We start from the raw sequence: 62,976 nt of genomic DNA on the forward strand, positions 1-62,976 counted from the left end.
CAATAATAACTAAAATTATCTTTAAAACAATTTGGCTAATCTCTTGGAGATGCTCAACGTCTTGACATACTCCTATACGAAAACATCACGTACCGCTGAAAATAATAATATCATCTATTTTTATATAAATATACATAGAAATACGAACACCCGTGTGCTGATATACTTTGAACCCGGGTGGGTACGTTCCTCCAAACCGAGTTACCCTCAGTTCGCATAACATAGACTTAGGTACTAATTAGTGATGCACAAAATCGTCAGAGATATATTATATGTTCAAGCATCATTTGATCAGGAGAATGTATTGACTACGGCAATCCCTACATACGGGGATACGCTTCTTATGTTCGTGTAGCATGTCAATGGCGCCACTCATCGTGTCTATCGTCACACGGCTAGGCAGGCGACGTCACTACTACCAGCAGCATGGTGCAGGCATCCGGCGCTCGCCACAACCAGGTAAACCAGCAGCAGCACGGCGGCGCCGCACCAGCTCGCGAGCGCGGCCACGGCGACCTCCCGGCTCGCGGCGGCGTCCCAGACCTCAGCGCACGCGAGGCCGTAGAGCACCAGCGCCATGGCCAGAGCCATGCGCTTCCCGCGTTCCCTCTCCGCGTCGCCTTCGCCGCCGCCCGACGACGACGATCCTCCGGAGCCATCGTCCATGGCCTGCGCGGCGTAGTGCACACCATCAGGTACATCGCCGTGAAGGCCGCGCACGCCAGCGCCAGGTCGTCCGGCCGGCTCAAGATCTGCCCGTACGCCACGGCGAGCGACGCCGCCCCCGCCACTATCGTGACGGCGGCAGGCATCCCCGGCCGGCCGAGACTCTGCTAGCTGCTCCTCGGTGGAAGAAGAACAAGGCGAGCTCGGAACGGTGTAGAAGAAAAATAGAAAATGGTGCGCGCGGCCGGCCGGCCGGCAAGACATCCCTAAGAGCCTATTTGTACTGAGATTTCAGCAGGACTATAGTAGCATTAAGAACAGAATTAGCATCCCTGATACGGTGGTTTAAAAGGTTCTTTCTTGGCATAGCGTGCGACAGAGACCGAAGAGGAACGCTGCTGATGATCAGAGGTTCCAGATGGCTGCATGGAGACGATTAGCGAGTAGCGACGAGCTGTGGTTTTGACCGACCACAATCTTATTCGAGCCATTAGGTCACTTGGGTGAAGCTACAGGGGTTTCTCACTCTGTGGTTAGGGAATAGGAAAGAAGGATACATCATGCATGTGTCGAATATACTAATATATTTGAACTTGAACAAGACATTAATTTAGAGTTGAAGGAACAAGAAAGCACGGCTGTGTATGGTCGCCGTCACTGTGTGGAAAGTGGCTTGTAGGTTGAATATTATGTCGGCCTGGCGGCCTCTAACTAAACATTCTACTTGCTGCAATATAAACTGCACACGACAACTGCTGCTGCTTAGTCACAAGACAAGCCTCAGTTTATAGCTTGATTGAAAAAGATTCAATCACATTGATCAAACTCACTGAGATAAAAAAAAGGATCCTGTGATTAGTAATAGAAGGCTTGTAGAATTGTTTAATTATTGCAAGCCTCAGTACAAGAGGGTTTATAGTTACTCTCTCAACTGACCTTAGATACAGCTAGCTAGTTCCTTGAGCATTCAAAATTATTTGTCCCAGAATATAAATATTTATGAGTCCAGGAGCTTCTCTTGGCCCATGAACTGTCAAAAATACCCATATCTAGTCTACCGTCATCCGCATGCTACAGGGACGTTGCATGCAAGTACATTTGGAAGATGCAGCATGTGACATGCTTGAATAATTTAATTTAGTTGCATGAAAAAAATTGGACTTTTAATCACGCATGAAGGGCAAATGAAGGGCAATTTGCACTCACCTTAATGTTTTTAAGAGAGTCTAACACTAGATATATTATTGGACCGATAGGACTGCCAGAGCCGGTCATATGGATCAAATGGGTACCTGTTGTTTACAGGAGATCAATATGAACAGAATTGACAAAAAGATGCTGGAACTAGGAGGAGGCAACTTTAGAACATTAGGGATCTGAATCTAGATTATAACTTTGTTTTACAATGGAAGAGGAACGAGCTTTCAGTCAGAACTTTTAGAAGACTTGGTGCGTTTGTTTTTTCCAGAAAGATTTGCTGATTAAAATTTATTTATCAGAATCAAACAATTATTCAGGTCCTATTAGAATGCACTAAAAATGGAAGAATGTTGAAGAATACCCGTCCAAATGAAAAAAAATACTCCAAACAGCATGTTTGGATGAAGCTGACTTAAAGGAACTCTGTAGAATACTTTCAAATCATACACAATTTGGGGGCGAAAAGTGGTGCTAGTCCACATTTCTTCTGAGTTTTCAGAAGCAACATCCATCTTTTTAACTCCTGTGATCCTGTCTGTCTCTAGCTACCTAACCTCAAATTGTCTCAACACAATTTGAGATTAAATTTTGATGGGTAGGTATATAGTTAGGTAGCTAGAGACAGACAGGATCACAGGAGTGAAAAAGATGGGTGCTACTTTTGAAAACTCAGAAATAATGTCAAGATGAGTTTAGACTAGCACCACTTTTTGCTCCAAAATTGTGTATGACAGATTCTATAGAGTTCCTTTAAGTCAGCTTCATCCAAACATGCTATTAGGAGGGTTTTTTTTCACTTGGATGGGAATTCTTCAACATTCTTCCATTTTTAATGTGTTCCAAAAGGCCTTAAATCATTGTTTGATTTTGGTAAATAAATTCTAATCATCAAATTTTCTGAAAAAACAAACCCACAAATCTTCTAAAATTTCTGACTGAAAGCTCGTTCCTCTTCCATTGTAAAACAAAGCTATAATTTACATTCAGATCCCTAATGTTTTAAAGTTGTCTCCACCTAGTACTGCCTAACATTCCAGCGTCTTTTCGTCAATTCTGTTCATATTGATCTCCTGAAAACAATAGGTACCCATTTGATCCATACGACCGGCTCTGGCAGTCTTTTGGTGATATTGATGCATGCACCAACATAACAACCTCAACAGCCGTCGACGTCTCTAACATCAGCAGCTTCCATACGCCATCGAAGATTTTGTGGAGTGCCGCCACTTCTGTGAATGGAACCCGGATCGACTTCACATGGAGCTCGGATTCCTCCATAAACAATGACAACACATCATACCTCCTGTTGCTTTATTTTGCGGAGGTGCAGAGGTTACCAAGGAATGCACTGAGGCGATTTGATATCCTTGTCGATAACGTTACATGGAACAGCAGCCAGGGGTACAGCCCGAAATACCTTTCTGCTGAGCTTGTGAAAAGGACCGTGCAGGGATCAAGCCAGCATACTGTATCACTTGTAGCCACACCAGATGCAACTCTTCCACCAATCCTGAATGCATTCGAAATATATACAGTGCTGCCAATGACTGAACTTGCGACAAATGATGGAGATGGTATCTGTTTTGGCACTTTAGCTTTGCTTGAAATGCTCTCAGCCTCCTGCATCCATCTGTAACCTATTGTGTTCATAGGATTAGGCACATTTTCGTTGCAAGAAAATAGGGTGCATAACTTCTTGCATTGACATGTTTATTTTGTCATTTTGTCAACATATCTAAGTCTCAACTAGAACTTACAAGCTCATTTTTCAATGGTCTGGACATCACGCACCGCCAAGGCCATCATGTAGCTAATTTTAAGAACTCACTTTTAATCCAAAGGGGTTCCTTCTGAAGGATTACACAGTGATTCCTAGATGCTCGAAAAATAAAGTAACCCTACTGCTAGAACAAAACAAATGCAGTTACCACATACTTTCTCTCCACTTTACCTACTCACTACTCAGACAGTGTTTCTCCAATGCTAGGACTGGTAACAACACAAATCTGTGCGATAATGGTGCTTCTACCTGCAAACCAGAGAATAAGATTGGCAACAGAGTACTTGTCATTGCAATAGTTGTCCCAATAGCAGTAGCAACTCTACTATTTCTGGTGGCATTTTTTATCCTTCGAAGAATGAAAAATAAACAAGGTAATATTTCATAAACGAAATCACAGATTTTGTATTCACTGAAAGTTGCTTATATAAGATGTGTCTTGGCTGTAGTTACAAGGACAGCAAACAACTCAAGGCTTCCTAGCCCTCGAGAAAGGTCGAATATATTTGAAAACAGACAGTTCACCTACAAGGAGTTGAAGCTCATGACAGCTAACTTCAAAGAAGAAATAGGGAGAGGAGGATTTGGTGCTGTCTTCCTAGGATATTTGGAGAATGGAAGTCCAATTGCTGTCAAGATGTGTTCAAAAACATCTCAAGGGGATAGAGAATTTTCAGCTGAGGTAGGCCATTCAGTAGAATTTGTCTTCTGTGTGAATGCTTGAAAACTGAAAGAAATGAATGCTTGAAAACTGAAAGAAATGTTCTTGTTACATATTTGATATTTCAGGTTCAACACTTGACAAGAGTTCTTCACAGAAACCTTGTTTCCTTGATTGGATACTGCAAGGACAAGAAACATCTAGCCCTTGTTTATGAATACATGCATGGTGGAAATGTACAGGACCGTCTAAGAGGTATGGTACCACAAGAAAGGGAAAAAATTACTTTTAGGTGCCCAATATTTCAACATACTCTTTAACTCGCTTTTAGGTTTCTATTTCAGCTTTGTAAAACACAAGTCCAGCCTTTCCAAACATATGCCAAAAAAAATCTTACTTATGGGGGTTGGTTATGGTTTCAAACCCATCCAATTGAAATGTGTCGACTTTATTTATCTACTATTGCTACCATCATGGCGTAATCTGAGTTTTATCATGAGAATCAGAATTGAGTAACTGGCACACTACTGTCCTAATTCACCAACGAACCACATGCTATGCTATCGTGCTTTTGCACAAACCTTGTTGTAACCAATTTGTTGTGACCATCAATCGCAGGTGAAGCCTCTGCTGCTACACCCCTCACTTGGCATCAATGTCTCAAGATTGCTCTCGACTCTGCCCATGGTTTGTAAGCCTGTACACATCTCAAATAGTAAAATAGTAGTAAGATAGATATACATGATGTATCATGGTATATAGAACTTAAGGGATTTGCTACGGTACACCAAAGTGACTGTAGACCGTTGATCTAATGCCATATTTCCTCTTAGGAGGTAATAGTTCTAATATTTAGTTTATATATTTTAAATTAGAAAATAGAGAATTAGAACTAACTTGCATGCATATTAGTTGAGATCTTATATTTCTGTTTTTTCCATGTGATGTGCGGTCATAAGCATTAGTTGATGAGATCTCAGATTTGTTTTAACGTGAACAAAAGCAAACGTGAGGTGTGTGGTCACTTTGAAAAAAAAAACATGTTAGTGACAATAACATGTATACGTGACAAACCTGATCAGAAAAAATATTTTTACAACCATGTAGCATGACAGCTGCACATATGTATCATGACATAATAATCTAGTGGTAGGACTTGGTCTAACGTGACATGATTGTAACGAATGACTTGAAAAAAAAAGAGAGAGATGTATGTAGCTTAGAGGTAGGCGTTTATTTTCTATAGTGTGACATAAATACATGTGCACATGTTATTTTTAACTGTTAGAAAATTTTTCTACACTCCAACGAGACTAATATTGCTTTTTCCATACACGTACGTGCATGCATGATTTAGGTGAAACAACCTGCACGCATGATTAGAAAACAAGATTTGCAGTTCCATGATTTTCGGATCTGCAATTCTGCGTGCATGCAAGATAATTAAGCACGGATATTTTTTATGTTTAAGATGGATTTAATCCTTGAAAATTTAACGGCTTAGATTTATTTGACCTCTTACCTCCTAAGAGGTAAATGGAGTACCGTAGCAATGCCCAAAATAGTAGTATGTGTGCACTAATAACCATCTGATTGCCCAATTAGATCTGGAAATGCCTCAACAAGTTAAGCTAGCTTCTTCCAACCCACCCAAGCTTACCAATTGCAACTTAATTACCAGTTCATGCACACAAATGCAGGATTGGAGTATCTACATAAGGCATGTCAACCGCCACTGATCCACAGGGACGTGAAGACAACGAATATTCTGCTATCAGCTGAACTTGAGGCAAAGATATCTGACTTTGGGCTCACCAAGGTGTTTGCCGACGATTACAGGACCCACGTCACAACACAACCAGCAGGTACCCTGGGGTACCTGGACCCTGAATATTATAACACATCCCGGCTTAGTGAGAAGAGTGACGTGTACAGCTTCGGAGTTGTGCTACTGGAGCTCATCACACGCCAGACACCAGCAGTCCCTATTACTGGCACTGAGAGCATTCACATTGCACTTTGGGTACGCCAGAAGCTCTCAATGGGCAACATTGAGAGCATTGTTGACCCGAGGATGGGAGGATAGTATGATGTCAACTCTGTCTGGAAAGTTGCAGAATTGGCACTGCAATGCAAAGAGCGGCCATCACGGGAACGGCCAACAATGACTGATGTTGTGGTGGAGCTCAAGGAGTGCATGGAGCTGGATGTGCTGCATGCAATGGGATATTACAGCTCAGCACCGAGCAGCACAATTAATCTCAGTGCTGCAAGTGTTGACTTACAGAGTGATGCACAAGGAAGTGATCCAAGACAGGAAACTGTGCTTGAGCTTGAACAGTTAGACAATAGATCATCAACTCAACTAGGTCCTGCACCACGATGAGATGATGGTCAATAATTCGTGGAGTAAGTCAAAGATGCATCAGAAAATTTTATTTCATCATGTCGTTGAGCTGTTAAATCAAGTAACTAGTTGCGCAGCCCTCCATCGATGAATGGTGTGTATGCCTATGATAGAAACTGAATATGTAATTTTCAAGTGGAGCTAGATATATAGAGAACTTGTTTGATAATAGCTGAAACATTGAGACAGAAAATTTAATGGGTATAGGAAATAGAATCAAGACTCAAAACCCAATCTCCTGATTGCTATGGTTCTTGGGTACGTCAACAGCATCTGATGTGAACAAGTTTGCCTATATTATATTTGTTAAGAGGTTTGTTGAGATAGAATCTTGTGGAGTGAGTTGCCAAATGTAAATACGAAGGGTGAAATTTAGCTAGTCTGCAGCACTCTAGAGAGCACTCTATTCAAGATTGATAAGTATTTTCAACAGTACCCAATATAGAGGGTTCATTACCTAATGACACCAACTATTTGCGAACTGTGACCTTGTTACATCGTCCACTCTTTCTATAGCCCATAGTATATAGTCTCAGAAGTTCTTTGTCGTCACAACCTATAAACTGAATTATAGATCAGAACTACTATTTCACAAAAGATCAACCAATGCTTGCATTATAAATTCGTATTTCTATATTATTGAGCAGCTTTCATATAGAACCACATAGTAGAATCCTATGACAAAATTGAACTTTCCCAATCAGAGATATCAGATTACCCTGCAAGACAGAACTCTAGGTATCTAATTGTGCCTACATAACAGGGATTAATCTGATGAGGTATACAATTGAATAAAAATTAAACAGATTGTTTCAACCATTTTGGTACCTGTTCACATACTGCGACCTCTTTTTATAGAGGTGAATAACAGAATAATTACTGCAATGCAATCAAGGTAATGCACCATATGCAGAAGAAACACCACCGAAACTATCGCTACCTGACATTACACCCACTGCAGTGCTGAAAGGTACAGTAGCTCATTAGTCATTACTGACTACATAACACAAACAGCTGATCTGATAGATGATGATATATTATAGCCCTAGATATTAATTCATTTTAAATGAAGGCAACCCTAACCATTAGCAAAAGCATCTTAAACGAGCAACCTCTATGAGCCCATAGTAATTAAAAAAGGAGGGAACCGGATAATCAAGATGAGATTCCTAGAAAAAATAAAGCCAATAATGCGGGTGCGACCTGACTGTTGAAGGAATATCCTAGAGAGCTACTAATTCAACGGACCAGGGAACCATCTTGCTCGCATCGCAGCATCATATGACGCGACAGTTGTTTTTCTCTTTTTCTCTATGATGGTTTTATTCATAGTACTCGCCGCTAACGAGGATGCCGTCTGCTTTTGCTGCCCGGAGAAGATTTTCTGCACATTCGACCCTAATTGCTGCAAAAATGGATGCTGCTGGAGACCAAACTGATCCTGAATATTCACTGATCCTATACATACAGCCGCGATCTGCCGATGCCTGCTTCTATTGACTTCAGCAGCCCAATAACTGTCAATGTAAAAACCAGCAACCATCCATATATACATGTATTAGAATTTATTTCTATAGTACAACAATAATGCTACACGCAAAAATTAAAGAAAACAATAATAAAGTCGTGATACTGTGATCCATTTCAGATACCACTCCTCCAGCATTAATTTGTCAAATTTGATGTTAATTTAGATGGCTAATGCTTGACAAAATTTTAGACGTGATCAATTATTTTTGGGTGGCATGGCAGAGTCTATTTTAGATTCCTACTAAAAAGAATTATTAGATAATAAAAGAATAAAGGATTGGTGATTCAGAGAGGGGCATTTTTTTTTGAGATTACATAGGCCTTGTTTAGTTGGTGAAAAGTTGTTGGTTTTGGTACTGTAGCACATTTCGTTGTTACTTGACAAATAATGTTCAATCATGGATTAATTAGATTTAAAAGATTCATCTCGTGCTAATCAGTTAGACTGTATAATTAGTTATTTTTTTCAACTGCATCTAATGCTCCATGCATGTGCCCGAACATTCGATGTGACGGGTACTGGAGAAATTTTTTTTGAGAACTAAACAGGGCCATAGTACAACGCAGATACTCACAATGCACGCACACTCACATCCCTATGAACACACGTACACAAACCCTACTCCTATGAGTATTTTCGAAGGCTGAGCAGACAAATCCTCGAGATTGACGAAGAGGGATACTTGAATATTTTGGACCACGACTTGGGCTGCATCCAAAGGAGCCATAGGCCCAGATCTGCTAATTACGTGGGATCTCAAGGTCCAACTGAAAAGCTGAGTTGCCCACAGCATTGGATTCGACGACCTTCGATCACCCAACAGGCATCAACTAGATTTTCTCCGGAACTGAATGCTATATTGGTCAAATTGGCACAAACTTTGTACACACTTCAACTATTAGCCTTGCCCCGCCCCTAGCGCTATGGGCCGCGCACACCAGCTGGGCTGCCTGCCTCGCTGCAACGTGCTGTGCCGCCTGCACGTTGCCCGGCCTGCTTGCTCTGGGAGTCCAGGTCCTCGCAGAAGTCTCGCGCCGGGCTCTTCATCTTCTTCTCCTGATGAGCCCACCTCCGACCCCTCGTATGTAGCCTCGATCGGTGGTGGCTCTAGGTACCGTACCACCTAACCCACTTTCGAGAGCTCACTTTTGACTTCGGACTTCTTCTTGCCCCGCCGCCGTCCACCGCCCACTGGGGTCCAGCCATGTCTGATTGGCGGCGCTTCGCACCACCCGCTGACCCACCGCCACCTAGGGCTGCCGCTGGCCCCGTCCTCCCCTCTATAGCCACTGGCCATGGAAGTTTCTACACTGAAAATCTGAAACCTAACTCTAACCGCTACCTTGACCACCGCCCCGGTCGGTGGCGACATCACTGTCGGCCGCTCCCCCCACCTCCCACCTCTTGTTAGCCCCGGCATCTTGAACAGTGCGGCAGCAACAGCACTGGGGGAGCTTCCCCGGACTGGAGGTGGGCCTTCGGTGACATATCGCCTCCCACCTGCACGTGCTCCTCTTAATATTTTCGGCGTGAGCGTGCACTGCAAGCCGGCGGCATCACGTGTGCCGCCTCATGTGCCACGCAAGCTAAGTGCCGCCGTGCGCTGCTGCGCGCAGACCTCCGAGCGCCGCTTGCCCCGCCTCGGATTGCGCACTTGGGTTCTCCTCTCTGCTCGAAATGACATGCGCACCAACAAAAGCAAAAAGGGAAAGATAAGACCAAAATCGAGATTTCAGATGCAAATTACTCCCTCAAAACACAACAAATGAGATGAAATTTTAACCATAGATGTGCGACGAAAAGAGAGATCTAGAAAAAAGATCTCGAGAAAATCAAGTATTCGCTGCGAATCTATGTTGTGAGTCATTTCTGTTGATCCATGCTAATTTGTGACTCATCCTTGTTGACCCTTGTTGATTTGTGTTCGATCTGCTACTACCGAATGCCCACCTTCCACTGCCTCATCTCTTCAAGTAATTTGGATATGAGGATTTCGAATTTGGATCTGCTACTACCGAATTTGCATACTAAATAAATCATGTGTTCTCAATCCCTCTTCATCTCTGATATGACACTCTCCTTCTAGTGCTAATACATGTCATCGAAACTAACCATGGGGAAGTCATAGAACATGATTTGGGAAAAACTCGAAATCCGAGCCAATTCGCAAGAGATTTGAGGGGGAATTTAACCAATATTGCTCACAAAGATCCTAACAACAAAACCCCTCAAGAAATCCATGAAAATTTGCTCCTAAATCACAATGAACAAAAATCATTGGAAAATTTGCCTGAAAATCATAGAAAAAGAAAAACATTCGAGGGCACAAGATTGAAAACGAGATTGATCTTTGAATCATTTTATGAGGTCCGGTTACAAAGACACTCCTAGCATCACACAAAGCTTGGGTGGCAAAAAGCTCAAACAAAGAGCCACTCCTCTCTCCCTCTCTCGAACTCTAAAAAATCTCCCACAAAATAGGTGAGAGGATCTCCACCAAAAGAGATAATAGCTTTTGAACGGTCTATCCACACACACACACACACACACACACACACACACACACACACACACACACACACACACACACACACACACACACACACACACATATATATATATATATATATATATATATATATATATATATATATATATATATATATATAAAAGCACCTGGCAAATATCCAAAATGCCCTTACAAGAAGCACACAACCCAATACCCCTTCAGGGGTAAAACCGTCCAAGTTTTTCTTGTAGTACCGGATGGACACACCATCTTCGCGACTTTTCTTTGCCTCGACACAAACTTTGTAATGACACTATGTGTCCTCGTCAACGCCATCCGACCACACCGTACGCGCCCCCAAATTTGAGGCCCAAAACAGCAAACCTACCATCTCTACATGGCCGGCTCGCGGCCACGATGTCGATGCATGTCCGGCCTCCGCTAAGTGCCACGACATCTTCAAGTCTTTCGCACTCCCGCCACAAGGGCAACCTCTCGAACTTGCTATCACCTCACTCCTTGACTCGATTGATGCTATCTTCATCACGTCCTTGTACTCTTGTTCTTCTGTGCACCATGCGGATCACCCATGACTCTGCCCAGCTTCCTCGGGTCCCTCAGTCCAAGTCTACTTGCGTTCATCATTTGCCGCCATTGGTCTATCGGCATGAACTTTTCGCTTGACCTTGACCGTATACCGTCGGTCATCATGTCACATCCTACAGCCTGCACATCATGAGCCAAGAGATATCAAATCCACACAATATTGTTAATCACTCGTCATCCAAGGGTGACCACCATTGGTCCTCATTTTTTAATGTTCCATCACTACATTGCTTGTGGTAGATAGGTTTGGTTAATTAGCAGCTTTAATGCACATAGGTCATTTCTGAAGACCACAAGTTTGATTGAAATATTCAAGAAATGTACTTATTTTGAAACAGATGGAGACGGAGAATAAAGGAACTTGATCACATAAAGCTTTGGTGAAAAATCTGAAAACCATGGCAAGCATGGCCTTTTTGGTTTTTGGCCAATTTCTGTCATAATTCGAGCGATCATTGATCGAGTATTCTATATTTCTGGACATTAGGCTCCACTTTGAAATTCTTCTACTCTTTCCATCCCAAATTATTAGTTGTTTTGATTTTTCTAGGTTCATAGACTTTGCTATGTACCTAGATATAACATATATGTAGGGAATGAGTATTTTTTATTAGACTGAGCTGACAACATTCATAGGTGTAGTCATAGAGCTGGGACCTGGAAGATTCTTATAACTCAAATTATAGAACATATAAATTTATGACAAATTCCTCACCTTATATAAAAAATCTAGACTTTCCTCGTGAAAGGATAAAAAATACAAAATAGAGACTAAAACATACAAAAGTTGATCGGTTGGTCTCATCTTTGTGCAGGACCTATATGAGTTGCAGATGCAATGCCTACCTGCTGCAACTCAGGCAAAGCTTTCTTTCCTGGGTGATCACTTAGTTGGGCATCATCGCTATACACATCAACACTTGTTGCACTGAGATTGAGTGTGCTGCTCGGGGCTGAGCAATAGTAGCCCATTGCATAGGACACCTGCAGCTCCAAGCTCTCCTTGAGCTCTCCTACAATATCAGCCATAGCCGGTCGCTCCCTTGATGGCTGTTCTTTGCACTTCAGCGCCAACTCTGCAACTTTCCAAACAGAGTTGACATCATACTCCCCTTGCATCCTTGGGTCAGCAATGCTTGCAATGTCACCCTCCGAGAGCTTCTGGCGCACCCATAGGGCAACATGGATGCTCTCGGTGTTGCTTATGGGGACTGCCGGTGGCTGGCCTGTGATAAGTTCCAGAAGAACAACTCCGAAGCTGTATACGTCGCTCTTCTCGCTGAGCTGGAATGTGTTGTAGTATTCAGGGTCAAGATACCCCAGGGTACCAGCAGGCATGGTGGTGACATGGGTCTTGAACTCGTCGGCAAACGCCTTCATGAGCCCAAAGTCAGCTATCTTCGCCTCAAGGTCAGCAGATAGCAGAATATTCTTTGTCTTTACATCTCGATGGATCAGTGGAGGTTGGCATGATTTATGTAGGTACTCCAATCCTGCATCGATGATTATGAGGCGGTAGAGTTTATGGTTAGTTGGATTTGTGAAAATTTTGTCAGATTTAGGTAAATAGGCAGCATTTCATATATGCATGCAAGCTTTATCAAGTACTCCCTTCGCTCCAAATTATATATCATTTTAGCATTTTTAGGTGCATTGATATGCACCTAAATATACGCTATGTTTAGATACAGTTTTTTAGGGGGACTATGTCTAGAAACATATTAAAAATTATGCATCTATAAATACGAAAGCGATCTATAATTTAGAACGGATAGAGTATAAAGTATGACACAGATGCACTTGCATCAGGAATTCAGGATGCATCGCTTGCTACAAATTCTCTAATTCGGGCAAGTCTAGTCTTACTAACCTTGGGCGGAGTTGAGCGCGATCTTTAGACGTTGATGCCAAGTGAGGGGTGTAGCAGCAGAGGCCTCTCCTGTGATGAGTGATCACAACAAAATGGTTATATACCAAGGTCTGTGCAAAATGATGAAAAAGATGGTTGGTGAAATCTGGTCACGTTGCATGTCAAAAGTGTGTCATGACATAAAAGTTAGGGCCCTTGAGATATCTCGACAACATATGTTAGATATGGTGGAAAATAAATACAATACTCTACACTTTATGTTTTAGAAACATCCACCTAACAAATATCCCTATCACTAACAATCATTTTTGTTTTGTTTTCTGCAATGTACGTATCAAAACATTTACCATGGTGGTGAGTAAAAGAGCATGTTAAACCAACTAGGCACAAAGGTTTTTTTTTTCCTTTCTGAGGGTCCAGGAAGTTGGTAATTTACCCCTTAGACGGTCCTCTAGATTTCCTCCGTGCATGTATTCATAGACAAGGGCCATATGTTTCTTGTCCTTGCAATATCCGATCAAGGAAACCAAGTTCTTGTGATGAACTCTGGTCAAATGTTGAGCCTAAAAAATGTAATAAGAACATTTTGTTTCAGTTTTCAAAATGCATAAAGAAGATAAAATACAACTGAATCGACTACCTCTGCTAAAAACTCTTTGTCCCCTTGAGAGGAGGTTTTTGAACGCATTTTAACAGCAACTGGACTTTGGTTCTCCAAATATCCTAGGAAGACAGAACCGAAACCTCCTCGCCCTATTTCTTCTTTGAAGATAGCAGTCATAGCTTTTAGCTCCTTGTATGTGAACTTTCTGTTCTCAAATATGTTTGATCTATCTTCTTTGCTATTAAGTCTTGAGTTGGTTGCCACCCATTTGTCTAGAAAAGAACCACATGTCACATATGAACAATCTTCAGTAGATTCAAATTTAGATGTTCGAATTCCTTGATGTTTCTGAAAATAATTCCCAAAAAGAAATGTTACCTTGCCTATTTCTTATTCTACGGAGGATGAGAAATGCAGCCACAAACAGTAGAGTTGCTACTGCTATTGGAACCACTATTGCAATAACAAGTGTTTTGCTGCTTTTCTTCTCTAACTCACAGGTCGAAGCGTCATTATCACATAGATCTGCGTTGTTACCAGTCCTAGCATTGGAGCAACATCTCTTGAAATTAATTCAATTTAGAAAGATAAAATTTGACAACGTACTTGTTTGATTCAAATAGCAGGATCTAATACATGATTTTCTACTTTATCTCCTTTAATTTATTAAATACAGTGAACTATTGAAATATGAGTTGGTTATACGATGCAAACCTCAATTCAAGAGATCCATTTTGATGCCTTTCTAGTAGAATAGCAGGTACCCGTCCACTAAGTTTGTTGCTTGACACGTCACTGCAGAAATTCAGTTTTCTCAATATTGTGATGCAATTATCATAAAGTAACTTCAGGTAAACAAAATACTTACAGGAATTTCAGTGATGGCATTTGCGCTAGAAAATCTGGCACTGGACCGGATAGGCTATTATTTGACAGATCCCTGGAAGTTTCCATATAGTTATTAGAAAACACCAGAGTAGATAATATACTCGATTAGCAAAAGCTGAATTTTGTACTGCTTTAAGTTTCCATAAGCAGAATTAACAGGTAAGTATTATATGTATGGAGGTGAGAACTTGAAGACTTTTTAATATTCTTATGTATGAACCACTATACTTTGAATGACAATATTGGTCGCTTACAAGTATTCGAGGGATTTTAGATCCCCAAAAGAAGAATCAACTGTACCAGTCAACCCACTTGATGATAGACTCCTGGAACAAATCCTACATCAGGTTAATACCAGTACATGGAAAATTCCATTCGTTTTAGGTTTTTAATGCTTGCATTTATTTGTCTTTAATGCTCTCGAGATTCATAGTAGGATGCTTTTAAGTGTGCTACTTACAGATTTGTTATCCATGCAGGACCAGATGATGGATAGCTGCAGTCCAAGCCATCCCATGCAAATGCTTTTGGTGCACAAGGATCACCCTTCCAATTTTTCTTTAGTGTATACGTTGTGCGGATCATCATCATAGCCTTAGCTGTTCATATGGAAAGACAAAAAGAAGGCAACTCTCTGATCAATGCAAGTGATTCGCAGCAGTTTACCAAGTGAAAGGAGTGTTAATAAAGACATACCATCTTCATCATTGGTCCCAAGCTCAGTCATCGGCTTTACTGAATATATCTCGAATGCATTCAGGATGGGTGGAAGTGTGGCCTCCTGTGTGGCCACAAGCGAGACAGTATGCTGGCCTGAACCCTGCACCATCCTTTTCACAACCTCTGCAGAAAGGTACTTGGGGGTAAAGCTCTGACTGCCATTCCATACAGAGTTGTCGATAAGAACATCAAACTGCCTCAGCGCATTGCTTGGCACCCTGCTTAACTCCGCGAAGTAGAGAAACAAAAGGTAGGTTGGGTTGTCATTGTCCAAGGCGGGATCCGAGGTCCATGAGAAGTCGATGCGAGTTCCATTCACCGGCGTGATGGCACTCCCCAGTATCATCGTTGGCTTGTCGAAGCTAGTGATGTTTGAGACGTTCACATTCTTTGTGGTTGTTATGTTGGTCCATGCTGCATTGTTGCCATACCTTTGCCAGAGTCGGTCATACGGATCAGAGGGGTACCTATTATTGTTATTGTTTTCAAGAAACCAAATCGTGGTGAGACAATCTACAGAAATAATTAACCAATTAATGCTGATTATTTCAAATATCTGATTACCGAGAGGTATAATCTGATAGCGAGTCTGAAGGTCACACTGACCTGAATGGTATAGAGCCTGGCCAGAACTGGTACCGATTGAAACCGAAATTGGCTGATGGGCGGGAAAGACTGAGCAAAAGCAGCGACTGGTTGATCGTAGAGGTCAAGCCCAGAAATGAATGGTGTACCCAACCCTGTATTGACCAAGCACACCTGTATGTACATGTGCAAGTTACTTATGATGAGTAATTGATTTAAGAGAATCTATATATACTGTAAAATAGTCAAATGACAGTTTGGTTGGAATTATGAATGGAGGAAAGATCCGTGGGGAGATAAGATTCATGTGTGAAATCTTTAAGAGCATCTCCAACAGCCTCTCTAAAATGGGTTGGCTAGTTAAAAATAGCAAAATTGTAGTAATAAAAATAGGATCCAACAGACTCTCCAAAACCCGGTCCTCGTTATCCCACTCGCTAACTAGCCCCCTCCGCTTGCTTTGTTTGCCTGGTGAACGCAGGTCGCCATCCCCTCCTGCATTCCCTGTGCGCCCTCCCTCGCGATGCTTTCGGAGCTCCTCCGCTCTCCTCCCGCTCGCCCTCCGGCCGCCACTCTCCGTCCACTCGCCGCCATGGGGCTCTGCCGCTTCCACATGCACCACCTCCGACCGCCGGCCGCCGCCCTCCGCCCGCTCGCTGGGTGGAGCCCCCCTCCCCCGCTGGCGCCGCCTCGCCTCCATCGACCTTGTCCATCAGCTCCACCTTGCCCCGTCTAGCTGCGGCGGTGGAGCTCACACCCGCCGGCTCCACCTCGCCCAGTCCGACTGCAGCAGCGGAGCTCGTGCCCACAGCCGCGTGAGGCGCGAGCCACAACGGCGGCGGAGGCCACCCAGTCCATGGAGTCCGTGCCGCTCGCGCTCTTTGGCCTCACCACCTACTGCGGTTGCGCCTGCACGAACAACTGCGGTGGGGGCAGGTGCTCGCCAGGCAGGTGGTTGGTTGGGCGCTCGGCGGGCGCGCAGCAGATGTTGTGCGGCTTGGTGATGGCCGACGGGGCGGATGAGGAACGCCGACGAGCTGGAGCTTGAAAGTGAGGTGTGTTGTTGAGCTCAAGAATAGTCCAAGACAAGATGAGAGGCCATGGCAGCAGAGGTCTGCAGGTGACAGGAAGAAGCAGGGGATGGATGAAGAATCTGTCGGATTTCCCACCTTTTGGATAGCTAAATGAGATTTAGCTAGTGGGATTTGAAGAAGCTCTTGGAGGTACTCTTAGATCGTGTGTAATGAGACATTGCTAGTCAAGAAGTGTCATTATCACAAAGTAATTAGTATGATAATTCGTCCATCCCAAATTATTAGTTGTATAAAAAACTATTGTATAGACACAAAAACTCAATGATATTGTCTTAATATAAAAAGTTATTTTATAGCGACAAAATTATAGTCATATAAAACTTTAAAACACAAATCCAATGGTATTATTTTTATAAGATATAAAATCTCCATTGTACAAGATTAATTGTATGGGTTAAAAAATTCAGAATTTAAATCTTGATGAATTACATGCACGCCTTGTATTATGGGAATGGGATAGAGTAATAAGTGTTAAATTAAATGGGCATAAAAACTAGAGATTACAAGATTAGACCCGGAGCTTGGGCAAACAGCTGAGCTGACACTGACCTGCACGAAGTTGGCCGGCGACACGTCCACCGCCTCAAAGATGTACACTCCGTTGGCGGAGGTGACGTTGACGGTGGCCCAGTGATTGACGCCGAGGTAGAGGTCGAAGGTGGGGGGCACGTTGAGGCCGTCGTAGTTGCCGTAGTAGAAGATGGCCCGGACGAGGCTCCTGCCGCCCGGCGCCACCGGCCGGAGCGTGTAGCAGCTGCGCGTGGCGGCGCCGCCCTCGCGGAAGTAGCGGACGTTGCGGTACCGGTCGGCCAGGCCCTGGTCGACGTACGGCGGGCTGACGACGGCGTTGAGCCCCTCCCTGGCGTCAACGAAGCCGGCGTCGGAGACGTAGAGGAGGCCCCCCGAGTTGGAGTCCCGGTAGCTCCAGTTCTCGGCGATGCCGCAGTCGATGCTGATGAAACCCGCTGCATGTATTAAAACTAGGTACGTTTGAGAAAACAGAAAACCACGAGGATTGAGGAACGGAGGGTAGAAGACGACGGAAATGGTATAGCATGCAGCTTAATGGTGCCTGGAGGATCGAGGTCGCCATGGACGACGGCGAGCTCGGACGATCCAAGCATGGACACTACTGCGGCAAGGACCAAGAGCAGCACAACAGGTGATGGAGCCATGATATTGATTGGGGCGAAAGGCAAACTAGATTGACCGGTAGCAAAGGTGGTTAATTAGTAGCCCATATATCATGTGTACGGGTTGGTACGGCCGATGGATCGATGGGCGAAGCTAGCAAGCGAATGAATACGCGGCGGTCGTATACAGGCCGGTCAACGTCGTGCATCGCAAGCACTGGAATTGTAGTACATGACTGAGTGGGTGGGTCCATGCAGATCATCGATCCATTAAGTCAACGAGCTAAGCTAAATAACTCTGATTAGTTTGATCTCATTTTGCTGAAAAATCAGGAGGGCTTTGCCGTTGCTGATTCGTTTGATGTTGATGCACATGGCGAGGCATGAGGACGGCCGGCCGGCGAGCAATTAACAATGGCGGGCGTCCTTATCCCTGCAGGCCGCGGGCGCGACTTCCCGGCGCGTAAAACGAAATCTATGTAGCCTGCCGGGATTGTCGCCGTCGAGCGGGGACGCGCGCGCTGCCGTCGACGGCGACGACCGTGGCGTTATTCGTACTGCCGGTTCAGGGGCAAAATTTCTAGGCAGCTAGCTAGTACTAGTAATTAACATAAGCTGCATTGACTAGTGGTCTGCTAGGTTGCATGCACAGTGGTAGTTTTTATCTACCTTGTTTCACTCCCGTGGGCCACAACTTTCGATCCTTTGTGGCGTATAAACTAGGCGCTAATCAACTAGTACAAAGTTTCATTGAATGCTTTTAAATTTGTATACATTTTTTGAACCAGTCTACAAGTTTTGGGGTCAAAAGTTTCTAGAAGTGTTGAAAGTTTTTTCAGTTTAATTTGACACTACCAAAATCCGGAATTGCATGTTTTCTTGACAGTTTTCAGCTGTCAAGGTAATTCTGATTTGGGATAGTGGGAGGTCCATCTCGATCAACTCCAAATATATTTGTTCCAAACCAATTGGAAAGGTTTTTAACAAAAAAATTTGTTTGAGCCGTTCAAAATTTCAATGAATCAAATTGAAAGGTTTCACTTCAAGTTTTTGAAATGCATGTTTAGAGTTGTTTTTGGTCTAATTGGTGGTCTCTTTGGGTCATTTTGAAAATTTTCTCCTTTTTGAATCATCAATTTGAAATTTTCTTGTTTCGATCGTCTCGAAATAGACAAAATTATCATAGGCATCCCGTGGTCATCAAGGATAATAGCTAGGGCTGCCTTCTCCGAGTTTTATATAAACGTTCTTAGTTGATTTGACATATGCTCAACATGAAAGCAAGGTCGAGCAGGGAGCATTGCCAAAGATGCCGCACGATTTTGACATATAATACGAGAGTAGTTTCAATGTAAAAAGAATCCACCTTGGAAATAAGAGCATCCCAACAGGTTACTCATATCTCTTTCCATAATTAATAACTATTCATTTTTTGTGATAGTTGTTGTAGCCCATACGGTTGTCGTGTGAGAGCGGGCCGGCAGCCGAGACCACTTTTCATGTGCTTTGGCGCGTAGCCAAGCGAGAGGATTTTTTTTAATCTCAGTCTAAAATTCACTCCAACCGAAAGTCGAACTCAGAATCTGAGGAGTGCTGCTGAGGCCATCTAACCAGTACGGTTAGGCGTTAGGCACCCGTTCGCTCCAATCACCAATTAATTGGATAGAAGAATGACTCCCTTTCATTTGTGTTGGATTGGTAAAGGAAAATAGTAATAAGTGTTGGAAAAGTTTATAAGTGCTGAAGTACCTCTAATCACAAAATAGCAGTTTTTTATTGGGGGAAAGGGATGGTTGATCCAGTGAAAATGCTCTAAGACAGGAGACTAAGGGTGGATGAAAATTTCAAAGCTCATGAACTGACTATCAGCTCAACTCCGTCCGTTAACATTATATCTTATTTAATTATTTACTAGTTTAATGATAGGTCCAATTTACTCTTCATAAAAACATCATGTGTGACTAAATTCAGATGATATCAGCCTCATTGATCATGTTACTAAATGCTTCACAAATCCTGTAAACTCTTGTGTTTACTCAGTTTGAATATATCACAGTTCAACCTGGGGATTTGAATTTTTTTTCAGTTAATCTATGCTCGTACTGTTCTCCCCCACGCACGCACGCAAGGATGGATAAAGCAAAAATGGCGAGACTGTTTCTCTGGCTCGCGCTCTTGTGCGCCGCCCTGACGCTCGCCACTGGCGCCGGCCTCGGCCTCCCCCTCACCCATGTCGACGGCGGGCAGGGTGACCAGTACATCGCCGAGTACCTCATCGGCCACCCGCCGCAGAAAAGGCCGAGGCGGTCATCGCCTCATCAGCACTGGCAGCGACCTCTCGACCTCTTCTCTGGACTTAGTGCTCGACCTGCTCCCTCCTCTGCTTCCGGCAGAGAAGCCCGCTACTACGACCCGTCCCGGTCGAGCACCCACCGGGCCGCGGCGTGCAGGTGCAGCGACACCGCGTGCGCCCTGTCCAGCCGCCATCGGTGGCCGCGCACAGCTGGCACGCTGCCTGCCCCGAAGCAGACCACCACCGGGCGCGGCGTTCTCAGCGGCGCTCGTTCGGTCTTGCCGCGCTGCCAGGTCCTCCTCGTTCGGCACGAGGCGGATCGACGGCCTTGAGAACCTTCTGCCCTCCGTCCGTGATAGATAACGCGGCGGAGCTCGTGACGGCTTGCCGCTGCCGGGTGGTTTGCCGTCGACGATGGCGGCCGGCCGGCCGGACCCAGGGGGCGCGCGGTCGGTAAATCAAATACCGTCCAGGGCGGACGGTAAATGAAATACCGTCCGCCCCTTGGTGCAATACTAACTGTTGGATCAAGATTTACCGGCTGAGATTGACGAGTATATAATCACAAAAGGGCCTTCTCCGTCTTCCTCGCTCGTCTAAGTCCGCGCGGCGCGGGTCACCACGCCCGGTCGCCGCCCGCATGCCGGCCGCGCCGCCGAGCACGCCACGGCGACCTCGCCGCGTTCGTCCCGTCCACGTGCCGTGCCGCCTTAGAGCACGCCCCGGCGATCTGAGCAGGTTCGTCCTGCCGTGCCGTGGTGCCGCCGGGTCCCCCATGTCGATCGCGCAACGCACGCCTGGAATGCGAGCCGCTTCCGCCGCGTGTCCTCCAGGGGCACGCCACGGCAGATCAAGGCTCGTCCTCGTCCTCGCCGCGTACGCCTGGAATGCGAGCTGCTCCGAGAGCCGCCCGATCCTGCGGCAGCCGGCAAGGTCTCGACCACGCGTCAGTCCAGCCGCCATCGGTGGCCGCAGCCGGCACGCCGCCTGCCTCGAAGCAAGACCACCACGGCGCGCGGCGTTCCCAGCGGCGCTCGTTCGGTCTTGCCGCGTGCCATGTCCTCCAGGTGCACGTCCCCGCGCAGCAGCAGGCTTGGATCGCGAGACCCTTTCTGCCTTGCGTCCGGCAGCAGCAGCGCCCGGTCCAGCCTGCTGTATGTGCTCATATCCTAGGTCTCTGTCCTCGGATCTCCCAGGAGCTGACACGAATTGAATCAATGACGCCGAGGTGTGGTGCGCGAGCGAGGCGCCAGGCGGCGGCAGACATGGACACATGGTCTTCCAGCGCCGGACGGGAGTCTGGGGATGGGGAGGGGAGCTCGTGACGGCTCGCCGCTGCCGGCGTGGTTGCCGTCGACGATGGCGGCCAGACGGGCAACAGGGGGACGGACACTAGGGGAGGTCGGTAAATCAAATACTGTCCGGGGGTGGACGGTAAATGAAATACCGTCCCCCCTAGGTGCTACACCAACCGTTGGATCAAGTTTTACCGGCCGAGATTGACGAGCATATATAATCACAAAAACCCTCCTCCGTCTTCCTCGCTCGTCTAAGACCGCGCGGCGAGGGTCACCACGCCCCGGGGTCGCCGCGTGCCGGCGGCATCCTGGCCGCCGCAGAGCACGCCGGGGTGCCGGATCCTCCATGTCGATCTCGCAGCGCACGCCTGGAACGCGACGAATTGGCCGCACCTTATCCCAGCTGGGCGCCCGTGGACAAATTAAAGGCCGCCACGGCGTGCATGGTGGTGTCCAGGTTCAGCGCAGCGATGCCGAACGCGAAGCTGCGGCCGATGAACGAGACGACCGTCATCGGCAACTTCATGCAGAATTTCAGATGCAGCTAGCTGCTCTACGACGGCGGCAATGGCGTGCTCTCCTTCCAGCCGGCGGACTGCACGCTGCTCCATGTGAGGACATACCGATACACTTTGATGCACGCTGATTGTTTGTGTGTGCCCGTATGCACCTGTCCCCGCTATTTCCAATGTGCTGGCTCCTAATACCTCCATAAAAAATGTGCTCCTAATACCCTATTTTCATTATTACACTGCTGGAGAATGTTATATTGGTACCAGCACGTTAGTGCTGGAGAATGTTATATTGGTACCAGCACGTTAGTGCCGGTCAAATAGAAGCCGGCACTAACGTGCCTGTGCAGTACAAGGCGGGCACATTAGTGCCGGCTAGAAACACCAACCGGCACTAACGTACCAGCCCCCAACGGTCTGCGCGCATGCCACAACGGTCAAAAGACACGTTAGTGCCGGCTGGAAATTCTAACCGGCACTAACTTGGTCAATTGCAAGTTAGTGCCGGCTGGTGGCTATGCACTAAAAGTCCACACTTAGTGCCGGCTAGAGCCACCAGCCGGCACTAAATTGCCATGTATATACCAGGCACTCCTTCTTCACCAGCCCGACCATTTCATTTGGCCGAGCTCCTCCTCTCTCTCATGGCGTGTTAGAGGGGAGGTGCTGCCCATTTTCCCCCAAATTTGTGAGGATTTCACCCATCCAAGTGCACCAAAGGTTTGTAGCTTCTTCCACTCTTCTTTCACGGTGTTTATTCTTTGTTTCATGCTTTCTAGATAAAGAAAATAGTGATTTTAAGGTTGAGGAAAAATGAGCATAATTTTCTGATTTGTTCATTAATTTGAGCAAAATAGAATCAATTTGTTACTTTTTAGAGAAGGTTTTCTAGATAGTTTGACTATGACACATTTAGAGTAATTTTTTTGAATTATTTCACGGGGACATGTGTATATGTTATTATGCAAAATTTTAAGGATTTTAAGGATGAGGGAAAATGGGCATGATTTATTAATTTATTCATTAATTTGAGCTAGGTAGAATTGATTTGTTGCTTTTTAGAGAATGATTACTATATAGTTTGACTATCACACATTTAGAATGATTTTTTTGAATTATTTCATGGTGACATGTGTATATGTTATTGTGCCAATTTATTTTTCTATTTAGTTTAAATTTACTAGATAGGTGGCCTATGACACATTTTTTTTGAATTACTTCATAGTAACCTATTTTTAGGGATAATGAGCATGATTTTTTTTAATTTGTACAGATGGACCGGCAATGGATGCACGGGAGCCGGAGCACCTCGGCATGGATTCAGGGTTTAGATTCTTTTCTCAAGGCGGCAATGGCAAATAGGTTGCCAAAGGGTTTAATGTGTTGTCCATGCAGTGTTTGCAAAAATGAAAAGGAATTCCGAAAAAAAATACTCTATGGAATCACCTGGCCTTGAATGGTTTCATGAGTAACTATAGCCTTTGGACTAAACACGGCGAAGTTGGAGTTATGATGGAAGATAATGAAGAAGATGACGATGGTGATAACAATCTTCCAGATTGGGCATGAGTTCATGAAGCAGGTGGCTTTCAAGATGAACCAATGGACGAGGGTGAAGCAAATGTTGCACAAGAGGAGCCACCTGACGAGCTAGGTCAGGCGTTGCTTGATGCACAGAAAGACAGTGAAACTGTGAAGGAGGCATTAAAGTTCGAGAAGATGTTGGAGGATCACAAAAGGCCGTTGTTTCCTAGTTGCAAACCGGAGCAGAAGAAGTTGGGTACCACGCTAGAGATGCTGAAATGGAAGGCAACTAATGGTGTCACCAATAAGGGATTTGGTGAGCTATTAAAGATTGTAAAGAACATGCTTCCTGAGGGTAATGAACTGCCGTCAACAACATACGAAGCTAAAAAGATGGTTTGCCCTCTTGGATTGGACGTGCAGAAGATTCACGCATGTCCTAACGACTGCATCCTGTATCGCGGCGAATACGAGAACTTGGAAGCTTGTCCTGTTTGTAGCGCATTGCGGTATAAGATTAGGCGAGATGATCCAGGTGATGTTGATGGGCAGCCGGTAAAGAAGAGAGTTCCCGCAAAGTTGGTGTGGTACTTCCCTATAATACCACGTCTGAAGCGCTTTTTTCAAAAACAAGGATAACACTAAGTTGATACGGTGGCACAAAGAAGACCGTAAGGAGGATCACATGATCAGACACCCAGCAGATGGGTCCCAGTGGAGAAACCGTAACCGAGAGTATCCTCAATTTGACAACGACCCAAGGAATATAAGATTTGCTCTAAGTGCGGATGGAATGAATCCGTATGGTGAGTTTGGCAGCGCTCATAGTACATGGCCCGTGACCCTATGTATGTTCAACCTTCCTCCTTAGTTGTGCCTGAAGCGTAAGTTCATCATGATGCCGGTGCTTATAGAAGGGCCAAAAGAACCTGGCAACGATATTGATGTGTTCCTGCAACCCTTGATGGATGATCTCTTACTGCTCTGGAAAGAAGAAGGTGTACATGTGTGGGATGAGTATAAACAGGAGTCTTTCAACCTCCGAGCTTTGCTTTTTGTATGCATCAATGATTGGCCTGCACTTGCAAAACTTTCTGGACAGTCGAACATGGGATACATGACCTGCACCCACTGTTATGATGAAACCGACAGCATTTATTTGAAACACTGTAAGAAGTGCGTATACATGGGCCAGCGCCGATTCGTTCCTACCGATCACCCCCTAAGAACCGAAGGGAAGCATTTCAAAGGAGAGCCCGAAACTCGTCCTAAGCCTCTGTTCCGTAATGGAAAGCGTGTGTTCTCGATGATCAAGGATGTGAAGGTAGTATTTGGAAAGGGTCCCGGTAGCCAACCTGTTCCGAAGGATGACCAGGGACATGTTCCAATGTGGAAGAAGAAGTCTATAATGTGGAACCTACCTTATTGGCAAGTCTTACAGGTTCGCAACGCAATTGATGTGATGCATCTGTCGAAGAATCTTTGCGTCAACCTACTAGGCTTTCTGGGAGTGTATGGTAAGTCAAAAGACACATTGGAAGCAAGGCGCGACATGTGGATGCTAGCTGGACGACAAGGCTTGCAACCCGAGAAGAGAGACAAAGGACGCCACTATTTAAAACCTGCCAGCTATAATCTGAGCAAAGAGGAGAAGAAAAGTATGTTCGATTGCTTGAACAGTATCAAGGTCCCGCCTGGGTACTCCTCAAATATACAGGGCATAATAAATGTGAAAGAGAAAAAAATCCAAAACTTGAAGTCCCATGACTGCCATGTTCTGATGACACAATTACTTCCGGTTATACTGAGGGGTGTTCTACCGGAAAATGTGAGATTGACTGTTGTAAAGATTTGTGCGTTCATGAATGAAATTTCACAGAAAGCAATTAATTCAAATAATCTAATAAAGCTGCAGAAAGACATTGTCGAATGTCTTGTCAGCTTCGAGATGGTCTTCCCACCTTCCTTCTTCAATATTAAGACACATCTTCTAGTTCATATTGTGACAGAAATAACTATCCTGGTTCCTGTTTTTCTACACAATATGTTCCCTTTCGAGAGGTTCATGGCAGTATTGAAGAAGTACGTGCGTAAACGTTCTCGCCCAGAAGGATGCATTGCTAAGGGCTATGGAACAGAGGAGGTCATTGAGTTTTGCGTTGACTATCTTACTGATCTCAATCCGATTGGGCTCCCCGTGTCACACCATGAGGGGCGACTAAAGGGAAAAGGCACACTAGGAAAGAAATGTAATGTGAACATCCCTTGTAGTGAATTCAGCCAAGCAAACTTCACGGTTCTTCAGAATTCATCCAAGGTGGCTCCATATATTGATGAGCACATGAATATTATACAGTCTGAAAATCCACAGAAGAATCTTATTTGGATTACACGCCAACATATAAAAACTTTTGACGGCTGGTTCAGACGAAAATTATTGGGCAACAATACAGTTGATCAAGAACTTCAATGGCTGGCTAGGGGACCATCAATCACTGTCCAGCAATACCAAGGGTACGAAATAAATGAGTTTATATTTTATACGAGAGCTCAAGACAAAAAAAGCACCAACCAAAACAGTGGTGTCCGCATGTGTATAGTAAACAGTAATGGAGAAAAGAACAACTACTATGGTGTCATAGAGGAGATATGGGAACTTGAATATGGACCCATAGTTGTCCCTTTATTTCGTTGCGAATGGGTGGCTGGAGGAGGCGTAACGAAGGACCGGTATGGGATGACCATAGTTGACTTTAAAAAGATTAGATATAAAGATGAACCATTCGTTCTAGCCAAGGATGTGACACAAGTGTTCTATGTGAAGGACATGTCGAGCAAATCGAAGAAGAAGTCGGATAAGACGCCTGAAGCAGACAAGGCTGGAAATGAGCCGAAACGGCACATAGTTCTTCCCGGAAAAAGAAAAGTAGTTGGAGTTGAGGATATTTCGGACAATTCGGAAGATTATGACCAGATTGATAACCTTCCTCCATTCTCAGTTGACGTTGACCCTAGCATCCTCTTATCCAAAGAGGACACACCTTACTTACGTTGTGATTACGCTCAAGGCACTTTCGTCAAAAGGAAGATTATCAATGTTCCAGTAGATAATAATAATGAGTAGTAGTTTTATATAATTTATATATTGAATTCTCTCAATCAGTGATGTAATGTAACGCACCGCATCGTATTTATCACAATTCTTGATAGTATTTGTCCAATTATGACATAATATCATCTTCAGATAATATTATATTTTTGCATGGTATAAATATTATTTACATTCACTATTTTTTCATTAGTAGAAGCATTGAAACATTAAATTACAAACAAATAATCAAGTAATATGCGAATTGATTACATCATTGTATAGGCTACTATTGAAAAGTTTTTTTTGAATATTTTTGCATGGATCAAAATGAAATGTTTTCGATTTATTATGAATAACAGAAACATATACACATATAAACCCTATACGCTACACATAATTGATAATGGTTGCATATTTGTTAATTTACTTAAATTACTATTATTATTATGTAGATATAATTACTATAATTATTGTGTAGCTAAAAAAATAAGACATAAATTTTTGTTATATTATTCTAATTATTAAGCCTATTATGAATAAATTTATAAATATTAAAAATTTAGTGTAATTGGGAACTGGCGTGGCCAATTCTCAATTCCAGCCAGATGGTACACGTTAGTGCCGGCTGGTAATCCCAGCCGGCACTAACCGAGCCATCCCCCAACATATTACCCCCTTCGCCAAATTCAGATCGACGTCGTCCCCAACCCGCCGCCTCGACGTCGCCCAACCCGCCCCTGCTCGCTCGCCCGCCCGCGCCCCCTGCTCGCTCGCCCGCCCGCGCCCCCTGCTCGCTCGCTCGCCCGCACTCGTGCGCCGCCATGCCACCCCCGCCCCCGGCCGCGTGTGGATCCCCTGACGGCCCTCGTCTGCCTGCGCCGCCACGGTTCGCCGTCGACCTCCCCGGCCCGGCACGCCGTGCCGGCCGCACCGCCCTCGCCCCCTGCTCCGACCGCCGCGCCGGCACGACGTCCTCCGGCACCTCGTCCCCGGTGCCGCCCTGCCCCCGCCGCCCCGACCTCGTCGTTCTCGGCACCCCGACGCCGCCCTACCCCGGCCCCGTGCGCGCGCCGCCACGACCTAGCTCGTCTCCGGCGCGGCGCCCCCCGACGCCGCCCTGCACCGGCCCCGTGCGCCACCGCCCCCGCCCACGCGGCCGCGCGTGGATCCCCGGCCAGCCCTCGCCTGCGTGCGCCGACGCGGATCCCCGTCGACCTCCCCGGCCCGGCGATCCGCCACCCCAACCTGCTGGCGCTCAGGGCATACTACCTGGGGCCAAAAGTAGAGAAGCTGCTCGTCTTCGATTACATGCCCAAGGGCAGCCTCACCTCCTTCTTGCACAGTCAGACCTCATATCCCTGCTATGCTCTTCTTCGCTCTAGTTCTGTCCAGATTTACTAAATTCTGAATTTTTGATATATGATTGACAAAGCTTACTTTGATGCATTGCAGTCGCTCTAGTTCTGTCCTTCTTGCACATTCAGACATTTGCAAAGATTGATGCAGCTGTAATTCTGTTAGCAGGTTCAACTTTGAGTTACCAAATTTGCACTGCAGTCGCTTTTGATTAACAAGATATAAGAGTGAACTCGGTTTAGACCTTAACATGTCAAAAATTATGTCACTAGAAATGGATCCTATGGACGAGTTAATGCACGAGCTCATTCAAATATATACATTTTATTGGTACTAGAAAATACTTAATGTTTTTTATTGTTTCAGGTAGTGGAAATGGATCCTATGGACGAGTTAATGCACAAGCTCATTCGTGGTAATACTGGGCACATAGCTCCAGAGTTTGATGAGGACGAGAACGATGGCAGCCAATTTTTAAACTTGCATTATCATGGCGACGAGGAGCAAGATATTAGTGGGGAGGAAGAAGAAAATGTCGAGGAAGCCGAGGTATAAAAGTTTAGTGATTCTTTCAGGCATCTGGATAAACATTTTGTCAATATATATGTTAGGAGCAAGATATTGTTTGTGACACATGCGGCCCAGCTGCGAACTAATTGTGTTATGTTGCTAGCTTTGTTGATGATTTCATTCCTTGTGTAAGCAGTCGTGCTCCAGCTAAAAATTCTTATGCATGTTTCAGTCAATAATTATCGATCTGGAACCCTTGCTTGCGGGTTATGAAGGTTACGCATACCTGCCGCGACGTCCACTAGTTGCTAGCAACCCGCTTGATAAATTTGCGATTCTTTCAGGCATCAGGATCGACGAAGCATAAACGGAAACGTGGCTCCAAGAGGAAGATGGTAGGATGTACGACCATCATGGAGATCAACGAAGCAACCGGCGAGCCACTAGCCCCTGGTCAAATTAAGACGACATTTGTAAATCAATTGGGATATCTTGTTAGGGAAAGCGTCCCCATAAAGTACAAGCTTTGGAAGAGAAATAAAGTCTATGATCGACCTGAAGATATCGTGCCAGATTCAGAGAAAGATTTGTTATGGAAAGAGGTGTCGTTGCACTTCAACTTTCCCCAGGCAAAGCTGACAAAGTAAAGGGATGGGCATTTAAGAAGATGGCAATTCAGTTCGGCTCGTTCAAGAAAAAATTGGTGGCAAACTTTGTCAACAAGGGCCTCACACCAGATTTTGATAAAGTCTGGAAGAAGCAACGAGAGTGGTGGAATGAATTCGTGAATTACAAGCACAGTGCTGACAGCATGGCAGCCTCGATTCAAGGCAAAATGAATGCTAGCAAAAAGACAAACTTCCATAGACTTGGGCCTGGAGGTTATAAGGTTGCTGTTCCGAAATGGGAAAAGATGGAAAATAATTTAATAGCAAAAGGAATCGTACAGCAGACCTTGAGTTGGCTCAAACGAGCAAGGTATTACTTCTATGCTCATGGAGGCACACTAGACCCCGACACTGGAATGTTTGTGACTAGCGACGTACTAAGAGAGGCTGCCCAAAGACTCGACGACGCAATGAGGCGTACGGAAGATGGAACCTTCCAGCCCAACAGAGAGAATGACGAGCTAACTTACGCTCTTGGGAATGCGGAACACACTGGACGGACCCGAGGCGTGGGCGTAGTTCCATGGAAATATGGCTTTTCCGGAGATCTCGAAACCAACCGAAGCCGATGCAGAAGCAAGGCAGTAATGCCAGAGAAGATCTGTAGCCTAGAAAACCGGATAATGTCACTTGAGGCAGCAGTTGGGCAACGCTCGGACCAACCAGCTGCCAATGTCGAGATCAGCCCCTCTTCTCAGCGTCGTAGTAGTGTTGCTTCCACAGAGCACCCTAATTTGGGCGCCGACAGGCCGAGGGACTCCATTGATGACATCACCGTTAGGACCCAATGTGAGCTTCTGGTTCTTTATGGGAAAAAGCTCAAAGTTTGTGCCGAGGGTTATGCGGAAGTCCAAGAAGAAGGCGGGACAATACATTGCCAGCCGATTCCTGAAGGATTCGCCAGAGTGTTTGTTGACCGAATTATTGAAGAACGCTGGGAAGATTTGGACCTCCCGATCCCTATAGGTCTTGAAGAAATAGAACTACAACATGCTGTACACACATGGATCGCGTGGCCAAAGCGCGACATAACATTGGTGCAAGCAGCCACAGATTCCGCTCGGTGCTCAAGGCAAAGATCACCAATGCCAGCTGACAGGAATCCTAGTGTTGGCCCACCTTCTCCACCGCCTGCACGGGACCCAGCATGGATCCGCCATCACCAGCCGCACAAAGCGAGCCAATTCTGGTATCATCACCAGCCGCACAACAGAATCAGAGTCAGCGACAGAAGGCATACACGGTACCTTCGGTCCAGCCATCTCATAAGCAGCAAAGAAAGAAGAAAGCGAAGGCTCCAGAAGAGGAAGAGGCAGAAGAATCGTTTCAAACCTTCTTGCTGAAGCGCAAGCTACTGAGGGAGGCTGCGAACAAGAAGCCAGAAATAGATCTGGTTGCAAAGGCACACTTCATTAAACACTTCATTAAAGATCCCATGAAGGAGAAAGAAAGGGAGTTGGATTATGATCGGCAGATCAGAAAGTGCTACAGCAACCCCAAGAATCGGCGCATTAATGCAAAGACCGTTCCCCAGCTAGGAGAGCAGTCCAAACAATCGATCCCTCTGTTGATAGTGCCGCGTGAAGAATGTCCCGATGAATCAAGAGATCCGTTGACCATGGCTGGGATGATATTGCAAACTGATCTAACAAGGGCTCAATTGCTTGGGGAGGCCCTACAGAATGCCCGCGACAAGAAAAAGTTTGTACTTGGTGAACCTTTGATATGGCCAGAGTTGCTACCATTCCTACCAACGAGAATGGCCGAGTTACACAAATGGTATGCCATGCAATCTAAAGCTAATGAATTAGAGATGTTCCCAGCTCGGATTAAAGATGAGCATTTCTGGCGGGGGGGGGGGGGGCAGATGATGTATATATCGAGTTTGCAGCACTTTACGATTTATACCATCAAGATGCCCTTCACAAGTCTCTCGTGAGTGTATGGTGCATGTAAGTATTGTATCTCGTTTCATTATTTTAGCCTTGTGTGTTGACTGATCCCCGTTTTTCTTGTGTCCCGTAGGTCAAAAATTCAAATTTGCCAAAAGAAGAACTTCCATAACGTCGGGTTCTTCGACCCCGATATTATACACGAGAAATCGGTAGCGCAAAAGCCTGAAGAAATAGTCGATGTTATATATAGGGGGTTGCGTAAGAATAGCATGTGTCCCTTCATTCTCTTGCCATACAACCATCAGTGAGTTGTTCTTTGTTAGCCTCTTTTTCTCAATCCCTTCGTATTAATAATACTATTTAATAACTAATATAATCAACATTAATTGGTTATGCGTATGTATATGCACAACTTTCATTGGATATTGCTTTGTATTCGGATTGAGGAGCACAAGGTCTTGGTGTACGATTCGTTAAGGCAAGATAAATCAAAGTACCAAGATCTCATCGAGGTGGTAAATACTGCATGGAGTCGCTACCCTCCGCAAACACATAGGCTTGCCCATAGGTCAAATCGAGCCTCTTCGTTGGGTGATTGATTTTCCGGTATGAATATACTCTAGCTACTAATGTCATTCGCAATAAACATCAAAAAAATTCTATATCGTAAGCCACATTTGTCCATAGTGTTCGAGACAGGGCCAAGGAAACAACTTATGTGGATACTACGTATGCGAGTGGATCAACTCTTTTGCAAGTGAAAAAGGGCAAATGACAGTGGAGACATTCAATGTACGTGAGCACAATCACATCTGCTCATTATTTTAATTCATTATTTTTTATTCTCATGTTTTTATCGAAAAATGTGACAGCGTTGGTGGATGAAAGAAGAACTCATTGAAATGGCTCGGATCAGGGCAATTCAAGAAGCTATATGTGGATTCCTGCTCGATGAAGTCATAAATCCTAAGGGCGAATTTCATGGCGATCTCCGTACAAGCGTCGCCCAAGAAGATCCGACGACGGGGAAGCTGATAAATTACTATAGTTGATGTGCTTAACAATTTGTAATATCTCAAGTACTTTTGAACTCCTAAGTGTTCCATACATGACGAATATATATATATATATATAATGTTAGTGTAATATGATGTTCTAATAATATTGTGCAATGCAAAGAGTACGACTATGTAGTCACATACGGTAGAAATACGCATAGCCATACGTATAAAAACGAAAAGAAAAGAAACATAAAGAAGAAAAAACATTTAGTGTCGGCTAGTTATATCAGCCGGCACTAACCTTGCTGTTAAGGCTCGGGCAGGTCGGACACGTTAGTGCCGGCTGGTATTACGGACCGGCACTAACATACGCACATTAGTGCCGGTCAGAGTAGCCGGCACTAACATCTGTCACGTTAGTGCCGGCCAAAGGGACCGGCACTAATACGTCCTGTGACCAGCACTAATAAGCCGTTCTCCAACAGTGTTAATTGCTTCTATTTATATAACACAAAATCATAACAAGGATTTTCTTTCGAAACATGGTGTGTGTATATAGATATAGATGCTCGTAGACATGCATACATGCATGCACGTACACTCTATCCCGGTGAGCATTATGAGAGCTGAACTAACAGATCTTGAATTTTACAAATTTACAACTGAGCATCTCCAAGAGATTAGCCAAAAATACTAGCCAAATTTACTGATTTAGCTACTCAAAAATAGATTTGACAAATAAATAATAGAGTACTCCAACAGACTCAGTATGGATGGCTAGTGAGGTAGGTTATCTAAAAATAGAGAGGGAATGAGGTGGAATGAAGAGCCACTAAATTTGGAGAGTCATTTACAGAGTCTATTGGAGATGTTTTTTGTCCAATAATAGATGTCCAATAATTTCTCTCTCACACCAAATCAGCACCAGCCACCAACAGTTCTCTCACAACAAATCAGCACCAGTCACGGCCAGCCGAGCAGCTCTCTCACAACAAATCAGCATCAGCCACGGCAGCTGAACATAGAAAACATATGAAAAAACAGTTAAATTTTGAATGGTAGCTGGCCATTCACTGACCTTGAGGCAGCGTATGGATCACGAGAAATAGAAAACGTATGAATAGGAAAAGGCCAAGGCTATCATGCCCCTTGGATTCCTGTAGTAGGGATATATGAAAAACAGTTAAATTTTGATGGGTAGGTATATGGTTAGGTAGCTAGAGACAGATAGGATCACAGGAGTGAAAAAGATGGGTGCTGCTTTTGAAAACTCAGAAATAATGTCAAGATGAGTTTAGACTAGCACCACCTTTTGCTCCAAAATTGTGTATGATAGATTCTATAGAGTTCCTTTAAGTCAGCTTCATCCAAACATGCTATTAGGAGGGTTTTTTTCACTTGGATGGGAATTCTTCAACATTCTTCCATTTTTAATGTGTTCCAAAAGGCCTTAAATCATTGTTTGATTTTGGTAAATAAATTCTAATCATCAAATTTTCTGAAAAAACAAACCCACAAATCTTCTAAAATTTCTGACTGAAAGCTCGTTCCTCTTCCATTGTAAAACAAAGCTATAATTTACATTCAGATCCCTAATGTTTTAAAGTTGTCTCCACCTAGTACTGCCTAACATTCCAGCATCTTTTCGTCAATTCTGTTCATATTGATCTCCTGAAACCTCAACAGCTGTCGACGTCTCTAACATCAGCAGCTTCCATACGCCATCGAAGATTTTGTGGAGTGCCGCCACTTCTGTGAATGGAACCCGGATCGACTTCACATGGAGCTCGGATTCCTGCATAAACAATGACAACACATCATACCTCCTGTTGCTTTATTTTGCGGAGGTGCAGAGGTTACCAAGGAATGCACTGAGGCGATTTGATATCCTTATCGATAACGTTACATGGAACAGCAGCCAGGGGTACAGCCCGAAATACCTTTCTGCTGAGCTTGTGAAAAGGACCGTGCAGGGATCAAGCCAGCATACTGTATCACTTGTAGCCACACCAGATGCAACTCTTCCACCAATCCTGAATGCATTCGAAATATATACAGTGCTGCCAATGACTGAACTTGCGACAAATGATGGAGATGGTATCTGTTTTGGCACTTTAGCTTTGCTTGAAATGCTCTCAGCCTCCTGCATCCATCTGCAACCTATTGTGTTCATAGGATTAGGCACATTTTCGTTGCAAGAAAATAGGGTGCATAACTTCTTGCATTGACATGTTTATTTTGTCATTTTGTCAACATATCTAAGTCTCAACTAGAACTTACAAGCTCAGTTTTCAATGGTCTGGACATCACGCACAGCCAAGGCCATGATGGAAATTCACACAAAGTATGGATTGAAGAAAAATTGGATGGGTGATCCTTGTGCACCAAAAGCATTTGCTTGGGATGGATTGAACTGCAGTTATTCTTCATCTGGTCCTGCATGGATCACAGCTCTGTAAGTACGACACCTGAAGGCCTTCTACCACACACAAAAAACAAGATTATAGACTTACATGGATGCTAGAGAACTAAAAGAATAAATTGATTATGTTTCATGCCTTTGACATTGACAAACTATTGGATTTGCTGCAGGCACTTGTCATCCAGTGGGTTGAGTGGCCAAATCGATGCCTCCTTTAGAGATCTAAAATCCCTTCAATACCTGTAAGGCAACTTCATCATACAAAACATAGTGCTCGGCGTGTCACGAATTTGATAATTTAGTTATTATTTGACCACTAAAGCTAAAAATGGCATAATGTTCTAGTGTTCCTTATCTATTCTAATGTCTACTTTAGTATTTTCACAATAATTATAATCGCAGGGACCTGTCCAATAACAGTCTATCTGGTTCAGTACCTGATTTTCTTGCGCAAATGCCATCACTCACATTCCTGTAAGTATTACTACATTTCTAAACAGAAATCACTTTTATCAAAAATTCAAGGGGTAATTCAATCAACATATTAAACTGGGTTACTGCAGTGATTTGTCAAGCAACAAATTCAGTGGACCGGTTCCTGCAGTTCTACTACAAAAACGTCAAAATGGATCTCTTGTATTAAGGTTTGCATCATGTAGCTAATTTTAAGAACTCACTTTTAATCCAAAGGGGTTCGTTTTGAAGGATTACACAGTGATTCCTAGATGCTCGAAAAATAAAGTAACCCTACTGCTAGAACAAAACAAATGCAGTTGCCACATACTTTCTCTCCACTTTACCTACTCACTACTCAGACAGTGTTTCTCCAATGCTAGGACTGGTAACAACACAAATCTGTGCGATAATGGTGCTTCTACCTGCAAACCAGAGAATAAGATTGGCAACAGAGTACTTGTCATTGCAATTGTTGTCCCAATAGCAGTAGCAACTCTACTATTTCTGGTGGCATTTTTTATCCTTCGAAGAATGAAAAATAAACAAGGTAATATTTCATAAACGAAATCACAGATTTTGTATTCACTGAAAGTTGCTTATATAAGATGTGGCTTGGCTGTAGTTACAAGGACAGCAAACAACTCAAGGCTATGGTTTCAAACCCATCTAATTGAAATGTGTCGACTTTATTTATCTACTATTGCTACCATCATGGAGTAATCTGAGTTTTATCATGAGAATCAGAATTGAGTAACAGGCACATTACTGTCCTAATTCACCAACGAACCACATGCTATGCTATCGTGCTTTTGCACAAACCTTATTGTAACCAATTTGTTGTGACCATCAATCGCAGGTGAAGCCTCTACTGCTACACCCCTCACTTGGCATCAACGTCTCAAGATTGCTCTCGACTCTGCCCATGGTTTGTAAGCCTGTACACATCTCAAATAGTAAAATAGTAGTAAGATAGATATACATGATGTATCATGGTATATAGAACTTAAATGTGTGCACTAATTACCATCTAATTGTCCCAATTATATCTGGAAATGCCTCAACAAGTTAAGCTAGCTTCTTCCAACCCACCCAAGCTTAACAATTGCAACTTAATTACCAGTTCATGCACACAAATGCAGGATTGGAGTATCTACATAAGGCATGTCAACCGCCACTGATCCACAGGGACGTGAAGACAACGAATATTCTGCTATCAGCTGAACTTGAGGCAAAGATATCTGACTTTGGGCTCACCAAGGTGTTTGCCGACGATTACAGGACCCACGTCACAACACAACCAGCAGGTACCCTGGGGTACCTGGACCCTGAATATTATAACACATCCTGGCTTAGTGAGAAGAGTGACGTGTACAGCTTCGGAGTTGTGCTACTGGAGCTCATCACAGGCCAGACACTAGCAGTCCCTGTTACTGGCACTGAGAGCATTCACATTGCACTTTGGGTACGCCAGAAACTCTCAATGGGCAACATTGAGAGCATTGTTGACCCGAGGATGGGAGGAGAGTATGATGTCAACTATGTCTGGAAAGTTACAGAATTGGCACTGCAATGCAAAGAGCGGCCATCACGGGAACGGCCAACAATGACTGATGTTGTGGTGGAGCTCAAGGAGTGCATGGAGCTAGATGTGCTGCATGCAATGGGATATTACAGCTCAGCACCGAGCAGCACAAGTAATCTCAGTGCTGCAAGTGTTGACTTACAGAGTGATGCACAAGGAAGTGATCCAAGACAGGAAACTGTGCTTGAGCTTGAACAGTTAGACAATAGATCATCAACTCAACTAGGTCCTGCACCACGATGAGATGATGGTCAATAATTCGTGGAGTAAGTCAAAGATGCATCAGAAAATTTTATTTCATCATGTCGTTGAGCTGTTAAATCAAGTAACTAGTTGTGCAACCCTCCATCGATGAATGGTGTGTATGGCTATGATAGAAATTGAATATGTAATTTTCAAGTGGAGCTAGATATATAGAGAACTTGTTTGATAATAGCTGAAACATTGAGACAGAAAATTTAACGGGTATAGGAAATAGAATCAAGACTCAAAACCCAATCTCCTGATTGCTATGGTTCTTGGGTACGTCAACAGCATCTGATGTGAACAAGTTTGCCTATATTATATTTGTTAAGAGCTTTGTTGAGATAGAATCTTGTGGAGTGAGTTGCCAAATGTAAATACGAAGGGTGAAATTTAGCTAGTCTGCAGCACACTAGAGAGCACTCTATTCAAGATTGATAAGTATTTTTCAACAGTACCCAATATAGAGGGTTCATTACCTAATGACACCAACAATTTGCGAACTGTGACCTTGTTACATCGTCCACTCTTTCTATAGCCCATAGTATATAGTCTCAGAAGTTATTTGTCGTCACAACCTATAAACTGAATGTAGATCAGAACTACTATTTCACAAAAGATCAACCAATGCTTGCATTATAAATTCGTATTTCTATATTATTGAGCAGCTTTCATATAGAACCACATAGTAGAATCCTATGACAAAATTGAACTTTCCCAATCAGAGATATCAGATTACCCTGCAAGATAGAACTCTAGGTATCTAATTGTGCCTACATAACAGGGATTAATCTGACGAGGTATACAATTGAATAAAAATTAAACAGATTGTTTCAACCATTTTGGTACCTGTTCACATAGTGCGACCTCTTTTTATAGAGGTGAATAACAGAATAATTACTGCAAGGCAATCAAGGTAATGCACCATATGCAGAAGAAACACCACCGAAACTATCGCTACCTGACATTACACCCACTGCAGTGCTGAAAGGTACAGTAGCTAATTAGTCATTACTGACTACATAACACAAACAGCTGATCTGATAGATGATGATATATTATAGCCCTAGATATTAATTCATTTTAAATGAAGGCAACCCTAACCATTAGCAAAAGCATCTTAAACGAGTAACCTCTATGAGCCCATAGTAATTAAAAAAAAGGAGGGAACCGGATAATCAAGATGAGATTCCTAGAAAAAATTGAATTGCCAAAAAAATTGAATTGCCAATAAAATTGATATATATTTTCACTCAGAATCAGGAAAAAAATCAATATATAAATGCTTTAGCAACTAAGCTAATCTAAAAATAAGAATCAGGAAAAAAATCAATATATAAACGCATTAGCAACTAAGCTAATCTGAAAAATAAGAAACAGGGAAAAAAAACACGGCCGACCTGAACTCATTCTGGGCTGGTCCGCCTCGTCGAATCGCCGTCGATGGCAAACTGGCGATAGCCGCCGATCCGCCGGCGGAGTCCGCGTTACTCGCGTCGCCCTAGCTACTCCCTCCATTCCAAATTATATGTCGTTTGACTTTTTTGACACCAAGTCTGACCACTCGTCTTATTCAGAAAACTTTATTTTGCACAAATTTTTGAATAAGATGAGTGGTTAAATTTGGGATAAAAAAAGTCAAACGAATTATAATTTAAAACTGAAGGAGTAATTATTTGGCGCCGTCGCGCGACGCCGCGATAACATTTTGCGTCACGGCACAGGTACCGCGTTTTTTCTCACGTGTGATGGCTTCGTTAATCCTTTTGTTGAGTACGTCATTATGTGGGGGTGGGGGTGGGGGGGGGGGCATCATTGGAGGCCCTGTTCCGTCGCTCAGGTCGCACACCCCCTATCGACGGCCCTGCTTCTAACCAAAATGGCAAATCACTCATAAAAAATATATAGTTCAGCAAGCAAACGGATGAAGTTTATAGCAAGCGCCGATTTTGTTTAGTTTTGTGCGTAAAAATACATATTATTTTGTCGAATTCATACAACGAATAGTCAAATACAAACAAGGCTTCCATAGCAACAGAAATTTGGTAAGCATATCATCAAGTGACACAAAATGCCTCCATATGGTGGCGGTCTGCACACAGACATGCAGACAACAGGTGTCCAGATGGACGTACGGCGCCATGTACTATGTGCACACGTCATCACATGGAGCTGCAGTCTGCCGGTTGGAAGGAGAGGACGCCATTTCCGAGGTCGTAGAGCAGGTGCATGTTCTGCTGCATGTAGTTGCCGATGATGGTCGTCTCGTTGATCGGCAGCGTCGCGTTCGGCCGCGCCGAGCTGAACACCATCATGCACGCCGTGGTGTCGTCCACGGGCGCCCCGCCCAGTAGATTTATCGAGATGTTTAGGCCTCATGTGTATTATATATTAATTAATACTAGGAGTGCATCAAGCTTGAGCTGCTGTCGAGCGGGGCTGCTCCGGGGAGCAGTAAGGTCTGTTATCACGCCAAAAAAAAAATCATGTCATCTTGCCCGTTTGACGAAACACTCTCTCACTCACTCTTGTGAAATAAAAAACAGTAAGCTTTCAAAAAAAAAACAGTATGCCTGTTGGGCCAAGTCGATCCAAGCCCAGGTAAACCTTCAGGACGACATTCTGCCTAGGCCCACTCAATAACTAAGGATAATATAACTAGGGCTGGCTCCTCCGAGTTTTTATATAAATAAACTTGCATAGTTGCTTTGACCTCTGCTTAAGATGAAAGCAAGGTCCAGTAGGGAGCAGGAGCATTGCCAAAGATGCCGTGATTTTGACATACGATGCGAGGGTAGTTTCAATGTAAAAAGAATCCATCTTGGAATATAAGAGCAGAGCATCCCAAGAGGTTACTCATCGCATATCTCTCTCCATAATTAATAGCTATTTTTGTTCTGTATTTTTTAAGATAGTTGCTGCAGCAACCTACCAAAGTCCAATCACCAATTAATAGGATAGAAGAATGAATCCCTTTTATTTAGGTGAGAGGAAGGTTTGTTTTGGTAAAAGAAAATAGTAACATGTATTGGATTGGTAACCTACTGAACCTCTAATCATAAAAGGGATGGTTGATCCAGTGAAAATGCTCTAAGGGTGGATGAAAATTTCAAAGCTCATGAACTGACTCAGCTCAGTTCAACTCCATCCGTTAACATTATAGCTTTTTTAATTATTCAGTTTATGATAGGTGCAATTTACTCCTAAAAACATCATGCACGACTAAATTCAGATGATATCAACCTCATTGATCATGTTACTAAATGCTTCACAAATCCTATAAACTCTTGTGTTTACGCAGTTCGAATATATCACAGTTCAACTTGGATTTGAAATTTTTTCAGTTAATCTAAAAAAAATGCATGCACTTACATTATTGTCAAATTTTGCCCAAGTAGTGACCAACCAATTTTGCCCATTCAGTAACAGCTCCTCATTCTCATCTGCTGGTTGCCCGAGTGCCTGGTGGTACTGTTCTCCCCCACGCACACGCGCACGCAAGGAAGGATCAAGCAAAAAATGGCGAGTGTTCTAAAGCACCAAATCTAATTCAGCTAATCCGCTAATTAAATTAAATTGTTATACAATATCAACGGATTCATACGGAAGTTACCGGTAGATCACAAGTGCGGAATTCGGCAGAGCTTCGCCGCTTTTCTTCTCCTCACCCCTCTTTTTTCTGAATTTTTGGTGCAATTTTTGGGCTCAAATGAGAAGAGAATATAGGCCAGGGCTTATATAGGGTGGGAGACCCCCTGTCGCCCGTTGGGGGGGGGGGGGCGACAGGCCCCCTCCCCCCGGCCAGGGACCTCTTTGCAAATACAAAAAAATTTACATTAAAGTCCTGTCGCCCGTTGCTTGGGCGACAGGACCCCTGTCGCCCCTGGACCGAGCGACCGGGGGGTATTTTCGAAAATTTTCAAAACGGACATATATTTTTGAAATTTTTATTTTTTTAAATATAAAAAAGAAAAAGGCGCTTGCTCTTTTGTCCACAGGCTTCGGATGGCTGTCCACTATTAGGCCACAAAAATTTTGCAGCTGGGCCGAATCGACCGCAACAGCTGTTTTTCCGGGGCGGGTAAGTGGGCTTGTTTTATAGCCCGCCCCCTGCAACCTGAGGTCGATGGATCAAATGCCGGCCAGATTTCCCCATCGACACGTCCAAACCAATGCCGGCCATAACCTCCTTGATAGATCCTCCAATGGTAGAATGTGGTTATTACTTCATTGGTCTTGCTTTCTAGTCAGCCACTGATGAATGTGGTGGTGCACGTCGCTTGCCTTGAAAAAGGAAAAAAATGGAACAATAAGTAAACGTTACTAAACACTATTTATAGGGGTGGGTGCGGTATCTGCTTCTACTTTTGGTAAGCTAGAAATACTTTTTTTTAGATTACACACTTTTTTTTAGATTACACAGTACAACTCAGACACTCACACGCACGCACACTCACACCCCTATGAACACACGTACGCAAACCCTACCCCTATGAGTATCTTCGAAGACTGAGTGGACAAATCCTCGAGATTGACGAAGTCACCACAGGCGCCTCGCTGTCGACGGGAACGTCGCCTACCACTTAATGCACAACGCCGTTAAATCCCAGAATATTCGCTCCCATGGGGAGTCGAACCCAGGACCTCAGGTGCTACCGAGACTCTTATAACCGCTAGGCTACAGGCCCTTTTGCAGCTAGAAATACCTATTTGCAGGAGCGGGTAAAGCGTCCACCCTTGAAAATTATTTTTAGGAGCAGGTGATGGCGTCACTCGTCTCTAAAAATGCATTTTCAGAGGTTGGTGATGGCGCACCGGCCCCTAAAAATATTGACTATTTTCAGGGAGAGGTGATGATCGATGTCGCTAGGGGCCCACTCCTTTTGTAGCAGATGGTTACCTTTTGTAGGAGATGGAGGAAATGGCCGACTTTGTTGTTCTTTGGGACCTAGTCGAGAGTGTGCAACTAACTACAAATGAGGATCAAATCTCTTGGAGATGGACAACTGATGGTGAATACAGAATACACTGCAAAATCAGCATACGAAGCTCAGTTCAAGGGATCCTACTGCTCCTTCAGGCCCAATGCACTATGGCGAGCACGTGCTGAGGGCAAGCACAAATTTTTCGCATGGTTATTGGTGCAAGAGAAACTGTTAACAGGGGACAAACTTATAGCACGGAATTGGCATTGCAATCAGACTTGCCCCTTGTGTCATCTTCAATCGGAGACTGCAGAGCATCTGTGCCTGCATTGCCCGTTTGCGATGCAGGTTTGAGGACTGGTCAGAACGTGGACAGATGGTGTTATCAGCATCCCACTACAAGGCGTGTCAATTGAAGATTGCTGGTGTGACACATTAGCACAGCACTCTAAGCACTCTAAGCAGGAACAACAGCATGTGGCAGCCATCCTAATGTACACTGCCTGGAATATTTGGAAGGAGAGAAATAGGAGAATTTTTGAAGGGGAAAGCTGTTGAGCCAGGACTTGTGCTGCATCTCATCAAGGAAGAAGTGCAGCTGCGATTCAGGGCCTGGTGCCCCCGCTGTACCTTAGTTTCTCATGTTAGCTAGTTTCTTTCCGAGTTGTGATTCTAGTTCTCTTATGTAATCAAAACTTTGTAAGACCTCGCATTCTCTTCTTGCTTAAATGACATGGCAGTGCTCCTGCCCTAATTTTCAAAAAAAAAAGAAGTGTCCTTAAAAATTATTTTTTGTAGTATTGCATTGTGCTCTTTTAAAACTCCTTGAGAGGCCTTGTTCCTCTCCGGTCCAAATATATTGTGACGGATTGATGACGACCGGAAGATTATAGCTCACTTTTCGTTTCAATAACACATCTAACACATATATTATTAGGAGGGGGGTAATATAGGCAAAAAATTCCATGAAGTGACCGCCTGTTATCATTTGGGGGATCTATCAAGGAAGTTCTAGCCATCATTGGTTTGGACGACCTATCAATGGGGGAGTATGGCTGGCATTGCTTCTATCAACCAAGTAACTATGTAATGACCTGTTTAATTTGGACCATGTATCATTCAGTGTATATATAAACCCTTGTGCAATGGCTGCCTGCCAATAGGCATGCAATTAACGTATCCGAGAGGAAGATCATTATTCCGAGCGGTGACATGGGTGGCAACAGGAGGACGATCCTTGCCCTCTTCATCTGGGCCATGGCTGCGGTGATCTTCATGGCGGCCATCCGCCCGAACCGTACGCCAGCACTACACACCTCTATTTTATTTGCTCTCTATACTTTTTTCTGTCAATTTCCAGATTGTCAAATGTTTATCGTTTCAATTAGTATAGTTTATCTTTTTTTACAGCATGCATAGAGGTCAGTGGTCGGTGTTTTTCCTCCTCTTTTCTTATTACCATGTTGTTTGTGTACATACAGTGCTGGCCGCTGCCGATCAAATCTACTGCATGTGCTGCGCTGCAAAAAGAGAGTGTACATTCGACCCAAACTGCTGCACTAATGGTTGCTGCTCAAGCTAATACCCTACGCACGGCCGGCAACCAGCAGGCTCTGTCGTCGATGGTTGGCATTCATAGTTCTTATATGGGCTACATGCACCGGCCGTACGTGTTCAATTTCAGCAGCTTGCTGATCTGATTAGCTACGGATGCGTGAAGAACGAATGAAAGATAGCAACGCCCCAGCATGGATGTACTATAACTCCAAGAAAATTGTACTGAATAAATTCATCTTGAAACAGAACTCCCATCGATCCTAGGCGGGCTTCTTCGATCTGCAGCACTATGGGTCGATCGAGAAGCTCGAGAACTGCTATCACGCATGGGTCGATCTTGTGAACCATGCATGCGTGATTTTGTAGCTGCATACTCGAGAGGCTCGAGAGCTATCATCAGCCTATCACACGAATGGAGTATATCGCCTCCACCAGCTCAGAGTCGAGCTCTATCTCTTAGTTTGTGCGTACTACGAATTACGAACTGCCGCAGCTCGCTAGCCAGTGATTATTAGCCACCTGGCCACCTGGGTATCACAGGGCCACACTTGTGATATCGTGTGGGGGGCAGTGGGGATGGGGTCGCTCCACGCCGGATGGTGTCCATGTGGTGCCAACTAGGCAAAAACTGATGTGGCACCGCAGTTAAAGGTGAGAGAGAGGAAAACGCAAGAATGAGAGAGAGAGCGCGACACCGTTTCGACGCGGCAATCAAGGCGCAACCTCGTTCACACTCCGCCGGAATGAGAGAGAGAGAGCGCGCTGAAAACAGAGAGAGTGATAGTTCGGCGAGCAGGAGAGAGAAAGAGAGTCAGAAAAATTTATTGCGTGGTAGATGAAGACACCACGCGTTGGACCGGTGATTTCTAGATGCACCGTCTCACCTACGTGGCAGCATCGACACCGGTCCGCGTTGGGACTAGCCATATCTAACCAAGAACGTCTAGGGTTACATGTTACAACCATCGATCCCAAGGCATGTATAACATATGAGCTGTATATTTTTTCTTTGCGGTAAATATGAGCTGTATATATTATATCACAGTGAACTTCCAACAACAACGACAACAAACTATTCAATCTCCGTTTAATTTTCATAGTACAGGATGAGCCAGAGCCCAGCAAAGCCTATATTCTTTATTTACTGAAAGCATACAACAACCAAACAACAAACTTGCATATGCATCCTTCTTCAGGTACACGTAGTACCCCCAAAGGCAGCTAGCTGCCTTGGAGCTTACAAATTTATTCTTGGAATATATATAGGGAATCAATGCCACACGGCAGGACATATGTTTATAACACACACAATAGGTTAGAAATGGATGCAAATTAAATAAGAACACACTTCAAGTTCATTCCATACGAACGTCCTGATGATTCATCTGTGTGGACCTTGATAAAGGTTTTTCCTTAGTCATTCCGCTGGCTTCAGAGCGACACCACCAATCTCTTTTGTAACTTGAGGGCAGCACCACCAAGTTTTAGGGCTGCAGAGGCAGTTGTAGAGGCTGAGAATGTCTCTCTTATTGTTTGAGGGCAACACCACCAAGTTTTGGGGCTACAGAGACAGTTCTCGGTGGCTAAGTTTGTCTCTCTTACAGCTTGAGGACAACACCACCAAGTCTTGGGGCTGCAGAGACAGTTCTTGGAAGCTGAGAATGTCTCTCTTATAGCTTGAGGGCAACACCACCAAGTTTTGGGGCTGCAGAGACAGTTCTCGGAAGCTGAGTTTGTCTCTCTTATAGCTTGAGGACAACACCACCAAGTCTTGGGGCTGCAGAGGCAGTTCTCTGAAGCTGAGAACATCTCTTTTACAGTTTGGAAACAACACCACCAAGTAGTAGTCCTGCAGGGACAGTTCTCAGAGGCTGAGCTCTCAAGCTCTGTCCCTAGAAGCCGTCGAGCAGCCGACGCATCATCAGCTGCTATCAGCAGGCCCATGGTCGTCAGGACCATAATGCAGATGGAGGCCGTCTTGAGAGCACTAGCGGAAGCCATGGCAGCTAGCTAGCTATTGCTTAAGGCCTATGGAAAGATATGTGAGCGAGTGTGAGAAGACAGAACAACTCCCTTCCCCTTTTATAGACACGACGCCAGCTACAATGCTAGCTAGTTAATGATATGATAACCAATCAGCCCATACGTGTATGTTCGATCCATTTGGTGCCAAATCTCTGAAGAAAACCAAAGAGAGTATGCATCTCTTGCATAGTTGACGAAGACATTTTGAGCAAGTGCATGCATGTGGGCCAATGAAGAGGATGCATCTCGTTTATGCTATGCACATAAGTAATTTATTATTAATACAAATTAAATGTTTCTTTTAGAGTCGTCATATTATTTCTCAGACACATTAGAATTTTTTTAGTTTTTTATAAAACATTTTAGATCAAACATGACCCAACTAACTTACAGCCGGCTGTAAAAATATAGTTCAGTACATCCTTACTACTTTTGGAAAGAAACACAAAACTACCTCCTTCCTATGTTGTCTCACCCGGCTGCCCCCCGCCATCCCTCGGCCCACTAGCCTTGGGCAGCCCATTTTACTCGTCCCCTATTGCGTGCTCTACTAAATAACCCAGCAGCCGCCGCCGGTACATATAGATTAGGATTAACAGATGCACAGAGCTAAAATAATGCCTATCGCCTGAGGAAGGCGACGGCAACAAGAAACAAGATTGCTCGGCGCAGATTTGTAGCAAATACATGCAAGGACGCATTTTTAGAAGTGAACTGAGAAAGGTACGTTATTGACAGATTGTAGCAGTCGAAGAAAAGATCTGTTGGGGGCATTAGTCTGCACAGCATAGATTGGGTTTTTTTAGGGTTCTAGCCAAGATCTGAATTGCCTACTCTCTCTCTCCAGTTTGCTTAATATACCAAAAGTTGCTGCAGATCCAAAATAGGGTGTAGATAACTATCATGAACACTGGTAAAAAAAGATGGTTGCGTCTCCAATAATCACCGACCATCCGTTTGCACTTCTTAGATACACCTTGTTGTATGCTGCAAAAAAAAGGAAGTTGAAAAAGGAAATTGTTAGCTTTGTGATAGAAAATTGCTTGATAAAATTGTCTACTATGCCTTTTTATAATCACATTTTTGCTTGCTGGTTGTCCATTTATCCATAAAAAATGTGTTTCCAGGCACCATGGATTTGAATGAGTTCCCCCCAGAATTTGATTATGATTTTCTAGATGAAAGCATTGCAAATCCTTCCTACTGTACGCAGGCGCCCTTATGTGATGCGAGTTTGCGGGGCAGTGAGCATAACAATGCTGGCAATGATCTTTACAACCAGAATGGCAACGACAATCAAAATGCTGATGCTTGTTCTCTTAACAACCCAAAAGATGCTACTGCTTCTGATCAACTTGTGCCGGATGTTACAGAAGAAGTGGAAGAGGATATTTGGTTAACGCCACCAATACCTTATGCAGGGCAGACATTTTCCAGTAAGCAGGAAGCTAGGGAGTTTTACAATTCTTATGCAAAAAGGATTGGCTTTTCTATTCATACTAGCTGTACACGCCTATCAGGTGTGACAAGAGAGCAGAACAAGGTGCAGTTTGTTTGCAACAGAGAAGGGCGTGGGAGGAAACCAAAAGAGGACCAGGCAGCTGCTAAGTCTGATGATAGCAATGTTGATGATAATTGTGAATCTGATGATGGCAATGACAATGCAGAAAAGAAGAAGCCGGACGGTGGTACAAAGAGAAAGAGGGAGAAGATGTTACATACAGACTGCAAAGGTAGGATGGTTGTCAAGTTAATTGCTAATAAGTGGCATGTAATTTTCTTTGCACCAGATCACAATCATGATCTTGTTCATAAGCCATCGCTCAAAAAGTTCATAAGGTCTCACAAGGGGATACCTAAACCGGAGAAAGATTTCATTGCATTGCTCCATGGATGCAACTTAAGTTCTGGTCGGATAATGCAACTAATGAATGAGTTCTATGGTTCTGCGCAGCTAGTTCCATATGAGGGAAAAGATGTTAGCAACTTCCGTTCCACGATTCGAAGAACAGAAAAATACAAAGATATGCAAGAAACCTTGGATTACTTTAAGAAACTGGAGCAGCAAGATGCTGAATTCTTCTACAAAATCAAGGTGGACGCTGCCCATAAGGTTGAGTGCCTTTTTTGGGTTGATGGTGCTGCAAGACATGCCTACATTGAGTCATACAGCGATTTGGTTTCTTTTGATGCTACCTACATGACGAACATGTATGATATGCCCTTTGCTCCATTTATTGGGATAAATAGGCACGAGCAATCATTCATGTTGGGGTGTGCCTTCATAAGAGATGAGAAAATACCTAGCTATGTGTGGCTGTTTGAAACATTCTTAGAAGCAATGCAAGGAAAAGCCCCTGTGAGCATTATAACAGATCAGGATGCAGCAATGAGGTGTGCGATCGCCCAGATATTCCCCAATACAAATCATAGGAATTGTCGGTGGCATATGATGGACAAATTTTCTGGTACAATAGGCCCTATCCTAGCTGCGGATGAGAAGCTAGAAGAAGACTTCAAGGAATGCTTGAACTACACAGTTACTCCAGATGAATTTGAATCTAAATGGTCAGTAATGGTGAGCAAGTATAGTTTACAAGACAATGAGCATTTCTAGTGCCTTTATGCAATACGTAGCAGTTTTGTACCAGCTACTACATGCACTGCTTTTACCCATTCTTGCAATCAACTCAAAGGAGCGAATGGTTCAATTCAGTGCTGAAGAAGTATGTAAATCCAAACATGTCGGTTCTGCACTTTGTTAGACAGTACCAAAACATTCAGGACAAGTGCTTGGTTGCGCAGGATGGGCATGACTTCAGGACTGATGATAGGGAGAGGAGAAGGTGGTCTAAATACCCTATTGAGAAACACACATCTGCTGTGTACACTAAGAATTTGTTCTATAGATTTTCAAAAGAATTTGAGAAAACCGCTGAGTATGATGTTAGGTCTGAGGGCCAGTTTCAGTATTTGCTCGAGCCTAACAACAAATTTGTCAATGGCTATGGCAAGAGGACATATATCATGACAGCTGTGGTGGAGGAAGAAAGCTACTACTGTGAGTGCAGCAAGTTTGATAGGGATGGGATGTTTTGTTGCCATATAATGAAGATTTTGACAAGATTAGGTGTGAAGACTATACCTCAGCGGTACATATTGAAAATGTGGACACAAGAAGCGATTCCAGAAAATGAGAATGCTAATCCTAATGCACATGTGCCTGCTGATTTCATAGCCCGTGGGATGCCTCTGAACAACAAAAAGACCTTGTGGTTCACCAATCTGTCTACAGCTTTCGTTGGTTTGGCGGTTGAGGGATGTGCTTCAAAAGAGACCTACACTATTATGGACGGGCATATAAAGATGATGAGGGCTGAAATAGATGAAGTCAAGCAGAGGAAGAAAAGCAATGCCCGGAAGGTGCGGGGCAGCAAACGTGCACCATCTGTCTGTGTTTATGGGGATGATAATACAGCTAATATGACTATTATTGCTTCAGCTGATACACAATATGTACCTGGTCTTATAGTGCAGAATGTTTTATCAGAACATGATACTAATGTAAATGAGAACACTGCTTCAACAGGTATCATTTTTCTGTGAGCAAAAAAAAATAGAATTAGGGAACCTGCTGCTGAGTTAGCTAATGTGGGGTGTGATGAAAACTCTCTTTATTGCAGGAGTTGATGATGCTGCCCTTGTTGGCATCACCAATGATGTGGATGGTTCTAGTGCATTGATGGCAGGTGTTGGGAACCCTCCAAGATCGAAAGTCAAGGGCCGCAAGAAAGAGAAAAGGTTCAAAAAAGGGATGAATGCAGAATCAAAGAGAAAAAACAAGTGCAGTCTCTGCAAGAAGACAGATCATAATGTCGCAAGATGCCCGAAGAAAAAGAAGATGTGGCGTCAGGACCTGTGGCTTTGGGGTAGACAATCTTTTAGATTAGGTAGGAAAAAAAATAGCTAGGTGGTGCTACATAGCATATTATAGTATGTCTTGAATGTACCCCACAAAAACTATATGAAGTCATGTTAGACAGGAAAAAAGGTTGAGAACATGCAACTGGATTTTGTGTTGATTTGCCTTTTGCTTTGTAATAAAATGCCGCTGAGAATGGGAAAAACAGCGTACCTAATGATAGAGAACATGCAGCTAGGTTTTTTGTATTAGTGGCCTGATGCTTTGTACTAAAATGCTTCCGAGAATGTGAAAAACCACGTACCTATGCCAAATTTAAGATGTCTTCCCAGTCTGTGTCATTTTCATCATAGCTGAGCCACTTGTTTGATGATATCTTCCTTATATTCACGATGTCTTTCTCTTGGAAATGGGGGATTGTACGCCCGTCCCAATACTCAGCATTCATGAGCATGTGGAAGCCGCAGTGGTGGTTATGTATAAAAAAAAATGAGAAAACAGATATGTTAGTAGCATACATGTATGGCAGATTTACTTAAAAAAAAGGGTGGGCGAGGCAGGGAGGTTGCTTGTTTTTCTGTTGTAGGACTGGAATATTGACAAGTTCGTACTTCTCAATTGGGTTGTTTGTGCCATCATAATATATTGTCCACATAGATTTTATGCAATTGATGATCCTATTGCAGTAGTCAGCAAGCTTTGCATCTTCCAAATTTCTCATAGAATCTAGTACTTCAAATCTCTTATTGCGCAAATTCAGCACGATGAGGAAGTAGTGCCCTGAGTGTTCATCAGCCTCAACAAGCTTCTGTAGGACTGGGAATAGAATCTGAAAAAAATTGTTCGCCATTATGTTTAGTTGACTGGTGTGGGGGGTGGGGGAGGGGAGAAAACACATATATCTTTGCATGAGTCAGACACACTATTACATACCATTTGCTTGTGATATAGATGATTTGTCTCCTTATTAAATACTTGTCCGATCGCTGCCATTCCACTTTGATTGTGTTGCAACAACATCTGCAAGCACATGTGATGGATCAGACTTTAAAAAAATGCATTACAAAAGAAAACACTAAAATGCCTTAGTAGAGATACTAAATTACATGGAGGGGATTCACTGAAACATATAGTGGGAGTACACGTCTCGTGGCTACCCTTGTCTTCTTGCCATTAATGACATATATACCAATCTCCACAATTGTGTTCTTCATCTTCCCTCTGGGTTTTACCGACTCCACAAGATGCCCCAGAGTAGCGTACGTGGCATGGTAATTGATTATAATTACACTGAAAAAAGAGATAGTCAAATAAAAAGTGATGTGGTGTAAACCATGTAATGTTTTGATGAAAAATGGAAAAAGCAACTGTGTGAGTAAGTTGTATAAGTTTACATACTTGCTGCTCTGGACCTGGTAGCCATTCCTGTGAATTTGCAGACAGTATCATATACTTTGCAGACCTCCTTTGAGCATTTGAATGACATTATCCTTGGTGCAATCTCAACATACGGGGATTGCATAGCTGCAGCCGTTTTGAATGCTCTTCTTGGGGCAAGTGTGTGCTCAGGTGTGATGGAAGAATCAGCCTCTAGTGATGCACCAATGGATATCCCTTTTGCCTGAGGAGTAGGCTCTGCATTGATGGTGACTATTGTTGACAAATAAAAGACTTGTGACTTGCTACTTGATGCTTCATTATCATTCTTACTTGCATGAAGACCTGTAGTTGGTGTGGTTGGTGTTGAACCAACTTGGAGCTTTGCCTTCGCTTGTTGATGCTTCTGAATAGCTTCAGCTTCCAACCTTTCATACACCTCAGCAGGTAGGCCATCCAGAGACCATGCAGAACATTGATCTGTGTGTGACAATTCTATAATGTCAGATAAAAACTACATTAGCTGTAAAAAAAATTCTATTGCATCATTGTTGCTTGGTGACATGAGTTAGTTTGTTTGACAATGTCAATTAGTTTGCCTATTGAATGCAACATTACTACCTAACATGACAAAAAAAGGGGTATGTAAACAAATGAAATGATAAGGTGAAATAGCACATACCAGGTGGGTCGAGGTGAATTGTGGGTAATGTTGTCTCTGCTGCTTGCTTTGGCAATGTTCTGCATGTTATTTGTACTAGTGACGTGGGCTCTTCAATTGACTCCATTATATCAAACGTGGGGGGAGGAAAATCCCAAGAGGATACCTTGGCACCGCTTGCTGACTGTAGCTCAACATTTGTGTTTGCAGGAGCACTATCCCTAATGCTGCAGTTTCTATTGCCATTGGTCTTGTCAACGTCAGGTACCCTGATTGGGAGCTCTGGCAGCTTTAACCTTGCATGTCTATTTTCAGCATTGCCTAATTTCTTCATTGTTGGGGTTTGTTGTGCTGGTATTTGTGGGGCTACAGATTCTAATGGAGCAAAATCTTTATATTCACCTGATTGTATCTTTTTCAGCCTGTTGCTAAGTGGAACAAAATCTTCAATGTCATCCATGGATGGTTCCTGACCAGCGGTGTCTCTATGGTTAGGGCCATCCTCGGGGGCATCCTCAGGGCCTGGGCTTAAGCTCTCATTGTCGCTACTCACATCTGGTTCATCCTCAAAGTCCGTTCCAAGACTTCCATCGTCACTGCTCGTATCTGGTTCTTCATCATCTCCATAGTCGATTTCGTCTTCTTCGTAATCAGGATCTTCCTCGGTATCTTCTTCATCTTCATGATGATGAGCTGTCCTGTTTCGCTTGGACCTTCTCAAACTTGGTCTAGCTAATTCTTCTTCATGATTCGCTGCCATTTTTCGCTTAGATCTTCTTGAGCTTGTTGTGGCTGAATCATCTGCTGCAGCCATTTCTTGAATGAATGTGCCTAGTGCCTCTGTGACACTGCTGAAAACTTTGCTTACAGCTTCACAAATTTTCCTTTTATTCTGCAAAAAAAGTAAACAAGAAATATGGTAAAACTAGCTCGAAAAAATGCTTAATGCATATAGCTAAAATGGTTTTGCACATGCATTAATTTGCTTGGTGGAAAACATTAAAATTGCTTTGGGGGGGAGGGGGAGGGGGTGGGGGGCGTGCTGCATATACCTCTAGGGGCAACTGCCTTGGTGCTTTTGATGTTACAAATTTGCTGATATCATCCATCTGCAGTGCGAATCCTGCCTCCACTGAGTGACATGATTGTTTTAGCTAAAAAATAAAAAATAGTTATCGTGTGTTACATGAGTTAGTGGGAAAAAAGGACAGAAAAAATAGATGGAAGTGAGAATCTATAAGAATGTTAGATTTTTTTCGTACCTTCAATCTGCCAAAACTTCCATCCCGATTTGTATCCAACTTAATGACCTGGTCCAAGAGATTCCTGGTCCATGCAGCGATCCTTGGTCTACAAGTGGGGGATTTGTAAATTCTGAACATCTAGTGAGTCTGCATATAAAATCTGCAAAAGGGAAAAGTGAACAAGGGAAAAATATCACTTATCAAAATTGCACAAAAAAGAAAAAAATGGCTATGATGAATTAAAAAATCCCTTCACAGAATTAAAACATACCACAAGCAGAAGGACGCAACCCTTCACAGAATTTTTCTTGTTGATTTTCATAGCTGCAACCTTTAGTTGGTCAACCACAAACTGACACCAGTTTAGCCCCTTCACAGCTGAAAGATCAACTAAGGCTGGGTAGCATCTGGGGCTGATTTCCAAGCCGGTGGGTGGGCACAGGAACGTTGAAATTGCGATAGTGAGGAAGCACCTTTAGAAATCTACATCTGCATTCTTGTTTTGTTTCACCATTTCTAGTACTTGTTCAATCTTGGGTGCTGACCCTTGGATGATGCTAAACTTGCTCTGCATGAAATTTATTGCGTCGACATCAAGCTCGTATCTCACTTTCCCACCCTTGTTTGGCAACCTAAAAATGTTAGCCACTGAATCTGCTGTGACTGGAATTCTGCCACGTCCTGGGAGAACTAGCTCTGAAGTTTCAGGATCAAAACAATGAACCAGCAGCCAATTGGTGAATCTTGCTGGGATTGTTGAGCACTGAATCTGCAGCAGCCCATCAAAATTGATATCACGAATCATCTTGCACTGAGATCCAGTCAACTCTTCATATAACTTGATAAGTCTAGCAGGGGATGCCCTGTTTCTTCGAGACTACACACATTTAACATGAAAAAACATTTGTAAAAAATGAGAAAAGTTGCCTAATCTGATGGGTGAATTTGGCTAAATCAAAAGTATTATTGCCTAGATCAGAAAAGTATTATTGCCTACATCTAAAAACATTAGTGTAGCAATATTTGAATGAAAAGTAACCTACTCTGATGAATAAAATTGCCTAATCAGAATAGTATTATTACCTATATCACAATAAATTATTATTGCCTACATCTGAAAACATTTAATATAGCAATATTTGAGTAAAACGTTGCCTAATCTAATGAATGAATTTGCCTAGATCTCAATAGTATTATTGCCTAAACAAAAATGTGAAGCATAACATATTAGTATGAAAAAATGACGAGGTGTGAAGCATATATGTGACATACATATTTGGATGCTGTCCCCCGGCCTTGCTGCTCCTTCTGTGCTCTAGGCATTGTAATTTATGGTTGCAAAATGTTCAGGTCTGGTTGCTGGGGTGTAAAAAAAATATTTCAAGGGGTCAGATTAGTGTCTTGGGTATGCTACTGATTTGCATACTGTGCAGAACTGAATAAGAAAATTGATTTGCATTATTCAGTTGCCCTGGCAGAAAAAATAATTTAATGATTGTATGCTACTGTCCATTTTTCATCCGCTAAAAAAGCATGGCAGAAAAATAACATCCGATTGCATGTTTGTGCCATAGCAAAAACCTAAAAAAATAACCTAATATCTCCTACCTCTCTACACATCCCCAACAGAACCACTACCAAAATTTAAGCCAAACACACTGACAAAAAAAACCCACCTAACATTTCGAGTGATCTCTGCACTGACATGCAAAACCTCTAGTATCCAAAAAAAATGTAGCAGTACTAGCATTAGAGGAGGTGCAGTTCTACTCACTTTTGCTAGCTTAACAAAAACCTGTAGCAGAGATCCTTCCACTGTATCTAGGGGATGAGAGAAAACCTATAGCAGACATTCTTCCAACCTAAAAAAAATGAGGAAAACCACATGAGCATGTGGTCGTGAGATGGGTGTGTGTGTGAATATGAGGGGATGATGCACAGAAACTAGCAGAATACCAAAACCAAAACCAAAACCAAAACAGACTTGAACTTACCTGATTACTACTCCTACGCTTTTTGACGCACGCGGGCCTAAGCGTGAAGCAGAGCCTGGCAGAGATGTTTCCCTTGCAACCCAAAACCACGCGGGGGGATCAGGGATGCGCAGAAAAAAGGGGGGGATTTTAGGTGAAATAGGATGTGGGGGCGCTAACCTGGTCCTATGCCATGGATTTCAATCCTACGGGATGCGGCTGCAGGAAAAAATCCCCCAAAACCAACAAAAATCAGATGAGTTTTTGGAGATAGCTGCTGGTACTAGAGGATATGCTTACCTAGAATCTATGATTCCAACACACCTCCTCCAGATCCGGGTTTCAGATGCTCGGTATGGTTAACTTCGAAGAACAAAGGGGGCAAAAAATGAAGAAAACTTGGTAAAAAACGTCGTGGGGATCGAAATGATGCGAGCGCGCTGGATGAAACGCTCACCTGGGTGCGATCCCCCGCCGATTCAATCGCTGGACCTCCCCCGCCGATGGTGCGATGAGGCCAAAATCCCCCGATGCGGTGCGAGAGCGGGTGAGATAGAGAGAGAGAGCTAACCCTAGAGAGAGAGTACGAGAGAGGAAATGAACAGGCGCGCGGCCCGATGTTTTGAATAAAAATGCCCTTTGAGTTCTAGAAGGTGGGATTAGTCTGACGGGGCTCACGGTGCGCGACCGCGCGCTCGTTGGATGGACAAAAAAACAGCCGGCTGGTATAGAATCTGTACCTTCCAAAATACATGCATTTGCCATTTAGGAAAATGTCCTTAGGAAACAGGCCCTGAATGAAAAACCAATAATAATGTATCCGAGATACATGCAAAGTTCCTTTCAGGTGTACCCATATGCGTTTCACGCAATGATGGTTATATTTAAAAAAACAAAACAAAACAAGACGAATAGGCTGGCCCGATCCTGTTTTTACATCAAATAAAAGAATTTACATTTGGTGCTTTGTGAACAGGAATGCTCAGTTATGTAGCTCGATGAGGGTGGCGAGGATAAGCAACGAACCATATAGATTATGCATGCTATTGCTTCGGTGCATGTGTACCCATTTCTTATCCTAAATGTTGGAAAGAAACCAAAAGCTAAGGTTCTTGTGTCAATGGCCTTGGAATTTGTTCATCAATATTTAAGGAGCCATATACAACAACATGTGCGCGCTCGTAGTTCTTGTACAAGAGAGGGTGGCAATCTTTTCCATTTCGGCAAGGATTAGGTTGTGTAGGAGGACCATATGCTGCCAGTTGTTTCCATGTGTTAGTTCCTATTATTATCCAAAATGTGTTTCACATCGTTGTCCTTGGTGGCTGCTTGAATGATTTATTTTCTATCTCATGCATGCATGCATATGGACGTACTCCTACAATGGAGGCCTGGAATTATCATCACACACGTAACGTTGTGGAGCCAAACACAATTATTAATGAGTGCATCAACCAACTATATTTACTTTTAAGAGCAAGTATTATAGTATGTTGCAAGCAGGCTAAATGCTAAGGTGGAGGAGAGAGAAGAGGGGAGAGAATAGAAGTGGGCTACAAGCTTGCAGCCAGCTTCGACACAAGAACCAAGAAAGCAGTGAGATAGACAAGTGAGCCACATATTAATGGTGAAGAACTAAATCATTATACTAGTGGGCTAAGAGATGGGCTGTATAGATTCATGCAGCCAGCAATGGACTAAATTATTAACCTTACTCTAAGAGAGACTGCTTGGATGTGTACCCACTATTCTTATCCTTAGTACCGGCTAGAGAAAGAATCCAAAAGTTTGCTGTCGTCATTGGCCTTGAAATTTGCGCATCAATATTTAAAGAGCCATATAGATGTGTATTAAAGAGCCATATTGAAGTTTGCAGCACGTTGCAGGAGGAGGATCATGTTGCTAGCTAGGAGTAGTTGCTTGGAATTCATTCATCAATAATATTTAAGGATAAGTATTTGGACGAGAGAGGTTGGCGATCTTTTCCATTTCAGCAGGAATAAGTTACGGAGGACGATGCTGCTAGTTGGTTCAATGTGTTCCCGTTTTATTATCCAAAATGCCTTTCATACCGTCATCCTTGGTGGTTTGCTTGGCTCATTTTCTCTTCCTCGTTCATGTACATGGACATACAACGGAGGCATGGAATTATCACTACACGAAACGTTGTGGAGCCATGCACGATTATCAATACTAGGGTGTTAACCGATGAGCTATAATTTTCAAGAGATGTCTTAGTGATTTATAGATAGATATATGACTCATACTCCCTCCGTTCCAAATTATAATTTTATTTGAATTTTTTGGCCCCAAATTAGCCACCCGTCTTATTAAAAAATTTATGCAAAATATAACTTCTTTTGTTATAGCTTGCTTTATTAATAAAAGTTCTTCAAAAATAACTTAAATTTTACTATATTTGTATAATTTTTTTAAATAAGACGAGTGGTCAAATTTAAGATTAGAAAAATAAAATGAACTATAATTTAGAATAGAGGGAGTAGCTTACAATAGGCTTACTCTTCAAGATATGGACGACTATTACGGTCATTCAAATACCACCGCACAACTGGGTTCATCTGGATCTTACTTGGTTCTCTATTGTGGTGGTAATGGGAAGCAACACATAATTGGCATAGTTGCGGTGGAGAAAAAAAATGCTTTGTCAACTTGCATTTTAATTTTCTTTTTTGATGTTGTTTTTCCTATACAAATTATTGTTTTTCTTAATATAAATTAATCTAATGTAAGATGTCCTAGGCAACTTTTGTCAAACAATAAAGATGTTCTAGCCACGCATGCCATTTATAAAAGCTAACCCAAATGATTACTTATTGATGACCCACATCATATCTACAAGTGCAACAAAACTAGCATAAACTAATGTTCTTATTTTTGAGTGGTTCCTTATTCTATGGCATTTGTGATCTTGTTTGCTTCTATGTTCACAGATAGAAGGCTCACATCTATTTTTGATGGTTTTCTAAATGCTTAATTAGCTAGATGAGAGTGGTGAGAATAAGCAACTACGCAGAAAACCATGCATGCTACTCCCTCCTTCCTCGTTTATAAGGCATAGTGGAACATGGCACGGTCTTCAAAACGATACTTTCACCATTTATTTATCATATAGTATATCACTTATAACTATAAATTTATAATCACTATAAACTATATTTGATTACGAATCCAATCATATAAAATTTACATTATAAAAATAAAAAATTGATAGTCAAATTATTGGTCAAAGATAGAAATGTTTGAATCTTGATATGTGTGTGCCTTATAAATGAGGAAGGAGGGAGTAGTTGCTTTGATGTGTACCCATTTCTTATCCAAAATGATTTTGAGGAGCAAACAAACAAAGGTTGCTGTCATCGTAGTTTGGTCTCTTTCAATTTCTTCGTATAGTAGTAAACCAAAACAGGCTTCAGGTTTCCCCTATTCGTATAGTTGACAAAGACAGCTTGTGCGACTATTCATGCATGCAGGTTTTCGGTGAAGAGTATGCATTGCATATCTCGTTATAGTTGACATAGACATTTTATGCATGCTAGCTGTTCATCCGAAGAGGATGCATATCTCGTTTATGCACGCAAGTACCTTATTACTGTACTAATTGAAGTTCCCGTTAAGAGTCTACATTAGAAAAATAAATCTTAAAATTTGATAAAAATGTTTTGTGTAATATAATCATCATTAATAACAACATCCATTCGAGCAAACATATTTCCAGTTACGTGCATTTGCCTTAAGCCCCCGATATACTTAATTGCTTCTAAAACTTCCCACCACTGAAAAACAACGCCAATGTACTGATGAATATATACCTACTTCTATATTGGCCAAGTATGCCAACCCAAATAATTGCTTCCAAATTACCCACATATACAATTATAAAAAATAGAATAAATTACTGTTTGTCTTTTAAGGTTCCATTTATATGCTTGTATAAACTGTAGTACACCAGTCACATATATGTAGTCGTTGCTCCTCTGATGCAGCTAGGCTGAACCTCTCTAAATTAAATTAGTATTCGGTCCTATTTTTTGATACTTGGTCCCACATTTTGAAAGTATCAAGTACTTTAAAGTTGTTGATCTATGGAAAGTATTTATAAAAAATAAATTAAATTAGTATTTGATCCCACTTTTTGATACTTGATCTTACATTTTGGAAGTATCAGGTACTTTACCCTGGGTACTTTCTACCTTCACCACCGTAGAATTTTATCAGATTGATGGCTCTTATTTTTTCCAATCATTGTAAAATTTCTCCAAAAGTATATCATATCTCGGTCTTGTTCTTGTGTGATTCCTTATATATTCTTTGGCATTTGTGATCTTGTAGTGTGCTTCCATATTCGTCAATATATAGTAGGCTGTAGGTGTGCTGCTATTTTGATGGTTTCCTAACATATATAAATTATTAATAGTGTAGCTCAACAATGAGTGGTGAGGATAAGCGACCACAAGTAGCCATGCATGCTAGCATTTGCTTTAGATGTTTACCCCTTTATTATCCTAATTAAATTCAGGACAAGAAATTAAAGATTTCCTTCGTTGGCATTGCCATTTCTTCGTCATTATTCAGTCATCATGTCCATGATCAGAGTACTAGCACGAAAGGGTGGCTACGACCATCTCCACTTTCAACAAATTAAAGATAAGTCTTTCGAAAAAACAAATTAAAGATAAGTGCGCGGCAGAGGACCACGTTGCTATTTGCTTCAATGTATTCCAGTTCTTATCCAAAATACCTTTCATATTGTCATCCTTGGTGGCTGCTAGATTTATTTTGTTCCTCGTGCATGCATATGGACATACAACGGAAGTATGGAATTATCACCACACGCAACATTGTGGAGCCACGCACCATTACTACTAAAAGAGAATTATTTCTTTGGCTCTACAATAGTTGTGCTTAGTTTCTTGGCTTGAACTTGGCTATTCGTCCCCTAAAGGAGTTTCGTTTAGTTTCTTGGCTTTTCAGTTACCTGCAATTATCTATTAATAGCATTATCTACTTTTCAGTAGCTCAAATAGCATATTGGTGAATTTTGCTGGATCCAGCATGCTTAGATATGACTCCAGTGAATTTTTCAACAGTTTACCATGTTCTTGCAATTTTTTGTGATTCAAAAAATGAAAATAGATTTATAAATGGCTAGAAATTACTTTAATAGCTAGTGAGAAAAATACCAAAAATTCATGAAAAAATTCTTTATATATGTTATCATTTTTTGGGTAAAAAGTACACTGATGCATTTGAATATAACTTTAGAGAAAATTTTCTATTTGGGCCTTTTAAACTTGGATCTTCGTTTCTTGGCCTCTTTTTTTTCAGTTTCTCCCTATATGACCCCTTAGCTTCAGTTTGTCCCTAATCTGGCCCTTTCGTTAGGTCTGTTAGTGTCCGTTGTTAAAAATGTAGGGATCGATGTCAGATTTTATAGTAAGTGACCAAAATGCCCCTGCCCCCAAAAAGATTAGGCGCACCAGCCTCCTCTCGGTGCTCTCGGTCTTCCTCCTGCTCTCGGTGCCAGATTAGGGAGAAATTGAAGTTAAGGGATCATATAGGGAAGATTTTTTTTTAAAAAAAAAGAGGCCAAGGAAGGAAGACCCAACTTTAAAAGGGCCAAATAGGAATTTTTCTCATAATTTTACCATGTTCCGGCGATTTTTTGTGATTTAAAAACTAAAAATAGATTTATAAATGGCTACAACTTATTTACTAGTGGAAAAAGTACCAAAAATTCATGAAAATTTTCTTTATGTTGTCATTTTCTTGGCAAAAAACGTAAACTGATGCGTTTGAATAGAATTAAACTGTAGACATAACTGCAGGTAACAGAAGGGCCAAGAAACTAAACGAAACTCATTTTGGGGCCAAATAGCCAAGTTCAAGAGAAAAATACCAAAATCTAAGCACAACTTTTTTTTAGGGCCAAGGAAATAATTCTCTATTCTAATAATGGTCACTGACCCATGCGATGCCCGTGTTAGTTTATTAAGTCATATACACATTGGTTGTCAAAGTGCTTATTTTTCATTTAATGTTGCATTATGATCTAAATATCTGTGCCAATTATATTAATAGAATGAATGATGCATAAGTCACTACTACAGATTGGGCCTTTTGTCCCGGTTTTAGAACCGGGACTAGGCTTCCGAGACAAAAGCCTAGAGGCTTTAGTCCCGGGCGGTAGAACCGGGACCAAATGTCCCTCACGCTAAAAAAATTTTTGCGCCTTGCGGGATTCGATCCCACGACCTCTGGCCTCGCGCACAATTACTTTGCCAACCCACCTACGCAACATATGTGACTCCGTATAGGATGGCTTCCTCTTGAACTATCATGTGGAGGGGCCTTTGGTCCGGGTTGGTAACACCAACCAAGACCAAAGGGTCCTTTAGTCCGGGATGGTGCCACCAACCGGGACTAAAGGGTCACCCTTTTAGTCCGGGTTGGTATTACCAACAGGGACTAAAGGGTTGGGCTCTTTAGTCCCAATTGGAGCCACCAACTGGGACTAAAGAGCCCTTTCGTCCACTAGCTTTTGGAACTGGGACTAGAGGGCTCTTTAGTCCCGGGTTTAATATTTGCTTGGACAAATGTAAAGGATCAAATGCTATTTCTGTAGTAGTGAGTACAAATACAATTTATCGGACATAAGTTATTTTATAATAATTTCCCCAAAAGAGGTCTCACACTTGGTTTGAATTTGTCTACCCCTTATGATTTTTCTTCCAAAATATACCAAATTGGATAAGATCATGTCTACCGTGTTAAATTTTAAAACAATGAGTTGTAGTTTTATCTCAACCATGCATCCACAGTTCTAATATCATTCAATTGTGGGGCAGGCCAGCCATTCTATTGTAAGGTTACTCTATAATACAATAAACTAACTAATACTCGTGCATATCGTTCGTGTCATATTACACTTAAATGTTAGAACACCTCATAAATTAAATGATATTAGAATAACAATTTCTGAGGTTCTTGGCATGTAAGCATGTGTTAGTTTTCCATAAAAATAAAATACTCTATAAATGCGGATATTTATATGCATGTGTGCACACTCAACCCTATAACCACATGTGCATACCTACCCCACCCATGAGCGCCTGTGAGAGTCTGGGTCAGGAAATATTGAGAGATTGGTGAAGTCACCACAACTCCCTCTATGTTGATAGACATGTCACATGCACCTAAAATTATTAAAATAATATAATTGTATTCATAGAACAAATCCAGAAAAAATATGAGTACCCAAAAGCACACAACTATAGCTAGAACAGCAACAGCTACACTTGTTTTCTTTCGGCTGTGTGCATGAGATGTTTATGGACCATTCGTGGTACAAATTAAATATCTCCAAACCATAATTGAAAACCCTTTTGAATTTGAACTTGAAACAAATCTCCCCCAATGGAAAAGATAAAACCTTTCCTATTTCCTTAACCCGACCTGAACGGGCTCAAACCTAGGCAGCCCATTTCCCTCTCCCTTTTTCCACAGCCCATTTTGGCCTAGTGCCACTTTGAATGTGGATAACAAAGGATTTGGAAAGATTCATACCCATTTTATAGAGGAAGGAAAGATTTGTGCATGACCACTAGTGTTTCATGTTAGGCCTAGTTTGGTCTGAAAGGACTATAATGGATAAACAATATCACTGGCGTTTTCTAATTAGTGGTTCCAAACTATCATTGTTTGAAATATATATTATAAAATAGCCATTGTTAGATTATATTTCTAATTAGTGGTTCCAGACTATCTTTTGAGAAATGTTTGAAATATACATTATAAAATAATATATTTACTCTTTTAACTAAGTGAGTATATAGTAACGAGGCACGATGCAAATTCATATCATGTCTATTCTCATCTGCCGTAAAATTTATAGACAATATTTGTAAATCTTCAATTTTGGGACCAGTAAAATAGGTCCAAAAAATAGAGAAAATGTTCTCCATGCATAGGAGTAGCTTGGGCTTGCAAGAACTCAGCTTTGTCTTCCATGGAATATAATGCGTGCCCGGCCTGGAGAGATTTAGCAGAACTAATGAGGCCAACATTTGCTGTTGCCACTGGGGATCTATCAAGGAAGATCAGGCTGGCATTGGATTGGACTTGGACCTATCAATCAGGTAATCATGCTGGCATTGGTTCTACCAAGGA

At 42.9% G+C, this 62,976-nt stretch overlaps 2 protein-coding genes and 2 pseudogenes across 2 annotated transcripts; 3 read left to right on the forward strand and 1 right to left on the reverse strand.

Annotated features, from left to right (window-relative positions):
- Window positions 1–2,935: 2,935 nt before the first annotated feature.
- Window positions 2,936–6,780, forward strand: LOC120701094 (annotated as a pseudogene).
- A 5,255-nt stretch (window positions 6,781–12,035) lies between these two features.
- On the reverse strand, window positions 12,036–18,517 carry LOC120701095 (annotated as a pseudogene).
- A 9,276-nt stretch (window positions 18,518–27,793) lies between these two features.
- On the forward strand, window positions 27,794–37,421 carry LOC120701096 (probable LRR receptor-like serine/threonine-protein kinase At1g05700). Its single transcript, XM_039985257.1, has 10 exons — window positions 27,794–28,102; window positions 28,695–28,743; window positions 34,089–34,499; window positions 34,719–34,857; window positions 34,995–35,066; window positions 35,227–35,298; window positions 35,388–35,468; window positions 35,661–35,827; window positions 36,134–36,205; window positions 36,420–37,421. The coding sequence occupies exons 1-10, from the start codon at window positions 27,794–27,796 to the stop codon at window positions 37,103–37,105; spliced, it is 2,058 nt and encodes a 685-aa protein (XP_039841191.1). The 3' UTR covers window positions 37,106–37,421.
- A 9,323-nt stretch (window positions 37,422–46,744) lies between these two features.
- LOC120701097 (protein FAR1-RELATED SEQUENCE 5-like) lies at window positions 46,745–50,310 on the forward strand. The gene is made up of 4 exons (XM_039985258.1): window positions 46,745–48,180; window positions 48,309–49,201; window positions 49,296–49,413; window positions 50,295–50,310. The coding sequence occupies exons 1-4, from the start codon at window positions 46,745–46,747 to the stop codon at window positions 50,308–50,310; spliced, it is 2,463 nt and encodes an 820-aa protein (XP_039841192.1).
- The last annotated feature ends 12,666 nt before the right edge of the window (window positions 50,311–62,976 follow it).

This window comes from Panicum virgatum, chromosome 3K (assembly GCF_016808335.1).
Source record: "Panicum virgatum strain AP13 chromosome 3K, P.virgatum_v5, whole genome shotgun sequence".
Lineage (NCBI taxonomy): Eukaryota > Viridiplantae > Streptophyta > Magnoliopsida > Poales > Poaceae > Panicum > Panicum virgatum.

Coding starts and splice junctions, on each gene's coding strand:
- LOC120701097 (XM_039985258.1), top strand. CDS start 46,745: ATGGATTTGAATGAGTTCCCCCCAGAATTTGATTATGATTTTCTAGAT. Junction 48,181..48,308: donor GATGAATTTGAATCTAAATG/GTCAGTAATGGT, acceptor ATCAACTCAAAG/GAGCGAATGGTTCAATTCAG. Junction 49,202..49,295: donor TGAGAACACTGCTTCAACAG/GTATCATTTTTC, acceptor TCTTTATTGCAG/GAGTTGATGATGCTGCCCTT.
- LOC120701096 (XM_039985257.1), top strand. CDS start 27,794: ATGCCACCCCCGCCCCCGGCCGCGTGTGGATCCCCTGACGGCCCTCGT. Junction 35,067..35,226: donor CTAAAATCCCTTCAATACCT/GTAAGGCAACTT, acceptor TTATAATCGCAG/GGACCTGTCCAATAACAGTC. Junction 36,206..36,419: donor TGCTCTCGACTCTGCCCATG/GTTTGTAAGCCT, acceptor ACACAAATGCAG/GATTGGAGTATCTACATAAG.